General features: G+C 39.1%; 1 protein-coding gene across 1 annotated transcript; it reads right to left on the bottom strand.

Moving 5' to 3' along the window:
• Window positions 1-19681: 19681 nt before the first annotated feature.
• Window positions 19682-49584, bottom strand: TAB3 (TGF-beta activated kinase 1 (MAP3K7) binding protein 3). Its single transcript, XM_007456849.1, has 7 exons — window positions 49393-49584; window positions 43657-45118; window positions 42612-42772; window positions 36616-36709; window positions 33110-33193; window positions 23797-23898; window positions 19682-20914 (listed from the first exon to the last, which is right to left on the bottom strand). The coding sequence occupies exons 1-7, from the start codon at window positions 49492-49494 to the stop codon at window positions 20766-20768; spliced, it is 2154 nt and encodes a 717-aa protein (XP_007456911.1). The 5' UTR covers window positions 49495-49584; the 3' UTR covers window positions 19682-20765.
• Between the last annotated feature and the right edge of the window lie 22505 nt (window positions 49585-72089).

Raw genomic sequence — 72089 nt, 5'->3', positions numbered from 1 at the left:
GAGTGCGGCGGCGCGGGGAGCGGGCGCGGCGGCGGGTGGCTCGGGCAAGCGGCGCGCGTCGCAGAGGCGAGCGGCGGAGGGCGCAGCGATCCCGGCTCAGCCCCGCGTTCGCCGCCAGCCGCCCGCACGATTCAGTGGACCTGTTTCGAGATTTTTTGATGATGGCCATTCTGACTGGTGTGAGATGATATCTCATTGTAGTTCTGATTTGCATTTCCCTAATGATTATTGATGTTGAGCATTCTTTCATGTGTTTGTTGGCAGTCTATCTTCTTTGGAGAAATGTCTGTTTAGGTCTTCTGCCCATTTTTGGATTAGGTTGTTTGTTTTTTTTGTTATTCAGCTGCATGAGCTGCTTGTACATTTTGGAGATTAATCCTTTGTCAGTTGCTTCTTTTGCAAGCATTTATTGTTTCTAGATTTTTTGATGATGGCCATTCTGACTGGTGTGAGATGATATCTCATTGTAGTTCTGATTTGCATTTCCCTAATGATTATTGATGTTGAGCATTCTTTCATGTGTTTGTTGGCAGTCTATCTTCTTTGGAGAAATGTCTGTTTAGGTCTTCTGCCCATTTTTGGATTAGGTTGTTTGTTTTTTTTGTTATTCAGCTGCATGAGCTGCTTGTACATTTTGGAGATTAATCCTTTGTCAGTTGCTTCTTTTGCAAATATTTTCTCCCATTCTGAGGGTTGTCTTTTGGTCTTGTTTCTGGTTTCCTTTGCTGTGCAAAAGCTTTGAAGTTTCATTAGGTCCCATTTGTTTATTTTTGTTTTTCTTTCCATTTCTCTAGGAGGTGGGTCAAAAAGGATCTTGCTGTGATTTATGTCATAGAGTGTTCTGCCCATGTTTTCCTCTAAGAGTTTGATACTTTCTGGCCTTACATTTAGGTCTTTAATCCATTTTGAGCTTATTTTTGTGTATGGTGTTAGGGAGTGATCTAATCTCATACTTCTACATGCACCTGCCAGTTTTCCCAGCAACACTTATTGAAGAGGCTGTCCTTTCTCCACTGTACATTCCTGCCTCCTTTATCAAAGATAAGGTGACCGTATGTGCGTGGGTTTATCTCTGGGTTTTCTATCCTGTTCCATTGATCTATCTTTCTGTTTTTATGCCAGTACCATACTGTCTTGATTACTGTAGCTTTGTAGTATAGTCTGAAGTCAGGGCATCTGATTCCTCCAGCTCCGTTTTTCGTTCTAAAGATTGCTTTGGCTATTCGGGGTCTTTTGTGTTTCCATACAGATTGTGAAATTTTTTGTTCTACTTCTGTGAAAAATACCAGTGGTAGTTTGATAGGGATTGCATTGAATCTGTGGATTGCATTAGGTAGTAGAGTCATTTTCACAGCGTTGATTCTTCCAATCCAAGACCATGGTATATCTCTCCATCTATTTGTATCATCTTTAATTTCTTTCATCAGTGTCTTACAATTTTCTACATACAGGTCTTTTGTCTCCGTAGGTAGGTTTATTCCTAGATATTTTATTCTTTTTGTTGTAGTGGTAAATGGGAGTGTTTTCTTGATTTCACTTTCAGATTTTTCATCATTAGTGTATAGGAATGCCAGAGATTTCTGTGAATTAACATTGATTAGCTCTAGTAGTTTTCTGGTAGCATCTTTAGGATTCTCTGTATAGTATCATGTCATCTGCAAACAGTGACAGCTTTACTTCTTTTCCGATTTGGATTCCTTTTATTTCCTTTTTTTCTCTGATTGCTCTGGCTAAAACTTCCAAAATTGTGTTGAATAAGAGTGCTTAGACTGGGCAACCTTGTCTTGTTCCTGATCTTAGTGGAAATGCTTTCAGCTTTTCACCATTGAGGACGATATTGGCTGTGGGTTTGTCATATATGGCCTTTATTATGTTGAGGACAGTTCCCTCTATGCCTACTTTCTGCAGGGTTTTTATCATAAATGGGTGTTGAATTTTGTCGAAAGCTTTCTCTGCATCTGTTGACATGATCATATGGTTGTTCTCCTTCAATTTGTTAATATGGTGTATCACGTTGATTGATTTGCGTATATTGAAGAATCCTTGCATTCCTGGAATAAACCCCACTTGATCATGGTGTATGATCCTTTTAATGTGCTACTGGATACTGTTTGTTAGTATTTTGTTGAGGATTTTTGCATCTATGTTCATCATTGTTATTGGCCTGTAGTTTTCTTTCTCTGTGACATCCTTGTCTGGTTTTGGTATCAGGGTGATGGTGGCCTTGTAGAATGAGTTTGGCAGTGTTCCTCCCTCTGCTATATTTTGGAAGAGTTTGAGAAGGATGGGTGTTAGCTCCTCTCTAAATGTTTGATAGAATTCGCCTGTGAAGCCATCTGGTCCTGGGCTTTTGTTTGTTGGAAGATTTTTAATCACAGTTTCAATTTCAGTGCTTGCGATTGGTCTGTTCATATTTTCTATTTCTTCCTGATTCAGTCTTGGCAGGTTGTGCATTTCTAACAATTTGTCCGTTTCTTCCAGGTTGTCCATTTTACTGGGATAAAGTTGCTTGTAGTGATCTCTCAGGATCCTTCGTATTTCTGCAGTGTCAGTTGTTAACTTCTCCTTTTTCATTTCTAATTCTATTGACTTGAGTCTTCTCCCTTTTTTTTCTTGATGAGTCTGGCTGATGGTTTTTCAATTTTGTTTATCTTCTCAAAGAACCAGCTTTTAGTTTTATTGATCTTTGCTATCGTTTCCTTCATTTCTTTTTCATTTATTTCTGATCTGATCTTTATGATTTCTTTCCTTCTGCTAACTTTGGGGTTTTTTTGTTCTTCTTTCTCTAATTGCTTTAGGTGCAAGTTAGGTTGTTTATTTGATGTGTTTCCTGTTTCTTAAGGTAGGATTGTATTGCTACAAACTTCCCTCTGAGAACTGCTTTTGCTGCATCCCATAGGTTTTGGATTGTCGTGTCTCCATTGTAATTTGTTTCTTTTCTAGGTATTTCTTGATTTCCTCTTTGATTTCTTCAGTGGTCACTTTGTTATTAAGTAGTGTATTGTTTAGCCTCCATGTGTTTGTATTTTTTACAGATCTTTTTCTGTAATTGATATCTAGTCTCATAGCGTTGTGGTCGGAAAAGATACCTGATACAATTTCAGTTTTCTGAAATTTACCAAGGCTTGATTTGTGACCCAAGATATGATCTATCCTGGAGAATGTTCCATGAGCACTTGAGAAAAATGTGTATTCTGTTGTTTTTGGATGGAGTGTCCTATAAATATCAATTAAGTCCATCTTGTTTAATGTATCATTTAAAGCTTGTGTTTCCTTATTTATTTTCATTTTGGATGATCTGTCCATTGGTGAAAGTGGGGTGTTGAAGTCCCCTACTATGAATGTGTTACTGTCGATTTCCCCTTTTATGGCTGCTAGTTTTTGCCTTATGTATTGAGGTGCTCCTATGTTGGGTGCATAAATATTTACAATTGTTATATCTTCTTCTTGGATCGATCCCTTGATCATTATGTAGTGTCCTTCTTTGTCTCTTCTGATAGTCCTTATTTTAAAGTCTATTTTGTCTGATATGAGAATTGCTACTCCAGCTTTCTTTTGGTTTCCATTTGCATGGAATATCTTTTTCCATCCCCTTACTTTCAGTCTGTATGTGTCTCTAGGTCTGAAGTGGGTCTCTTGTAGACAGCATATATATGGGTCTTGTTTTTGTATCCATTCAGCCAATCTGTGTCTTTTGGTGGGAGCATTTAGCCCATTTACATTTAAGGTAATTATCGATATGTATGATCCTATTCCCATTTTCTTAATTGTTTTGGGTTCGTTATTGTAGGTCTCTTCCTTCTCTTGTGTTTCTTGTCTAGAGAAGTTCCTTTAGCATTTGTTGTAAAGCTCGTTTGGTGGTGCTGAACTCTCTCAGCTTTTGATTGTCTGTAAACGCCTTAATTTCTCAGTCAAATCTGAATGAGATCCTTGCTGGGTAGAGTAATCTTGGTTGCAGGTTTTGCTCCTTCATCACTTTCAGTATGTCCTTCCACTCCCCTCTGGCTTGCAGAGTTTCTGCTGAGAGATCAGCTGTTAACCTTATGGGGATTCCCTTGTGTGGTATTTGTTGTTTTTCCCTTGCTGCTTTTAATGTTCTCTTTGTATTTAATTTTTGACAGTTTGATTAATATGTGTCTTGGCGTGTTTCTCCTTGGATTTATCCTGTATGGGGCTCTCTGTGCTTCCTGGACTTGCTTAACTATTTCCTTTCCCATATTAGGGAAGTTTTCAACTATAATCTCTTCAAATATTTTCTCAGTCCCTTTTCCTCTTCTTCTTCTGGAACCCCTATAATTCGAATGTTGGTGCATTTAATGCTGTCCCAGAGGCCTCTGAGACTGTCCTCAGTTCTTTTCATTCTTTTTTCTTTCTTCTGCTTTGCACTAGTTATATCCACTAGTTTATCTTCCAGGTCACTTATCCGTTCTTCTGCCTCAATTATTCTGCTATCGATCCCTTCTAGAGTATTCTTAATTTCATTTATTGTGTTTTCATCATTGCTTGTGTCCTCTTTAGTTCTTCTAGGTCCTTGTTAAATGTTTCTTGCAGTTTCTCTATTCTATTTCCAAGATTTTGGATCATCTTTACTAGCATTATTCTGAACTGTTTTTCAGGTAGACTGCCTATTTCCTCTTCATTTGTTAGGTCTGGTGGGTTTTTGCCTTGCTCCTTCATCTGCTGTGTGTTTCTCTGTCTTCTCATTTTGCTTAACTTACTGTGTTTGGGGTCTCCTTTTTGCAGGCTGCAGGTTCGTAATTCCCGTTGTTTTTGGTGTCTGTCCTGAGTGGCTAAAGTTGGTTCAGTTGGTTGTGTAAGCTTCCTGGTGCAGGGGACTAGTACTTGTGTTCTGGTGGATGAGGCTGGATCTTGTCTTTCTGGTGGGCAGATCCACGTCTGGTGGTGTGTTTTGGGGTGTCTGTGGCCTTATTATGATTTTAGGCAGCCTGTCTGCTTATGGATGGGGTTGTATTCCTGTCTGGCTAGTTGTTTGGTATAGGGTGTCCAGCGCTGTAGCTTGCTGGTCGTTGAGTGAAGCTGGGTGTTGGTGTTGAGATGGAGATCTCTGGGAGATTTTCACCGTTTGATATTACGTGGAGCTGGGAGGTCTCTTGTGGACCCGTGTCCTGAAGTCGGCTCTCCCACCTCAGAGGCACAGCACTGGCTCCTGGCTGCAGCACCAAGAGCCTTTCATCCACACGGCCAGCCCGCTGTCCCCACGACTGTCGTGGCTTCGGCCGCCGGGGCCACTCCAGAGCCGGCAACCTCAGTGAGGCCGCCCTCCCCTCGGGCTCCGGGGCAGTTCCGTGACGGCGGAGGGAAGAGACCCCGAGCCGGTATTTGTAGACTGTTTGACGATGGCCATTCTGACCGGTGCATTCCCTCCAGTAGTGTAGGAGGGTTCCTTTTTCTCCACACTTGCTCTAGCATTTGTTATTTGTAGACTTTTTGATGATGGCCATCCTGACTGTGAGGTGGTACTTCATTGTAGTGGTGATTTGCATTTCTCTAATAATTAGCGATGTTGAGCATCTTTCATGTGCATTTTGGCCACCTGTATGTCTTCATTGTGGGTTTTTTTTCTTTGTTTGTTTTTGCGGTACGCGGGCCTCTCACTGCTGTGGCCTCTCCTGTTGTGGAGCACAGGCTCCGGACGTGCAGGCTCAGTGGCCATGGCTCATGGGCCTAGCCACTCCGCGGCATGTGGCATCTTCCCGGACCGGGGCACGAACCCGTGTCCCCTGCATCGGCAGGCGGACTCTCAACCACTGCGCCACCAGGGAAGCCCCATTGTGTTTTTTTTAATTTGAACTTTTTTCTCCTTTGTCACATTATTTTTTCCTTTTAAAAAAATTTTATTTTATATTGGAGTACAATTGATTTATTACCATGTTGTGTTAGTTTCAGGTGTACAGAAAAGTGATTCAGTTATACATATACATATATCTACTCTTTCTCAGATTATTTTCCCGTTTAGTTTGTTACAGAATATTCAGTAAAGTTCCCTGTGCTATACAGTATGTCCTTCTTGTTTACCTATTTTATACATAGTAGTGTGTATATGTTAATCCCAAATTCCCAGTATGTCCCTCCCTCATCTATCCCCTTTGGTATCATAAATTTTTTTCTACATCTGTGAGTCTGTTTCTGTTTTGCAAATCACTTCATTTGTATCATTTTTTAGATTCCACATATAAGTGATATTATAAGATATTTGTTTTTCTCTGTCTTACTTAGGATTATAATCTCTAGGTCTTTACATGTTGCTGCAAATGACATTATTTCACTCTTTTATGGCTGAGTAATATTCCGTTTGTGTGTGTGGGTGTGTATGTGTGTGTGTGTACACGTGTATACACACACACACACCCCACATCTTCTTTATTCATTCATCCATTGATGGACAATTAGGTTTCTTCCATCTCTTGGGTATTGTAAATAGAGCTGCTATGAACATTATGGTGCATGTATGTATCTTTTGAAATTAGAGTTTTTGTCTTTTCTAGATATCTGCCCAGGAGTGGAATTGCTGGGTCCTATGGTAGCTCTATTTTTAGTTTTTTAAGGGACCTCCATACTGTTCTCCATAGTGGTGGTAGAAATTTACATTCCCACCAGTAGTGTAGGAGGGTTCCTTTTTCTCCATACCCCCTAGCGTTTGTTACTTGTAGACTTTCTGATGTTAGCCATTCTGACTGGTGTGAGGTGATACCTCATTGTACTTTTGATTTGCATTTCACTAATAATTAGTCATGTTGAGCTTCTTTTCATGTGCCTTTGGGTCATCCTTATGTCTTTTTTTTTTTTTTTGAAGTTTTTGTGTCTTTTGTCACCGTTTTTTGTTTATTCAAAATTTTTTTTTTGTACTGGAGTATAGTTGATTTACAATGTTGTGTTGGTTTCAGGGGTACAGCAGAGTGATTCAGTTATACATGTATCTATTATTTTTCAGATTATTTTCCCATTTAGGTCATTATAGACTATTGGGTAGAGTTCCCTGTGCTATACACTGGGTCCTGATTATCTGGTTTATATATAGTAATGTGCATATGTTAATCTCAACCTCCTAATTTATTTCTCCCCTCACCTTTCCCCTTTGGTAACCATAAGGTTTTTGTTTTTGTATTTGATCCCAGCAGGGTACTCCTCTCAGTTCACTAGAGCTATATGCTGTAGGGGTGCCCCCTGTGGGGGTTGCACAGCTCCTTCTGTTTTGTCAGGTAACTGCTATGGGTAGTCTTGTAGGCGTGGCTGGTCACTGGTCTGGTTGTTTGCTGGCCCTGCCTTGTATAGAGGCTGCTGGCCACTGCTTGCCTGGGCTGGGTCACGAGGTGGCCGGCTGCACAACCCGGCGCGAGGGCAGGGGTGCACTGTGCCTAGTGCTGGCCTACTGGCAGGCACAGCCAGGTCCTAGGGTCTGGCTGCAGCGTTCAGGGGTCCCAGATCTGGTGTCAAACCACTCGTGATTGGGGCCAGTTCCTGACCCAGATGGCTGTAGGGTCCAGGGTGTCCCAAAGTTTGTGTTCACCTGCTGGTGGGCTGGGCTGGGGTCCAGCTGGTCCCAGGGCTAGTGCTGGCCTGCTGGTGGTGGGCCTGGTGTGCGGTTTTATTGGGGCTGGTGTCTGCCCGCTGTTGGGTGAGGCTGGTCCCTAGGCTAGAGCAGGCTCCCTGGTGTGCAGGACTGGCAATTATAAGGTTGATGCCTGCCCACTGGTGGGTGGGGCTGGGTCCCAGTGTCTCTGGGGGTCCTGGATCTAGTCCCTGTGCACTGGTGTGTGGTGCAGGGTCCTGGGCCCTCTGGTGGAAAGGGCTGTGTCCAGGGGTGGCTGTGGGCTCAAGGGGTCTTAGGGCAACCTCTCTGCCAGTGGGTGGGGCTGTGTGGCCACCTGGCTAGTTGAGTGGCCTGAGGTTTCCCAGTGCTGTTGCCTACAGGCTGATAGGCGAGGTCAGGGCTGGGTCCTGAGGCTCATAAGCTAGATGGAGGATTCCAGAATAGCACTTGCCAGCGCCAGTGTCCACATGGTAGAACAAAGCTCCCAGAATGGCTGCCACCAGGATCTGTGTCCCCAGGAATGTTGCCTCCTAACTCTCTGGGAGACTCACCAAGATCAGCGGGTGGGTCTGAGCCAGGCTCCTTTCAAATGACTGTTTCTGCCCTAGGTCCCAGAGTGTATGTGTTTCTGGTCCTTTAAGAGTGGGGTCTCCATTTCCTACAGCCCTCGGGGACTCCTGAAAGTAAGCCCTGCTGGCGCTCAAAGCCAAGTGTTTTAGGGTTTAAGCTTTCTGGTGCAGCACCCTCAGGCTGGGAAGCCTGATGTGGGGCTTTGACCCCTTGCTCCTTGGGGAAAACGTCTGCACTTGTAATTTTCCTCGCATTTGTGGGTCAGCCACCTGGCCATTTGTGTCTTGACTGTACTGTGACTCCACCCGTCCTACCCATCTTGTGGTTTCTTCTTTCTGTCTTTAGTTGTAGATCTCTTCTGATAGGTTCCGGTCTTTTTCACTGATAGGTGTTCTCTAAATAGTTGTAATTCCGGTGAGAAGAAATGAGCTCACGGTGTTGCTATTCCAGCATCTTGGCCAATTTACTTCCCTTAGACTTTTTGATACTTGTGATTATAAAATTATTACATGGTCATCATAAAATAAGAATAATTCTAAAAATTCAGTCACGGTTTAGAAAATAAAGATTATCTGTAATTCCATCAATTGGATATTATGTAAACTATGACTTTTGGCAAAAATTAATAATATCACATAGTTCTTACACAATTTACTTAACCAACCCCATTAGTGATAAGTTGTTTCTAATTCTTCACTGTGGCAAACAGCACCTTGACTGGATGATACATGCTTCTTTGCACACCTAATGATGTCTTTGTGAAAATTTCCCCGGACTGGACCACATTTAGACTTTGATTAAATGTTGCCAAATTGATCTCTAGCAGTGTGAGAAGGCCCCCGAGCACTGGGTATTATCATTTTTCACATTTTTACTGTAGTATCTGTTCAAACAGATTCCTGTTGAATTCAAGCTAGATTAGATTAGTTCAGCATTTTATGAATTCATGAATTTTATTTAAAGCCAGCATATTAAGTTAATAAACACGTATGGTTAGATTTCTTAGATAAATAATTAAATACTAAGTTTAATGTGTATTATACAAAGGCAATATTTCAAATTCCTTCTTCAGTGAAGTCAATCCTGCTGGTGGTGCTTTCTTGTGAAAATGGTGAACATGCTGAGAAATAGTGAAGATCTCTACAAGAATTGAGTAGCTACAGTAATTACTATATTTTCTTTAATTGATTTGTATGACCTGGACCTCTAAACAGAAAAGATTACAATGAAAGAAATCACTACCAATAGAAAATAGATTAACTATATTACAGGTCTAGTTTAAAAGTAGGAAATAAATAAACCACAGGTAATGCAGGGCAGAAATAAGAAATAATGTCACCAGGCAGTTCTGTCAGCAGTATAGGAACTGAGTTTGTGGCACTGATTACTTAATGACCAAAGATGAGACAGTGAAGTAAATCAATGCAAGAGCAAATAATAAAGGGGAAGGGTAGCAGTTAACATCAGGTACCCCTAAATTTTTTTATATCCATTAAGCAAGGAAAAGGACCCTGTGAAACTATAATAACCAAATGCTATGTTTTAATACATGAAAAAAATTAAAATATACAGCCTGTAGACACTCAAATATTAAAATAAATTTGCCTTCTAGTAGCTCAAAATATCATAATTGAAGTTAATTTCTCATTCCTTATGTAAGATAATACACCAAATTCAGAAAACAAGGGATTTGCAGTTATGCATTGTTTATATTCAGTAAAAATCTTTTAGATTTTAATATTCATTTTTAAGAAGTGCATAGCAGGTACACCAGAGGATTCTCAAAAAATTTCAAAACTCAGTATATTTTCCTTATCTTCAGCAAATTAATCTATTACAAATGAATCAGGGACTTCCCTGGTGGTGCAGTGGTTAAGAATCCCCCTGCCAATGCAGGGGACATGGGTTCCAGCCCTGGTCCCGGAAGATCCCACATGCCGCTGAGCAACTAAGCCCGTGCGCCACAACTACTGAGCGTGCGCTCTAGAGCCCGCGAGCCACAACTACTGAGCCCACATGCCATAGCTACTGAAGCCCGTGCCCTAGAGCCCAAGCTCTGCAACAAGAGAAGCCACTGCCATGAAGAAGCCTGCACACCACAACAAAGACCCAATGCAGCCATAAATAAATAAATAAATTTTAAAATGAAACAATTTTTTTTTTTTTTTTTTTTTTGCCGTACGCGGGCCTCTCACTGTTGGGGCGTCTCTCATTGCGGGGCCCAGCCTCCGGCCGCGCAGGCTCAGCGGCCATGGCTCATGGGCCCAGCCGCTCCGCGGCATGTGGGATGTTCCCGGACCGGGGCACGAACCCGTGTCCCCTGCATCGGCAGGCGGACTCTCAACCACTGCACCACCAGGGAAGCCCGGAATTGAATTTTGAAATTCTCTTTTGGCAAGATAAAAACACCAAATACCTATTTAAAATTAATTTTGAAAATGTAGTCTCAAAGCAAAACACTGCCCTTGAGTTTCCTCCATAATACTGAGTTCTCTACAAACCTCCATTGTACTTCAATAAATTAGTTTTAAAAATTATATACACTTTAGTTTTTATGAGAAGCTTCTATACTTTATTAGAAAAGTTATCTCCAGTCGAATATGTTAAGAAGGAAGATAGCTCAAGTATTCTAGAAATGTAAAATTTCAGTTTTTTTCCCCATTGCTTACATATTGGTCTATGGGGCTTACAAAAAGCAACACTCTTGGGCTGATACTGTTAAGAACTTTGCTTAAATTTTGAGGACAGAAAAATTAAAATTTCACAAGTCAAAAATGAATCATGAATAGATTATATGCTGATGCACACTATAAGATAGATTCTACTTAAATAAATGAAAGGCAATAGTTAATGCAAAATAAAAATGGAATGAAGGCAACTTGAAAATAAGTTTACCGTATATTAAAAAGTAAAATAGCACTCTGTTTAAAAGTACTGTCATATTCATTCCTTAAAAAGCTGTGTGTATATCTAGACTTCAAAAGCGAAAAGTCAGAACGAGCACTGCACAGTGAAGATGCAGAAAGTTTTACCAGAGATATTTTTGTTTACTAACAGAGACGTATAAGCAACTTTCTATTCCTCAGTTAACTGTTCTCCCCAGCCCCCAGTACACAGCAAATCAACTCTAGTCCCAGCTAAGCACAGCAAGTGTCTGATGGAGAACACTGATTATCATCTGGTGAAGTCATTTCAGAAAGCCTCAAATCCATAGCTTCCAATACAGGACGTTTCCATATGGAATCTTAGCACTGGAATCTAGAGTTTTGCCTAGACTGGACTTGCATTTTATGATTCTTTACATTTTTAATAGCTTTGTAAGTACTTCTACATAATAGATTACCTTTCTCATTGATGAGATCAGAAGTTTTTGAGCTGAAGTTTTTCCACAGACAACCACCTTTGTATGGTTTCCCCCTGCGTGTTTGGAGTGTGTGAGATAAGAGAACTAGAGACAGCACACGCCTCCTTGTGGGTATGACACCTGTAAGGGTTTCCTTCAGTAAATCTGCGACTGTGAGAGGTCAGCGTGCTGGGACGGGCAAATCTTTGTCCACTCCTATCTTAGACACAGGACTTCTCTCCGCTATCTGTCCATGTTGTTAATCTTGAAATTGTGGAAATTGTAAGTGGTCAGTGACATACATCACACTTAAAGGGTTTTTTCTCACCACAGTGAATGCGACTGCGGATGAGTACCTGGCATTTTTGGGCAAAAGCCTCTATCACATAATTCACTTATATGGCTTTCTTAACATGAGTTTTCAGCTGGTTATACTGGGTGAACACATTTCCACACGTGTGGCAGAGGTAGAGTTTGACTCCCTTGTATGTATACTCACGTGCCTTCTCAAGCTGCTGGTTTGTAAAACCGCTTTTCCATACACGTTACACATCAGCTTGCCCTTGGAAGACCTCTGATCCAGCTCTTTCCTGCAGCTTTCCAGCTCGTAAGGATTCTTGACACTGGCTGTGTTAAATACAGTGTGTTTTCTCTCAGAGTATAGTTGAAATGTGATTTTTCACATTTTTGTTTCACTGTTAAGAGTTTGCCCAGAGAAATCTAGTAATGGAAATGTATTTCATCAACTCAAGTTCTGAATTATTTCTTTGTGCAACTTGTTCTGTTACAAGTGTGGACAATTTACTTGCATCTAGAACTGTTTCAACAGATGCATTCTCTAAAGGTCACTGAGATATCATACTCTTTTATTCTGCCCTGTTTTCTGGGAGTGGAAAGCTTTCTTTTGAGTTTGAGGTAACATCTTTGCTAAAGCCTCTTGTTGAGGATTAGGCTGAACTAAATCTGACTGTTTTTTTGTTTTGTTTTGTTTTGTTTCGGTTTTTTTTGCAGTACGCGGGCCTCTCACTGTTGTGGCCTCTCCCGTTGCGGAGCACAGGCTCCGGACGCGCAGGCTCAGCGGCCATGGCTCACGGGCCCAGCCGCTCCGCGGCATGTGGGATCCTCCCGGACCGGGGCACGAACCCGCGTCCCCTGCATCGGCAGGCGGACTCTCAACCACTGCGCCACCAGGGAAGCCCCTGACTTTATTTTTAATTCCAGTTATTGATCAAGAGCTTTAGAAGTTTTTTTTTCTTCTTCCCCTTTTAGGTGGCTTGATTTGATTCAGTAATTTTTAAAGATTTAATGTCTTGCAATTAGAAAAATGTGGCCTGTATAATTGTTTTAAAAATTCAGGTTTTCTGGGTATATTTTTTTTTTGGTTAATGTTTGGTGGCCATTTGAAAAAACATTTAGTTCACATGAGATACAAAATTTTATTATATGGAGATTTAACTGCCGATTATAATATTTCCTATTTTGTCTGTTTTGCATGTCAAAATTAGACAGGTGTGTTCAAGTTTTACATACAAAATTTAGGAGAATTCCGATGTCACCTTTGTTTATTGTTTATTTTGATAGGTAATCTTTTTAAACCCTCTCATCCCCATGTTTCTTTTTTCTGTATTTCTTGCTTCTTCCCTATCTGCTGTGTTTGTTCCTGTGGTATGCCTTATTGCATCTCCTGGATCTAGAATTCACATTTCTTATGTGTTAGCTCTTCATCTCTATCCCTTTCCTCTGAATTCCAGAATAGTTTCTCTTTTGACTCAGTTTTGTGAAATCTCACTACCTATATTTTTAGTTTACAATTCCATAAAAGTTACTTTTCATTTGAAAGCAACCATCCCTGATCTGATTAATCCTTTTTGAGAGATATGACATAGCTGTAAATTTTTGTTTGGAATTAAAATTAGAAATCAAAGTTTGCTCTTCTTCTCTGATTCTGTAGAATGAAGTCCTTTTTTCAGCAGGCTAAACATTTCCATATGTTCGCTGATTTTTAAGGAAATTTTTAAAAGGTTATGTGGGTCACGCTGCTTTAATCTTTTAAACCTTAACGAAAAAGCAAGCATAAAGCTTTCTACTTTTTTCTGTAGCTTCTTCTCAGTTAGAAAATTACTTGATTACAGAGTATAGGAAAGACAGGGAGGTTGAATGTTTTGCTAAGCATTTGTTTCTAGCCAGTCAATAAGCAAACACCAGTGGCTGCTGCTTTTAGGTATTTACAGCAGGGTTGAAAATTGCTCCCTGGAATCATGAGCTAGGCTAAGGAAGTTTTTCCTCCATGCTCGTATGGCAGCTTGAAGTTACTGGGTGCATCATGCTCCTTATCACTGTGGCCAAACCAGTTGTATTAAGTACCTCTCTTATTTAGTCAACTGCGGTGCAAGTGAGACAGAGGGCAGTTGCCGCAGTCTCCCTGCTTTCTGACCATCACAGATCCTTTTATTTGCCTGCTGCTCAGAATTTGGGGGTCTTCATGGCCTCCGTTGGGGAGCCGCCCAATAGACTTGAGTTATAGGTTAACCTTCACTGGCAGCTAGAACTGTGGGTTCTTGATATTGGTTGCTACTGCCCTCAGTACACACACACCCCCCCATCTGCATCCTGTCATTTCCTACCCCCTGAGAGCACCCTTCCCTGTTCTCCAGCCCTTAAAAATGTTTTCATTCGTTATTTCAGTAGAATTTGGGAAGAGAAACTCAAATTCTCATCTTGAAATAGCAGTACCCCTGCCAGCTGTGACCATTTCATTCGTTGTGAAAGTGTAGGCAAGTGTAGAGGGAATGCAAGCTATTTCAATACACTAATCCAATTTTCTCCTCCCCCAACCCCAAATGCCTTTCAAATAAAGACCTTTTTTTTGAATCATGTACACCCAAAGCAGACTATTTTTAGTGACTTAAAAGAAGTCATAATTGGGGGATGGGATTTAGAACTGGCTATGTTAGTGGTTCTTGATCAAGGGACTAGAACTACCTCAAAACAGATTCAGTCCCCAAGAGAATAAATGCATAAACAAGTCAAAAGGAAGCAAAGTAATATAATATATAGTAAGTAGCATTTTGCTCCCGAATCGCTGTCCAAAACCGAAGGAAGCGTCACCTGATTTTCCTGCATTCTGTTTTTCTTACCGCTAGAACGTCATGAGAGGCTGGTGAAAAGCATACCCACCGGGCTTCCCTGGCGGCGCAGTGGTTGATAGTCCGCCTGCCGATGCAGGGGACACGGGTTCGTGCCCCGGTCCGGGAGGATCCCACGTACCGCGGAGCGGCTGGGCCCGTGAGCCATGGCCACTGAGCCTGCGCGTCCGGAGCCTGTGCTCCGGCCCACGAACCAAAAAAAAAAAAAAAAAAAAAAAAAAAAGACTTAAAAAAAAAAGCACACCCACCACTTTTCCAAAGGGCAGGACAAGTGAGATGATTTGACAGCTCTAAGAGTATGGAACTGGTGAACCGAAAATCTCACCCACATATTATATACCCTATTAAAACCTTTGAAACCTCCGTCACGAAACACCACCTGGATAGTGTCCTAGAAAAAGGCCTGTAGGCCAAAGTCAAGTCAGGAAGTCTTTGGAGGAATTGGGGTAGGAGACAAACCACACCCAGCACACTTCCGTGTGGGAAACTGAGCGGTCAGTACGTGAAGAGAAATCATTATATGGGTAGTGGGATTTACAGACAGATGATGCAGTTCTCTCAGATGCCTAATTAACAAAATGAGCAGCACAAGGAATCACTATTGTGGTAACCGGACTTGAAGTAATTTTCTATTTCAAAACAGATTGTTTAAAAGGGACAACACAGGATGTGAGAAGTGATGAGAAGGGAAAGAAGACAATAAAAAAATACTTCACATACTATTTTTAGTTATCTTTGATGTTCTTTCTATGTGTTACTTTACACTAAGATGTGGTGGAGGGTAACGAAGTACCTGATGAGGTAAAGTTTCTTTGTAACTTCTGAGGGGGAAGGAGGGAAAGTATATATGCAGGTTAAAGATGTAAGAAACGTAACAATCAATGTCAAGTATTCTATTTAGACCCTAATTTAGACATGCTTATAAAAAAACCTGTGAGACCAGTTGGGAAACTTAACACTGGATATTTGATACTATCTTGTGAGGTGTGATAGATGGTGCTTTTTCATAAACTGAAAAAAGTTTATTTACAGATGAGTTGCTAGGATGTCTGGGGATTTGTTTCAAAATAATGGTGGGGGTGGTGGATGAGAATATAGATGAAATAAGTCTGCTTATATCCGGATAATTTTGGAAGCTGGGTAATGAGTGAGTGGGGGATTATAGGATTCTTCTGTACTTCTGTATGTTTGCAAATTTTCTTATATTTAAAAAATGCAGTGGGAGTGATTTTGACTTTAAATATGCCTTATCACTGAAAATACTATGTACCATAATTCATCTGTAGTATTTTCTGTGCACAAGTTGGGAAGGGTGACTACAGACCCTAGCAAGAGGAAGGTGATTATATCCCTTTGAAAACCTAACTACAGATGACATAAAGATATAAGAAAATCACTCATTCTTTGGTAAGTGATACATATTAAAGTGGAATGAAAAATGTAAATTTTTAACATATCCCAGTATTTTTTTTTAGCATCTTCATTGGAGTACAAGTGCTCTACAATGCTGTGTTAGTTTCTGCTGTATAACAAAGTGAATCAGTTACACATATACATATACCCCCATACCCCTCCCTCTTGCATCTCCCTCCCACCCGTCTAGGTGGTCACAAAGCACCGAGGTGATCTCCCTGTGCTATGCGGCTGCTTCCCACTAGCTATTTTACATTTGGTAGTGTATATATCCCACTTTTTTTTTTTTTTTTTTTGCGGTATGCGGGCCTCTCACCGTTGTGGCCTCTCCCATTGCGGAGCACAGGCTCCGGACGCGCAGGCTCAGCGGCCATGGCTCACGGGCCCAGCCGCGCCGAGGCATGTGGGATCTTCCCGGACCGGGGCACGAACCCGCGTCCCCTGCCTCGGCAGGCGGACTCTCAACCACTGCGCCACCAGGGAAGCCCTATATCCCATTTTTATATAAAATTTGCTTATTTATACTTTCAGCCAATTTTTAAGTTAGAGTAATGTACTAATACTTAATAACCCAAATCTAACATTACTACATGTTCTGATAGAACAGAAAAGATTAGGTTTCTAAGACAGCATATTTCAGTCCAGAAATATATAAGTATTGGAACTAGGACTGGTTTGATATTGTAAATCATTTCTAATTACACAGAAAGGATGCAGAATGTAGTGTTTGCTTTTAGTTTATTAATTTATTTCTCAGGAATCTGACTTTCCGAATATGTTCTGTTTGGAGGTACGATGCATGCATAGCCTTTTAAAATGCCTTTGAACAATTTCGCCTCAAAATAATTAAATTCACAACATACACAAATCTAAGAGAGACATGGTATTTACAAGATTTAATAAATTCTTGCTGTTTTAGGGAAGAAATTGAGCAAATCTTTTACAGTGGGGAAACATGGACCACTGGGTGTCATTATAAACAAGAAATCAGAATTGTTCAGTGTCAAAGCCACTTTTCATGGCTTTAGAAATTAAAATTGAGTCGTCATTCTATTAATCTCTGAATGCTCAAGCCATGCAGAATCTACTTGTATTAAATATGTGGGGACGCAAATAACAGAAAAAAATACGCACGTCTGGTGAATGAAATCAGAATTACCTTTTACAATAAGAAAATACTGTTAATAATTCTTTCAAAAAGATACAGTAGTGGTGCAACAGACAGTGCCAAATTTATTTTGATTTTAAAGTAACATTTCAATTGTCATTTTTCTCTACGGATATACAGACACACACTGTAACGACTCGTTCAAAGTCTGAACGGTGATTACAATATTAAAATATAAATCAATTTAAACTATAAGGGGACATCTTCACATTCCAGGGTACATCACTGATATTTTCAAAGGACAATTTTTCTATGCCTTACATTCTTGCTTTTTGTTTATACTGTCAAAAACATTACAATTACCTTTTAAAATACTATATAAAATCGAGTTGCCACAGAAAGTTGGAATATGAACCCCTTAGATAACTGGGACAAAGCAATGTCAAAACTGAAGGAAACATTGATCTCTTTTATAATAAGTACTAAAATTGAGACCAGCTCCTTAAAAATTTTTAAACTGCTCATCACACTCCCATTTTTTCAGGGAAATAAACAAATTAGCAACACTTTCCCCACCATCATTAATCTGCTCTAAAACTACCTTTCCTACCACGCACTTCTTTTATTTTAAATTGCGCGCCTCTGTACTCCCTCAAACAAGTTCATTATTTGAAACATTTTACAATGCTTAGAAAGTTTCTGACTCCTCTTTTACCACTTTAAACTTTTAAGAACTACCTCAAAATGTAAGGGGCAATGCACTTTAACGAAATGACAAAGGTGCTTTCTACAAACCCAGTTTACAAAACAGTGAAATAATGTAAAATGTACAGTCAGCTCTCTGTGTTCCCAGATACATGAAACTGGTTGTATTGTAAGAAAAAAGCCTTTTTTTTACTAGAAACAAGAAGTGCACCAACTGATCCTAAAAGCATAGGCACCTCAGCAGCCAGATCCCTTTGAAAAGGCATCTTGAAAGTTGACTGGATTCTTGTTCAAACTTGTCATAGGCAAGAAGTAGTCTATATATGGGACACAGTTAAATATATCAAATTTATCAGTGTCAAATAATTTTGCGTATTTTAAAAACTGAATACAGCCTATGGTGGCGTATGAAACTTGTGCACAACCAGAAACGAACATATACAAAACTTCATTAAAAATCAATCTCTGATGTCTCAAACTCCACCCTGTACACCTATCAAATAGACTGAGTTCTCATTTTTCCTGGCAGGTGAAAACAATGATTTACTAGATCTATCACCAAAGGACTGGAACCATGCATCTACTGTATGATGATAACAGTTCAGAAATCTGGATGTACGTTCATGCAATAGTTTTAAAGTCATCTACATGGTTTTAATAAAGCATCAAACGGTTTTCATACATGCTACTTTCATTCTCAACTGACAACTGCCAAGTTAATTGCCGCCACTTCAGCATTATCACTAAGAATACTGGGTAAACCTTTAGCTAGAACATCAAGCAATATATGTATTTTCCCCCTAAATTGTTACTTAATACCAAGTGGGGTTGACCATCACTAAAGAGATGTGAAACCATACAAAGGCAAAAGCATGGGCGTATTACAGAACAGTAGGACTGATAGACTTATTGGAGACTGACAGACACCAGTGTTACTACAAAAGCCTTTAAAGAATGAATGCTGTTTTCAGGTCAGTGCTTTTAAGCCCATCTGCTTTCTCACCTTTATTTTCACAGTTTTGCCACAGTTGTTATATGAGAGATGTTTTATCAGTGTAATTACATAGCCACGCTGACTTTGTGAGACAAGTAGATGTTCTTCAGGACATTTTCCACATATGAAAAATGTTTTCAAAGCTGCAGGTACAGTGTGAAATTATGATTTTGATGATAAGCTATGATAAGTTATGCCTTTGGTTTCATTATGCTATTAAGTGCAGCTGCTTTTTCCAGGTCTGCCAGAGATTACTGCTAAATTAGCATACAGTGACAGCTTGAAGCGCGCGCGCGCGCGTGTGTGTGTGTGTGTGTGGTAGAGGGGGGAGAGAGGAGAGGAGGGGGACGGCTGGTATGGGAGAGTATATATACTCCTCAGGTATAACCTGAGGTAAAATCCTTTAGGATTAGGAAACCTACCAATTTCATTACTGTTTATATTTACCCAAATAGGGGGAAGATTCCAAAATCCAATTTTGAGCTTGGAAGAAAAGTCAACAATCAATGGTAAAGACCTTAATTCAGTGTCCTATTAATAATTTTCTAGTGGTGCACTTTAGTAAGTCAAATGATTTTATATGTCTTCAGTTATTTATACCCTAAAGTTCTAGTTTCATAAATAAAGAGTGCTTTAGTATCACCTGAACTGTCTGAACAAACTCAGTATCATCTCTGAATACAGTATTGTTACATTTTTAAAGTTCTTAGTTTCGAAGTCTGTTGTATTCACCTTTCTCTCAGTCGTTATTTCTTGACTAGCCTTCTCTTTCTCCCCAAATATCGCAGCGTGCAACTTTATGATATTGGCCAACTATAATGTTCCTCACACTATTTTGTGCAAATATATCTTTATTGAACAACTAATATTAATTTTTTTCCACTAAATTAGGATTATGGCACAAAGTATTATCTGTGCTGTAAACATCATGGACTCATCACAAATTGGAAGGAGGGGGAAAACGGCTCTAGGGACTGCAAACATTTCTTAAAGAACCACAGCTGAGCTCAAGATTCCAAGTGGATTTTGGAATGGATTTACATTCAGCATACATTCACTGTGCTATTGGCGAAGCGCAGTTTTACGAGAAGGTCATTCATAAAATCCTAATTTGTAAGGACTTGGCTATTTTAAAAACCAGTGGCCTAATAAAAGCATGCAGTAACTTAAAAAATATATCTATTATGCGGCGTAATTAGGTCTTAGTTACCAGTGTTGGTATAGCTTGATGAATCACTGTACAAGCAAAAGGGATCTTATTACCTCTGATTGTACTTTCGAACAAAGGGCACGATATGCCTAATTCCTGACTGCTACAAATCACATTTTAAAACATTTTGTTTGTGTGTTTGAAATTACCCCTGAAGAAAGCAGCAATTACAAATACCCTTGTTATTTTGCCCCCCGCAGAGAAACATCCTCTGCTTGCTTTTCCCTGTCCTTCTCTTCGGTAGGAAGCAACAGGAAGAAGCCTGGGGAGCCTGGGGTTTTCCAGAGAGCTTGTGACCAGGTATGTCTGCTCTGGCAATTCACAGTTTGTCTGCATAAACTGTAACATGTCACATCATGAATCAAAGTTCTGGTTCATAAAATAAGTAACTTATTTTATAAGTAACTTTAACAGCAGTAACTTTAACAATTGGGGTTGCACAGAAGAGCTCTTGACTTCTCTGTGTACATTCTTTCAGGAGTGAATCCTTTCCCCATTTCAAGTATCCCTTTCTATCTGTAACTCGGCAATGAGTTAAAAGAAAGGGGGAAAAAACCCTCCCCATTTTTCCTTTATTGAGCACAAGCGGCTGCATTGTCACCCTCCCCCCCACCATGTTATCTGAAATGAAAAGGCTGGGCAGATGAACAGATTCCCCAGGTTTCCTTTTTTTCTAATGGGCGCTCAAAGCTTCACTCTCAACCTAGTGCAGACTCTTGGGAATTCAAGTGTACCGTGGCATCTCACACTGCTCACAGCGATTTAGTGCGGGGTGGTTCAGAAAGGTGCAGCTATCACAATTCCATGGAGCCCCTTCATAGTCTTCATCTCGGGGTTGTGTCCGAGGACTCTGTTTGGAGCTACCTGGATGCTCTGAGAGAAGTTAGGAATAAAAGAGAGAAAACAGAAAACAGAGTGATTTCTTTGCTAAGTATAATCCAAACGCAAATTCAAAATTACCCCCCAAAAGCAAGGAAAGTGGTATTGTGAAATGAGAACGCCAAGTAGTATACATAGCTACTAGAAATGCAGAACTAAATAGTAAGTTTATATTTTCTACTTTGTTCTCAACAATGTACAAGAAGTAGATAGAAGTCCAGCACAGACTACCTTCCAAGTTAATTAATTATCTCTCGATAGTGGATAGTTATGCTATATTCCAGCCAAGTGAAAGTAATGAGAAATGTTATTAGTTCTGAAGTTTTCCCTCACAACTTCGGCCCGCCCATGACTCCCACCCCCCCGTTGTACTAGTCATACTATAATCAAACAACCATTGATTAAATGTGTGCCTTCTTCCGTGAGACTTTCAGCTCCACAATACGCATGTTTTTAATCATAATGACCTATAAGTGGTGTGACAGTTCATAAAAAACATTCTATCATAGGGTGGATGGGTATGTCGATCCTTTGATAAATTCAAAGTAGCTGTCCCTGTTTTACAAATCAGGTTTTTCCAGGACCAGAGGTGTAGCTCCAGGAACAATCCAATCCAAAGCCCACAATCCTTTACCATTCCCAAATCCCAGAAACCTCCCCTATTTATCTATCTTAAGAGGCTTGTAGTAGTGGGGGGTGGGATGGATCTGGCCTTAAGGAACAAAGTCCACCTAGGAGAAGCTTGCATTTCTCCTCCTATGCCTTTGAGATGCCAAAGGTCTAGCTGGTCTACTAGGAATGCTTATCTAGGCCATTTTCAAAATGCAAATTTCAAAGGTAACTAACTAACTCTCATCAACAAGAAAAAACTAAAGGGAGGCTAGGTAACATGGAACTTGGCCTGTCAAGGACAAATACAGATCTTAAGTGTCTTCTCTATAAATATTAGTAAAAAAGGTTTAACCATCTAAATAGGTGACCTTGATTTCTTCAATCTGCCAGAAACCCAATTTGAATCCGAACTCTTTTGTAAGTGGTGGGTTTCATGTTACCGTACCTGGTTCATGGCTGACATTTTGGCATGGGAAGTACTGGGTCTCTGCGTGTTTGGATGTATGTATAGATGTGTTGACTGTGGTAATACCCCACACCTACAGTCTACAAAAGAGCTCTATTTAATTGGCTTCAATGAAATTAAGCGCTTATATAAATACTCAGAAATAGAAAACAAACCAAATGAATTTCAGGACCATGATCTAGGATTAATTTTAATGAATGAAAACAAGTTTAAGTTTGTTGGTTTAATGAATACAGACCATAGAGTCATTTGACTAGAAGTCAAATAAGATGTTACTATTCCTGTTACAAAATTTGTCAGCAAGAAAATAAGTTGATATGATGAAACTTTAAAGGTAAATGAGATGAGAGTTTTTAGGTGAACTCTTTAGGAATAATGTTTTAGGACTGCCTACACGGAACAGTTTCTCCAGATTTTTGGTAACTTTTGAAGCCGCTAAATTAAGCAATGGGAATTCACTGAATATTCGGATCGTTTCCAAATAAGATACTAGAACAGTAACTGCTAAACAAGTCTGTTTGAGTTCACTGGTCATGTCTTGGGACCCACTAAAGAAAGAAATTAATTAGGTTATTAAAGAAAGTAGGTTATAGGATATGTTCATAGTTTGTCATACCAGCATTTCCTGATTGGCAAACAAACAGTTCATAATTACTTCTTAGCTTTTGCTAGAATTCTAATTAAAATATGTAAGTAAAAGTACTAAAAACTAATAAGGAAAAACATCTTTGTATGCAAGGAAAAAGAAGGGGCATAAGGAATGAAAGTGTGTTTTGTTAAGAAAGTAATTTTGTCATAAAGGTGGTTATTTCTGAACGGGAAAGAAAATAAGGGAGAAATGAATACGAATGTAGAAAGTTGTAGAAGGTTTGTGAGAAGGGAATTCTATGGGTGGTAAGGACTAAGATTAAATTTGAGTGTGGGAGGGAGACGCGAGAGGGAGGAGATATGGGGATGTATGTATAGCTGATTCACTTTGTTATGAAGCAGAAACTAACACACCATTGTAAAGCAGTTATACTCCAATAAAGATGTTAAACAAAATAAAAAGTACACTAAGAGGAAATCTTAAAAGAAGAAATTTAATGTTAAAGGGAAAGTGGTGCAAAACCTGAACTTGTTATCTCTCTGTTAAGAGTACAAAGTTTTTTTTTTGTTTTTTGGTACGCAGGCCTCTCACTGTTGTGGCCTCTCCCGTTGCAGAGCACAGGCTTCGGACGCGCAGGCTCAGCGGCCATGGCTCACGGGCCCAGCCGCTCTGCGGCATGTGGGACCGGGGCACGAACCCGTGTCCCCTGCAACGGCAGGCGGACTCACAACCACTGCGCCACCAGGGAGGCCCTCTATTAATCTGCTTTTGATAACATATTGTAAAGTCCAGAACTTTCAACTTGTTTTGTATTTATTTACTTGGCCTTGTTTTCTAGATACTATTATTTTTAGAAGACTCTGTCCCATATGGTGGCCACTAGAAATGCAGCCACTCTGAATTGAGATGTACTCTAAGTGTAAAATATACACTATATTTGGAAGATTTAGTATGAAAGAATGTAAAATAAAATACCTAATTTTATATTGATTTCATAGTGAAATGTTACTTCACTTTTCTCTTTTACTTTGGCTAACAGAAAATTTTAAATTATGTTACGTGGCTTCAACTGTTATTTCTATTGGACAGCACAGCCTTAGAAACTCCTTAAGGGAAAAAAAAGGTTGGCCTTTACTTCTGAGAACTCTACATGGGTTTAACACGTGTGTTTGGACATTTTGCACAAACTCCAGACACACAAGTACAAACCATCTGCAGCTGCTGCCTGGGTGTCACGGATATCCTCCTGTACTCTGGAGGTCACGCTAATTCTTCGGGCTTTCCTCTCAACTGTGCAGGTGTCTGATGAGTCTGCATGAGAAGAAGCAAAGCCAGGAAGAAGGGATCAAGCTGTTCATTAGAAGAGCAGACAGGCTCACAAGGACCTTTCACAGAACACACACAGTTGAGTATTTACTCTATTACCTCATGCTACCTTTATTTCTCCCGTGAAGGCAAGTGCCATATTTAATACTGCTCTTACAGCCCCTATCCAGAGCAGTGGATAAGGTTGTATCCACTTTTTCCATCCTAATTACTTGGAATAAATGACTTATTTCACCAGTTTTCCACTTCCTAGTGAGTTAGGGGTGCAAACTCAGTATAATTAAATGTCAATATGAACACAAAATTTGGGAGATTATACTTTAGCAATTCCCTGATTAAACCCATAATTTTCTAGTAACTACTGCTTAAAGTACACCACCCATATAAGGCTAACCAAAGAACACAGTGCATTAATGGTAACAGTAAACCATAATAGCAGTACTTGAACAATCAGAACCAACTCAAAGTAATACTATATACTGATAATACATACTCCCCAATCTTTTCATAAATTCCAGTTACCTGTGTGTGCAAAAGCCTAGCAGACACTTCACAACATGGACTGCAGGCACACCAATTACCAATTTCTTGCTAGAATACTGTTTCTATTAATTTATAGGTAGGTAGTAAGTAGCGTTAAGTAAAGACAAAAAATGGCAGACTTCATAATATGATTTACCCTTAGGAACCAAAGAAAGATCTTACATTTTGTAATCAGTTCGGAGCCCATAAGCAGCCCTCTAGTACAACCTACCTTTGGAAATCAGTGCTCCACAATCCTAAGCGTGGGGCTTAGGCATTTAAACACTGTTATCAGAGGAAAACAAAAGCAGAGTGAACATCTTAGGCTCCAGAGAACAGACTAAGGTAAAATTCTGCTTCTTAGATCTGTTAACCACTTTTATAGCACCACATACCTCCTCTTCTCACTGACTCTTACAACAACCCTGTACAGAAGCACCTCTCTGGATCTGAACAAGGTCAGGTGGCCAAGACAACCAGGACCAGCGCTCAAGTTAAGTTGTACCACACTGAGGTCAGTGCTCTCGCCACTATGAGTTACCAATGTCAAGGTTGGGGGCGGGGGGACGACGATGACTTTCTGAATCAGCTGAGGGAGCTTATCTCACACACACACACACACACACACTTGCGTCGCTTAACTACAAAGTCTGGTCCAAAAAGATTTCTCAGTCTCCCTTTCTGTCTTTCCTTTCTCTCACTCTAATTATCACACTTATTATTCAGATAAACATCTATATTCCACTTGGATATTCTAGGTCTTCTGCATTTCCATACGAATTTTAATTTCTACCAAAAAAAGAAAAAAAAACAGTTAAATCTGGTATTGCATCAATCTGAAAAGAACAGCTACCTTGATTTAATAACAGACATGGTTTATTTAGGTCTTCTTTAATTTCCTTTGGCAGTGTTTTATAATATTCAATGTACATATCTGGTTAAACTTATTAGTAAGTGTCATTTTTTGGATGGTATTGTAATTATCCTTTTATTTCCACTTTCCAATTGTTGGATAATATATATAAGTATGGTTTTTGGATCCTGACCTTATATCCCCAAACCTTGTTAAGTTCACTTATTAATTCTAATAGTTGTTTTTTGGTATCCTTAGATCTTCTTTGCAAATAATCATGTCTTCTGATTTTTTTTTTTTTTTTTTTTTGCGTTATGCGGGCCTCTCACTGTTGTGGCCTCTCCCATTGTGGAGCACAGGCTCCAGACACGCAGGCTCAGCGGCCCTGGCTCATGGGCCTAGCCGCTCCGCATGTGGGATCCTCCCGGACTGGGGCACGAACCCCTGTCCCCTGCATCGGCAGGCGGACTCTCAACCACTGCGCCACCAGGGAAGCCCCTTCTGCTGAATTTTATCAGATGGTTTTCAGTATCTAATGAAATGATCATATGCTTTTTCTCCTTTACTTTCTTAATATTGCATTCCTGAGGCTAAACCCAATTTGGTCATGATGTATTATCTATCTTTTGTTCTACTGTGAATACTTTATAAAGTTTATGTTATGAGGGTTATTGATCTGTAACTTTGTTTTCTTTTGGGGAGGTAGGTAATGTCTGTCAGGTTTTAGAATCAGGGTCCTACTGGCTACATAAAGAAAACCGGAAGCATTCCTTCCCCTTATTTTCTCAGAGTTTGTATGACTGGCATTCTCTCTTCCTTAAATATTTGATAGAATTCACCCACTGGTGCAACCATCTGGGTCGAAAGTTTTCCTTCTGGGAGAACTTTCGATAATGGATTCAATTTCTTTAATTACATATATAACTAGTTATATTTCCATCTTGTTCTCAGTATTGGTAGGCTATATTTTTCAAGGAATGTGTCCATTTCCTCTACGGTGTCGAGTTTATTGGCATAAAGATGTTCACTGCATTCCCTTATTTTAACAGGTAGCCTCATCTTTCATTGCTGATTTTGGTAATCTGTTCTTCTCCGAGATCACTCAACCTGAGAGTTTACTGGCTTTTTTTTGGCTTTGATGCCTTCTTTGTATTTTCTGTCTCATTGATGTTGTTTCTTGTATTTTCTTTCTTTCTTTTCACTTACTTTGTTCTATATTCTTAGGGTAGAATTTTATGTCATTGACATTAGATCTCCTTGTCTTATATGAGCACTGAAGGCTATAGATTTCCTTCTAAGCACTACTTTAACTAACTGTTGTAAACCAGCTCCTGGAAGGTAACCTCGAAAATCTTGAAATTTCTCAAGAGACAAGAGTGTCCTTGTTAATTATGGTGGGCCCTTCAGACCATAGAGTTTATGCTAACTAATTAATCAGGTGGCTCACAGTGGACATATCCCTTAAACAGGGTGAGTCCTCCCACAGCCCTTGAATCAATTAACTGGATTACCACTAGGGAATGCTTCCTTAGTAGATTCAAAGCTGGTACTTGGTAGTCATCCACTAAGATTCTTCTTTGTACCATTTTTAGACAGCAGTAGGCTATTTTAAATGCAGAGCAGTCAAAACATCCACAGTATTGGCTTGGCCAAACAGTTCATTCAGGTTTTTCTCTAACATCTTTCAGACAGAAAAGCCTGAACGAACTGTTTGGCCAACCCCATAGTATTAAACAAAAAAAAGAACATGTACTGCATTGCCACCTATAAATGAAATACTTAAAACACTCTGTACCGAGTGTTGCACACAAAGCTGTTTAGGTTAGGTAACATTATTTTGTGTAGAATTTTAAATTCTCTGATTCATCAGTTTGATGATGTGATTTTAAAATGTTACCCCCCCCCCCCGTTGGTAACTTTTCTAAGTAAAGGCCTTCTCCAATATTGTATGTCCTCATGATCAACCTACCTTGAGTTCTTTAAACCAAAGAGGATTAAGATATGAAATGCATACTTCACCGCAGGCTTGAGAATTATAAGAATGGAGAAGGAAAAGATTAATTTTTTAAGATACTGCAATGCTAGTTGTACATTTGGTACATAAAACTCAAAAGATTTAATACCACACAGAAATGATTTAATAACTATGCAAAAGTGATTCCTCAAATCTTGGTCATGTAGGATTTCCTTTGTCCTAGTCCCAATGTAATTGTTATGCCTGCCTGTTGAGTACACAAGGATTCTTCCCATTACACTGTAAGAAAGAATTATCTTTTAGGACTATAGTTTTTATAATGCTGAGTAAATTTAAACTACATTATATACAGTTTCAACTTATTCTGGGGGGAGGGAGACTGTAGAAGAACTTGAGCTCACCTGCTCTCACCAAGACACCAAAATCACAACAAACTGCTGAACAACAATCAACAAAAAAAAACACTGGAACCTGCCAAAAAAGATATTCTACATCCAAAGGCAAAGAAGCAGCCACGAAGAGATGGTAGGAGGGGCACTTTCCCCATATAATCAAATCCCATACCCACCAGGTGGGAGACCCACAAACTGAAAAATAATTATATGGCAGAGATTCTCCCAAAGGATGAGGGAATGTAAATTGGTATAGCCACTGTGGAAAAAACAGTAAGGAGATTTCTCAAAAAACTAAAAATAGAGCTACCATACAATCCAGCAGTCCCACTCCTGGGCATAATATATCTATCTGGAGAAAACCATACTTCAAAAAGATGCATGCACCCCAGTGTTCACTAAAGCTCTATTTACAATAGCCAGGGCATGGAAGCAACCTAAATGTCCATTTACAGAGGAATGGATAAAGAGATGTGGTACATATATACAACGGAATACTACTCAGCCATAAAAAGAATGAAATAATGCCATTTGCAGCAACACGGGTGGACCTAGAGATTATCATACTAAGCAAAGTGAGTCTGAGAAAGACAAATATCATATAATATCACTTATCTGTGGATTCTCAAAAAAGGGTACAAGTTCACTTATCTACAAAATAGAGTTATAGATAGACGTAGAAAACAAACTTGGGGGTAAGGGTGGGAGGGATAAGTTGGGAGATTGACATAGACAGACACACTACTGTATATAAAACAGATAACTAATAAGGACCTACTATACAGCACAGGGAACTCTACTCAACATTCTGTAATGGCCTATATGGGAAAGAATCTAAAAACGAGTGGATATATGTATGTATAACTGATTCACTTTGCTATACACCTGAAACTAACACAACATTGTAAATCAACCATACTCCAATAAAAGTTAAAAAACAAAAAGAAAACTCATGGGGACCAGAAACCAAAAATCTACAACAGATACACACACAAAAGAGAAAAAGCAATCCAAACACAACACTGAAGATAGTCATCAAATCACAAGAGAACAAAAGAGGAAGAGAAAAGACATGCAAAAACAAATCCAAAACAATTAGGAGAATGGCAACAAGCACATACGTATCTATAATTACCTTAAACGTAAAAGGACTGAATGCTCCAACAAGGAGACACAGACTGGCTGAATGGAAACAAAAACAAGACCCCTGTATATGCTGCCTCCAAGAGACCCAATTCAGATCTAGGAACACATACAGACTGAAAGTGACAGGATGGGAAAAGATATTCCATGCAAATGGAAATCAAAAGAGAGCTGGAGTAGCAATTCTCGTATCAGACAAAATAGCCTTTACAATAAAGACTGTTACAAGAGACAAAGAAGGACACTGCATAATGATCAAGGGACCAATCCAAGAAGAAGATATAACAATTGTAAATATCTGTGCACCCAACATAGGAACACCTCGATAAGGCAAATGCTAACAGCCTTCAAACTAGAAATTAACAGTAACACATTCATAGTGGCAGACTTCAACACCCCACGTACATCAATGGACACATCATCCACACAGAAAATCAATAAGAAAACAAAGGCCTTAAGATGACACATTAGACCAGATGCACTTAATTGCTATTTATAGAGCATTCCATCCAAAAGCAGCCGAATACACATTCTTCTCAAGTGCACATGGAACGTTCTCCAGGATTGATCACATGCTGGGCACAAACTGAGCCTCAGTAAATTTACGAATATTGAAATGATATCAGCATCTTTTCAAACCACAACACTATGAGATTAGAAATGAACTACTACAAGAAGAAAAGTGCAAAAAACAAACACGTGGAGGCTAAACAACATGGTACTAACCAACCAATGGATCACTGAAGAAATCACAAAATGCCTAGGGACAAATGAAAAAAAAGCACAACGATCTAAAACATGGACACAGCAAAAGCAGTTCTAAGAGGGAAGTTTACAGCAATACCATCTTACCTCAGGAAATAAGAAAAATCTCAAATAAACAACCTAACCTTACACCTAAATTAACTTGGAAGAGAACAAACAAAACCTAAAATTTGTGGAGAAAGAAATGAGACAAAGAAAAAATAGAGAAGATCAATGAAACTGAAAGCCAGTTCTTGGAAAAAGGTAAGCAAAATTGATAAACCTTTAGCCAGACTCATCAAGATAAAGAGGGAGAGGGCTCAAATCAATAAAACTAGAAATGAAAAAGGAGAAGTTTACAACAGACACCGCAGAAATACAAAGCATCCTAAGAGACTACTACAAGCAACTCTATGCCAAAAAAATGGACATCCCAGAAGAAATGGACAAACTCTTGGAAAGGTACAATCTCCTAAGACTGAAGAAATAGAAAATACGAAGAGACCAATCACAAGCACTGAAATTGAAAGTGTGATTAAAAATCTTCCAACAAACAAAAGCCCAGGACCAGAGGGCTTCACAGGTGAATTCTATCAAACATTTAGAGAGGCGCTAACACCCATCCTTCTCAAACTCTTGCAAAATATAGCAGAGGGAGGAACACTCCCAGACTCGATCTACAAAGGCCACCACCACCCTGGTACCAAAACCAGAGAAAGATGTCACAAAGAAAACTACAGGCCAATGTCACTGATGAACAGAGATGCAAAAATCCTCAACAAAATACTAGCAAACAGAGTCCAACAGCACATTAAAAGGATCATACACAATGATCAACTGGGATTTATCCTAGGGATGCAAGGATTCTTCAGTATCTACAAATCAATTGGTGTGATACATACATTAACATACTGAAGAATAAAAACCATACGATCATCGCAATAGATGCGAAAAAAGCTTTTGACAAAATTCAACACCCATGTATGATAAAAACTCTCCAGAAAGTGGGCACAGAGGAAACCTGCCTCAACATAACAAAGGCCATATATGACAAACCCACAGCAAACATCATTCTCAATGGTGAAAACCTGAAAGCATTTCCTCTAAGATCAGGCAGAAGACAAGGATGTCCACTCTAGCCACTTTTTTGGAAGTCCTAGCCACAGCAATCAGAGAAGAAAAAGAAACAAAAGGAATCCAAATGGGAAAAGAACAAGTAAAACTGTCACTGTTTACAGACAACATCATACTATACATGGAAAATCCTAAAGATGCCAGAAAACTATTAGGAGCTCATCAATGAATTTGGTGAAGTTGCAGGGTACAAAATTAATACACAGAAATCTGTTGCATTCCTATACGTGAACAATGAAAGATCAGAAAGAGACATTAAGGGGAAAATCTCATTTACCATCGCATCAAAAAGAAGAAAATACCTAGGAATAAACCTACCGAAAGAGGTCAAAGACCTATACTCTGAAAACCACAGGGCACTAATGAATGAAATCGGAGATGACACAGAAAGATGGAAAGACAGACCATGTTCTTGGATTTGAAGATTCAATACTGTTATAAATGACCACACTACCCAAGGCAATCTACAGATTCCATGCAGTCCCTATCAAATTACCAATGACACTTTTCACAGAATCAGAACAACAAAATTTTGAAATTTGTATGGAGACACAAAAGACCCTGAATAACCAAAGCAATCCTGAGAAAGAAAAACGGAGCTGGAGGAATCAAAGCTACAGTAATCAAGACAGTCTGGTAATGGCACAAAAACAGAAATACAGATCAGAATAGAAAGCCCAGAGAAACACACACCTATGGTTACCTAATCTATGACAATGGAGACAAGAACATACAGTGGAGGAAAGACAGTCTCTTCAATAAGTGGTGCTGGGAAACCCGGACAGCTACATGTAAAAGAATGAAATTAGAACATTCTCTAACACCATACAGAAAAAGGAACTCAAAATGGATCAAAGACCTAAATGTAAGACCAGATATTATAAAACTCTTAGAAGAAAAACATAGGCAAAACACTCTTTGACATAAATCGCAGCGATTATGTTTTTGGATCCACCTCCCAGAGTAATGAAAATAAAAAACAAAAAAAACCCCAGTGGAATCGAATTCAACTTAAAAGCATTTGCACAGCAAAGGAAACCATCAACAAAACAAAAGTCAACCCCCAGAATGGGAGAAAATATTTGCAAATGATGCGATCCACAAGGGATTAGTCTTCAAAATATACAAACAGTTCATGCAGCTCGATATCAAAATACAAACAACCCAATCATAAAATGGGCAGAAGACCTAAACAGACATTTCTCCAAAGAAGACATACAGATGGCCAAGAGGCACAGGAAAAGATGCTCAACGCCACTGATTATTAGAGAAATGCAAGTCAAAACGTAGTTTTGACTTGCATTTCTCTATCACCTCACACCAGTGAGAATGGCCACCATCAAAAAATCTAGAAACAATAAATGCTGGAGAGGATGCGGACAAAAGGGAACCTCCTACACTGTTGGTGGGAATGTCAAGTGGTACAACCCCTGTGGAGAACACTATGAGGAGGTTCCTTTAAAAACTAAAAACGGAACTACCGTATGTTCCAGCAATCCCACTCCTGGGCATACATCTGGAGAAAACCATATTTTGAAAAGGTACCTGCACCCCAATGTTCATCGCAGCACTGTTTACAACAGGCAAGGCATGGAAGCAACATAAATGCCCATCGACAGAGGAATGGATAAAGAAGGTATGGAAGATGTGGGGCGCGCGCGCGCACACACACACACACACACACACACACGCTGGAATATTACTCAGCCATAAAAAGAATGAAACAGTCCCATTTGCAGCAACATGGATGGGCCCAGAGATTATCATACTGAGTGAAGTAAGTCGGACAGAAAAAGACAAATATCATACGGTATCACTTACATGTGCAATCTAAAAAAATGATATAAATGAACTTCTTCACAAAACAGAAACAGACTCAGACTTCAAAAACAAACCTACAGTTAGTTACCAAAGGGGAAGGACGGTGGGGGAGGAATAAATTAGGACCTTGGGATTAACATATACACGACTATATATAAAACAGATACTCAACAAGGACCTACTTCTAGCACAGGGAACTCTACTCAATAGTCTGTAATAACCTACATGGGAAAAGAATCTCAATAGTCTGTAGTAACCTACATGGGAAAAGAATCTGAAAAAAGAATGGGTATATGTATAACAGAACCAAATTCACTGTACACCTGAAACTAACGTAACAGTGTAAATCAACTATACAAAATAACAATTTTTTTCAAGTTATTTTTTAAAAAATAAATTGTATATCGTATTTTAGTTACCTTTGACCTCTAGGAGTTATTTAGTACTTTTTAGAAATTAAGGTTTTGGGGACATTTCATTATTGCCACAGTAACATCAATAGGGTAACTTTTAAAATGCTATCTCTAATGGAAATTTCTTCAGCTTTTTAGGTGAACTGCCAAGGAATTTTCATATTCATTTCTCTGACGTCTGTGACATTTCCCTACTTACCTTTTTTAGGTGGCTTGGGTGGTACAACTGGACCAGGTTCTATGTTGTCATAAAAATTATTCATAGCTTTTGGATCAAAGTTACCTATAAAGAAAATAAAATCAGCAAGCATTTAGGACTCTTTCTGCTGTTATTTGAAATTTTTCTTGAGGAAAATATGGAAATGAAACATGTAAAAAGGGGAACTGTTTTTCCAGGGTTTCAAAACTCATTATACTATCCTACCCTTCTCCCACTGAAATCATTTTACCATTTTGAGAAAATACCCAAGCAAACTACCACTTCAGTGTCTTTCTACAACGTATCACCTAAAGGAACATTTTTCTAACTATACAGCTCATCTCTTTACACAGGATTAAGTATGTGGCGCACATAGGGAGGTAAATGAAGAAGAGAAAGGATGACTGAACTGTTTTCTCTGTTTGTTTTGATTTTAATGAACAAAACCATGAGAAAGCTCACGTTTATGTCTTTCATATTAACCTTAAAATTTTATCCATTATAAATTCAAGTATGGAAGAAGCTAAACATAAATTTACCAAGATTAATCAAGTTGTTATGATATCAGCAGCTCAGGGATTCCTATCTTCAAGAAAAGGAGAATCTTAAATGTTCCCTACAGACTTATCAATAAAAGATGATATGCTGCCAATTTCAGAATAACAGATAGAACAATCTCACCTCTCTCAAAATGTTCACTCCCTGATGCAGTGTCTGTTTCAGCCCCTTCTCCTGACATGACTCCGGCAAGATCAGTTTTGATCCAATGCCAACTTTGGGTCCTACCTTCACATCTGTGAACCCATCATCGCAATCTGCCAGTTCTGCGTAATTCCAGTTAAGCTTTGAAACTGTATACATGTTTATTTACAGAGGATGATATGTGGTACTGAAAGTTCAAATATATTGGATCTCTTGATTTCTAGACCTAATTTTCTCCCTCGACAAAAGTTTTCCTCACCAAAACCAACAATGAAGCTGCTTTTCATCAACTCGCGCACTGATTTGTATCTAACCTAAATGCCCTGCCCCCCAAAATGTCTAGATTCCTTCTCTGGCTTAATAATTTAGGCTGAAAACTCAGTATAAAATTTTTCCACAGGATGGAGGAGTAGAATTTAGTATAAAATGGATATATTTGGACCCCTTATGAAGGGAGATTTAGAACTGCTTAAGCACCAAAAAGAGCTCTTTGTTGCCCAACAGATAGCAAAAACACAGCTCTTCGTTTATAAAACCTCAATAACGGTTTTCCTTGCAGGTACTATACACAAATGCTTTTAATCCATTTAGATATGCTATTTTAAAATAATTTTCTGAAAATAATTCCTGTGATGGCTCATGAAAGCCACAATGCTATTTCATTTATTAACTAGATCTTTTTATGCTTTAAGATGCTGCATAAGTATTTCCTCAATTACTTAAGTTACAGCTGATGATCTAATTTCTAGATCCCATAAGGCTTACTAAAAATATCCCAACCAAATGTTTCAGTGTTTCTTGTTTAGCTTCAAAGAACACATTAAGCAAAAAAATTGATGCAACCTTCTAATATAGTAGCAATAGTTTGTCTAACCCCCACGCAGTAGTTCTTTCATTGCTTAAAGCTACTAGGCTGTAGAGTCCCCTAGGCTTCTGAAATTAACTTCAAGGGTACCCAACCAGATTGCTCAACTTTCACATGGAAATGTGCTTCTGTCTATTGTTCACAGAGTTCCGTATCTTTTTGGTTCCCCTGCTTCTACTGTATAATCTTGCCTTAAAATGGCAACGGGGTACTTTAAAATACAGTAGAAGCTCTCTTAGCTGCCATAATCAAGTGGCGGTGGGGGAGGGGTGGCTGACTAAAACGGAATTCTGAAGAAAAATTACATGCCAACTTTATTATTTATTTTTGGCCGCTTTGGGTCGGTTGCTGCGTGCAGGCTTCTTTCTAGTTGCGGTGAGCGGGGGCTACTCTTCTTTGCAGTGTGTGGGCTTCTCATTGTGGTGGCTTCTCTTGTTGCAGAGCATGGGCTCTAGGCGCGGGCCTCAGTAGTTGTGGCTCGCAGGCTCTAGAGCGCAGGCTCAGTAGTTGTGGTGCACGGGCTTAGTTGCTCCGTGGCATGCGGGATCTTCCCGGACCAGGGCTCGAACCCATGTCCCCTGCATTGGCAGGCGGATTCTTATCCACTGTGCCACCAGGGAAGCCCAGGCCCACTTTAATGTAACAAAACATATAAACATAGCAATATTTTAATGTTGGACCAAGACCTTTTCTTGATGTATCTGTTGACCAGACTTCTATATTGTCTTTCTTAAATTAACTACACCCATCATGATGATCTAAAGTGGGGGTGGGCAGGCAAACTTCTTCTGTAAAGGGCCAGATAATAAAAGTTTTAGGCTCTGTGGACCTGTAATACAGGTGTAAGCCCTCAACTGCTGTTGAAACACAAAAGCAGCCCCAGACAATATGCAGACAAATGGTCTGGCTATGTTCCACTAAAACTATTTACAGAAACAGAGAGCAGGCTAGTTTGCTGCACCCTGATCTATAATTCCCTGTTTTGATTTTAGAATGGAGCAAAAAAGATACTTTAAGAACATTTAATTTGAGAATAGAATCCTCTTAGAGTTTTGACTTTCCTCTGTAATCCTTTTCAGTTGTTTTCACCCGTATCTAATTCACAGTCCCTATATATTTCTTTTTTAAAGTGTTTGCCTTTGAGTCTTTAAAAAGCAGTTGCCTATGGCTTTTATAGAAAGAGCAGCTTCTCCAGCATTCATGTCAGTTTTGAAAACATTATGCCAGTTACAATACTTCTGTAATTTAAACGGGTTTAAAAACAGGCACAACTGACTCTTGGTAAACAGACAATTGAGCTGATGTGAGCAATAGTACAGAGACATGCCAGAATGCAGCCTCCTGGCTCTGTATTTTACAGAGGAAAATGAAGAATATCTCTAACCCGGCGAGTAGGGTACATCAAAGTCAATTAAGAGAGCTTCTACTGTAGTACACTTCTATAAGAGAGCCAAAAAAAAAAACCCCCAAAACAAAATACCTAAGATAGAGTTGAATGTTTTCATGTAACAGATAACATAAAAAACCGCATATGGAACTTATTTTTAAAGTGAGAAATCTGATGTTCTGATTTGGGATCCCTATTTTTACAGATATCTTAGATGACTATCACATAATATAAATCTACTAAGTTTTAGAATTAATAAACCCCAGCAATTTATAAAATATTCACAGTGCATGACTAAAAGAGGATAAATACAGAGTAACAACATAAAACAGTCTAAATGGTTAAGAACTTAATGATGAAGTTGCCAAAGTAATACTATTTTTTGATCACCCAAATCTGATCTATGACCATGGAGTGAGGGATCTCTACCAGGACTGATCTTTTAAGAGAGAGTTTTTCTCCATTATATCTGTAAAACCAAAATGATTGCTATTGAAGCAGCTTAAAACACCACACTATTACTTATGGTTTACCAAATAATCAAGTCTATACCTCTAGATTGAAGGAGGTCAACTTCTTTCAGTGTACAGTCAACATTTATCTGGAGTTGTCTGTTCATGCTTCTCAATCTTGTCATTTCCTCAGGCTAGTAAGAAAGGACCCAAAATAGCAATTGTGGGAAAGTCATTATCAAGCCCAACATTTAAGAACTGCTATTCACGTTAATCGTTCTGATTGGTTATTACCAAGAAAATGGCCCTAATCCATTAGAGGGCATGTTTAAGAAGTCCTGTATGTTTTTCAAGGAATAAAGTGGTGACATCAATATGGCCACATATAAACAAAATCTGCATATAATGTGGCGGGGCTGTAATACTACACTATGTTCTCTCATACAGATACTACCATATTTTAATCACAAAGCATTGGGAGTATTTTACTTCTACGTTTTCATGGTAAGGGAAACTAAGAATCAACCTTTTAAACAAGCAACGTCCACGATTTTAGTCTCGTCAAGGCTGGTAAAAATTACCACAGTACTAATTTTAATTAATGCTTATTAATTGTCAGGCACTATGTTCACCAGAATTCTCTCATTCTTTCCTCAAAACAATCTTCCCAGGTAAGTACTGATATCACCCCCAATTTTTACATGAGAAAGCTGAGGCGCAAAGAAGTTATATCTTTTTCCCAAGGTTATAAGAAACATAATTGATAATGCCAGGATTTATATAGAGGTCTTCCGTATAAACTTACATAGAAATCTTTTTGTCTTCTTTTCTAGATCAAAGGAAGCTATTAATCTAGTACATGAAAATTTCAGAAACAAATGGATTCCATTCTTCCTCCAACTCTGTTTCCTTCTGCCTTGACCTTTCCAGCCCAGCCTACTCCCTAGGTCTTTCAGTGAGACTCTGAAATGTGAAGAGAGCCCTATTTTTCAGTTAAATAAAGCTTTTTGGAAGCTGCTACTTCCCTCGAGATTCTGAATTTCCTTACTATTTACATATATGTACAGTAAAAAATAAGAGTTTAGACTCCAGAGGCATGGGTACTGAATCTTTCAGCACAGCACAGCTATTAACCCGGTTACTCAGGTGATTTCAACTACATGAAGTAAAAGACAATAAAATCCTATTCTGTTAAAAACATGTAGTTTTGCTAAAAACTAAATACAAAAGTGAAGAAAAATAAGCAAAATGGGTTATCTTAATTACCAATAACGCAAGATATTATGCTGTTAGGCCATATTATCAGAATAACTGGGAATGCCCATTAAATTAGCAGGTGTCAAAAGTTTTAAATGATATAACAGGCAGAATATAATAAGAGCTACAATCCCTTAGAATGCTAGGGGAACAGAAAAGTCATTGAGAAATATTTATTAGGGACTGCTTTTCTTTTCTCCTTCCTAGGGGCAAACCATGTGATGTTAACATGCAAAATGCTTACACCTTGTAATTAAATATTAAAAGTTTAAAACATATCTGAGCATTTATATTAAAGATAAAGCACTTGGTCAAGGGTTTCAAAGAGTGATGCTGTCTTCCTAGGAATATGTGAAAGAACCTATTCTTTTCTTTGTAGAATCACTGGGAAAGTACCTAAAGGAGCAAATCCTTCCTATGTATTTGTGGGGGGAAGGGAATGTTTCAGCCACAGCAGTCCTGAATAGTGAAGCTCTGTAAGTATGGAAATATTATAGTACACTTTATACTCAAGAGGCTACTACATGGGCTTATAACAACAAAAAAGCTCTCATCACCACACTCATTTCCAAAGACAGTAGAACCACTGGAACTTGCTAAAACTAAGTTTATCTGTAAGATTCCTATGTCCATCTTCATAGCTTCTGACTGAGGGAAAAAAAGTTGTTTCTGAAACATTACTACCATTTGTCCAAAAGTATACGGTATTTTCATGGGGGAGGGGGTTTCAAGATTGGTTGTGTGTAATTCAGACTTGTTTGTAAAGTACCAGAATGTTTTATATCTGACATTTCCAAGTAAAAAATTCTAAGCTTTTTTCCAGAAGGTGGCAGAAATACCTTGAGTCACCTGTTCCATCAGTTTAAGAAGTTGTCTCAGAGACCAAGGTCGAAGACCACTAATGTTCTTTCATGGTTTGGCCCCAGTTATGCATCTGGGATTGTGGGTTGGTCCCAAAACCCAATTAATCAGGACAAGATGAATGAAGGGGAAAAACTTGTGGGAGGGAATAACTGGAAGCTCTCTGATTATTAAAATCTTATTTTTCCTTCAACATATAACTTAAATTTCCCCCTTCTCCATGAAAGTGTCCCATCTTTGAACCCTACTAGCAAAAACTAACATTTCTATCTCAGAACTCTGAAAGTAGTTAATATCACTACTATTTAGTTGGCCAGCACTTCTGATTTACTGTCTTACATTATCTTTTCCCTCTCTCTCTCTCTCTCTCTCTCTCACACACACACACACACACACACACACGTACAGGTTCACAGACAGATATATGTATGTCTTTTCACATACAGATGTTGTTAAGAGATGACATCTCCCACAGCATTTAATACAATGTGTTGCAAACAGGAGACTGAGAAAAATGATGGCTGTTATGCATCGTTCACTTCTGCCCTCCTTGGAAAGGTTATTTCACTGCTCCTCTAATCATCTGCAACTGCACATATAGCTGGTCACAAACCTGCATTTCAGTTTCATGAGGCACCCAGGTTTCTAACCATTTTATACACTACTTGGTAAGAAATTAGTTTGAAACGTAAAGGAGGCAATATGTGCTTAGCAGCAAAAAAGTTAATTCTCTTGTATAATCCTACACGAGTGGGACAATGATAGTGATACCCATTTATTGAGCACCCACTTCACACCAGGCAGTTTACATATACTGCCTCTTTATCTTGACAATAATATTAAAATATACCTCTTATAATTCCCTTTTATAGATAGGGAAAATCAGATACAGAGAAGTTAGACAGAACCAGTGAGTAAGGAGTTATTCTGGCTCCAGAGCCTATGTAGGCACCCTTTCAACTACATCATGGTGCCACGAATGAGCCTCTATGAACAAAAAGGGAATTATGACTAAATGCTTTATTTCTTAATTAATTTCCTACATAATACATACCCTTATGTTATACATGTTCCTAAAGTTAAAAGGAAATCGTTTTTTCAAAGTATTTCAGATTTGTGTGATGTATATATATACCTAAGGCAGATTTCTCCAGTATCTTGTAAACAACATTTATTTTGTAAGAATACTATCTGTTGGGCATTATATAAATTGTTTAATGTATCTTACTTAATTCTAACAAAAATCCCATGAGATGGGTACTCCCCAGAAAACAAGCATAAAGGAAGCTACTTATCCAAGGATATATGAGTGACACAGAAGGAGCAGAAAGAAGTAGGATTCAAATTCACACCTGCATTGAGAGCCCAGATCTTAACCACCATGTATAATTGTTCTTCAGCCACGCGTTCCTATTAGTCTTCTATTTTACTCTAGGCCTGGCAGTGGAAACACATGGGAATCACACACTCAAATTTCTCACCTCTCAGGTATTATCACCCACATGAGACACTAATCTCTGAAGCTGGGTGCTGGCTACACAGGAGTTCACTATACTATTCTGCTTATTTTATGTTATGTTTGAAATTCTCTGTAACAAAAAGTTAAAAATAAATTATAGCATAGGGCAGCAGTTTGACTAACTTCCCTCTTTTTCTAAGGAAGTCTCATCAATAAAAGCTCTCGTGTAAAATTTTTTTTTTTTTAAAGCACTGATCTATGCTACCTTAGACAATTCTCTACTTCCAACAACAACAAAGAAATCAATAGGGCTTTAGCAGGGATTATTATAAAGCAAGAAGTTGCTAAAAAAAGTTTATATGGTTATTTTAGAGAAATGACTTCTATGCTAAGAAAATTTGTTTATACTCTACAAGTACCTAAAGGACTCCAAAGTGCCCACCCACCACTGGTGGATTCCCATTTGGGTTATGTTCTTCAATATCTCCCCCAATCAGAGGATATAATTAAGATTTTGAATGGGGAAAAAAAAATGAGGCACAGATGTGATTTACATTAGTATCATCTTTCAGTCAAAGAAAGCTTTGTAGGGCTTCCCTGGTGGCGCAGTGCTTGAGAGTCTGCCTGCCGATGCAGGGGACACGGGTTCATGCCCCGGTCCGGGAGGATCCCACATGCCACGGAGCGGCTGGGCCCGTGAGCCATGGCTGCTGGGCCTGCACGTCCGGAGCCTGTGCTTCCGCAACGGGAGAGACCCCAAAGGGAAACAAAAAAAAAAAAAAAAAAAAAAAAAAAAAAAAGGTAGCTTTGTAATTTTCCATGTGTCTTCAGTAATTAAAACCCTTCCTTCTCACTTCTGATATTGACTATACTTAGGCATTTAGTCAATATTAGAAAAAATGTCATTACATTATTAAATGTGCCTTTTTCTCAATAGTTAACTTCTCAGAAACTTCCACTGGTTCCCCATTACCAGCAGAATACAGTTCAAACACCTCCACTATTCTACCTATGCATATTAACCTGTTAAGACATCAGAAATCTCAGCTTAAATGAGGGAACCGTAAAGACTCCTTAAAGTCTGTCTTGACTTCAAGCCTTCATTACCTCATGCTCTTTTTCCCTTCTAAAATGCCTTCCCCTTTCCTCTATGACTACATAGCAATACTGTACTGTTTAGTATTTTTAGGTTATGCTATAATACTGATTTTCATACAGTTACTAAATTAAAGGAAAAAGGTGAGTTCTAATAACCTTATGAAAATCAGATGAAAGCTATAGACCTGCTTCCCATATAAACACACATATGAAACTCTGCATATAATTTCAGGGACTCACGGATCTCCTTTGAAGCCACGAACTTCAGTTAAAAACTTCTCTATGAGGGCATAGCTGCAGACATCCTGTCTGCAGGAGGCCTGATATATACACTAACTTCTCTAAACTTGTGCACTCTGAGAAAGAGATTACCCTTAGTTAAGAGACGGTAAGAACATGAGGAATGGCTCCTTGAAAAAGTAGAGATTAAGTTCAGCCCTGAAGAACAGACAGCATTTATACGTATACACAGAGCTTCAGAGGACCACTGCAGCAGGAGCGTAATGTGAGAGAGCAAAAAGTGTATTGAGTATACACGGATAAACTAGCTGATGTATGAGTTCTCTCATTACCCGTGAGCAGACACAGCACTTACCATACTGTATTACAGTTATCTACTGATAGGTCTATTTCTCCCACTAGCAGGTATACACTAAGCTCCTAGTATAGGACCACATTCATAAACTGTAAAAAAAAAAAATGCTTGTTGAACGAATCAATGTTGAAAGATGAAATGATAGGTTGGATCACAGAAAGCTTGTGATGTCACAGGATTTCAGGACACCTGTTTCCAATTTTTCGGAATTTTTAAATAACTTTAGAACTCACAAATATTCACCAACATGTTAAAAATATATTATCGAATCTTTTCGTGAGAGCAGTTCCTGATAGGACCGCTGTTAATACTATTATCTTAGTTTCTACAATTATTTACACCAACCAAATTGCTCTGCTTTAAAATATTCTAGTCAACACTTTCCCAAAATGCATATTCATCTTGATCTAACTCATGTGCATTAATGTACTTAGAAAAATAACTTTTAAATGTTTGAAAAATATATATACAATATGCTTAAAAGGATAAATGAATACATAAGAACAATGTATAAAATATTTGGTCAAGGTGTACTTTTCATTTCTTTTCGGACAGAAAGCAATTTATAGTGAATGAGATGCTTTACCTTGATTATAACTGTCAGTATTTGAAAATAGTGACGAGTCTATGGAATTCACACGAGAAAGAAAAATAAAGCATCAAATTATTCTGATGACAACAGAAGGCAGAAGTCCTTCATCCATTGTTTAAAAAACAGAAACAAAACCAAAACTGTGCCAGGAACAGAACCTAAAAGAAAAACAAACAGCCTGGACAGCCAACATGTCCACCTTCCTATCCATGCATCCTAATAGATGGTACTCACCGTTGGGATCGCAGTGGTGCAGCTGACCCTTCTGAGCCGTCTCTGCATCAGGTCATGCTCCATACTGTTAACTTCAGCCTTCAATTGCTCTAGCTCCTCTTTCTCAAGTTTCAATTGCTTTGCTAACCTCTCCATCCTTGCTCGCTGATGTAACAGCAAGGCTATAGCATTACAGATAAAGTCATTGCAGAAAGTAACATTGAACAAGTGACTGGGAAATTTCTATATGCATTGCTAATGTACGAAATACCTGTAAAGAACCCTGTCATTCAACTTCAGGTGACATTTACTCTCATGTCTTTCTAATGCTATTCTGCCTTCAAATCTGCTTTAATTTAGCTCTTGTAACTTCTGCCAAAATGACACCATCTATACATTCCTCTTGTTCTATTGTCCTTCATTTCCCCAAGATTCTCTTTAACTATACCTGTGTGCGTTTTAAACAGGCTCAAAACCAGGCATACTGAATTACAATCATAATTACTTCCCTTCTTATATACTGAAAGAATACTAAATTATCACATATCTTGAAACAAACTTTTAAAATACTCTATTCTCCTTATATTTAGTTAGGTCCATTGTGAACTAACCCAATAATGTTCTTCATTACCAATCCCACTTCCTATAAATATATATTACTTATAAATATTACACCCTTCAGGCCATCCTCTTAGAAAATATTCAAATTTTTCACCTTGATAAACTTTAGTCCACCCTCTATGAATCTTTGTTTCCCACTCTGTAGTTTGTATTTTTGACAATATTGATTTCACTTGTCTATATTTTTCTCCCAGTGAATGTTCTTCCTAAAAAAGAAGTCTTTTAGAGGTCACTATTATCATGCCTATATTTTTATATTTTAAAGCAAAGTCTGTAGATGATTTTGAAGCACTAACCCTATTTTTAATAGCAATGCTAGTATCCAATATTTAATAAATACTAAATATTTAATTAAAATTAGACAGCTAATATAAATTATTTTATTTTGAATAGGAGACTGCCACCTCACCACAAAGATTAAATTTCAAAAAAAGGGTAAAATTACCTTGTGTATAGGCGTAGTCATCTGATCCAGAACTAGAACTTCTCTGATATTTATGGCTTCCCTTTTCTCCCCCCGAGCCTGGTATCACTGAAATGGGCTGAATAGGTTCTGGGGCTGCAGAACGTTCTTCTTGGTCCACTAAATTTAAAAGATTTTCAGTTGTTGCTCGGCCTACAGTAATTTTAAAAACTGTAGTTGGGTTTGGTATCATCCGAGGAGATGGTGATGGAGCGCAAGAAGGTCCAGTTGGCTGTGTATATGTAATATACACAGGATTGACACTAAATGGAGGTTTTGGTTGACTGGATATCCCTCTTGAAGGAGAACTTGAAGGTGGCGTGGTGGCTGTGTACAATGAGTGCTGATTCCGTGGAGATGGCTGATTACTGATAGGTGAAGGACTCCTATTAATTGCTGTCCCAGATCTCTGAGAGGGTTCGACTGTAATTTCTATCTTCTTCATGGATCCTTTGGGTAAGCTAGATGGTGTATATGGGAGATAGGCTACTGAATGACTTCCCTGTTTCTGATAGCTAGGAGGTCCTTGTTGATATGGATGGGGTGGAGTAGTTGAAGGACTAGGTGGCATAAAGACATGAGAACTAGGGTGGCCCAACTGGGATGGCTGTACTTGATGCTGTGGAGAGCTGAAGGGTGAAGGACATTGAGAAGGTGGTGGTGAATGGTAAGCAGGTTGAGGGATCTGCTGTTGTTTGGGAGAATACTGAGAAGGTTGATAGTTCTGTTGATGTGGATAAACAGGTAAAGGACGCTGGCTATAATGAGGCACTGGGCCCTGTGGTGAGGACTGCCATGGTGTACTCTGAGGAGTTTGTCTTCCTGATGAACTCTGAGATGTCTGTCTAATATAGATAGAACCGGGAGACCCATAAAGATTGCTTGGAATTTGTGGAAGAATTTGTAAAGCTCTTGGTACAGTCTGTCCAGAAGGGAGGTTCTGGGATACTGTAACAGTAATTGGATTTGTACTATACCGAGGTATGTGCATGTATGAGGGAGGTGGCGGTGGTGGTGGTGAAGGCCCTTGCATAGCAGATGGATTCATTCCTGTTTGAATGGAAGATGGCTGTTGAGGTGGCTGTGAAGGAGGAGTAGCTGCACTTCTGTTCTGTTCATTCATAAAAAATGGATTGTAGTTGGGAGTAGCAGCGACAACAGCTGGAGCTGAGTGTGGTTCCTGAACTAAACATATCAGCTGTTTGCCTGCTGCATGCTGTGGATCAATATGTCCATCACTTGAGCTATGTACCAGTGTTCGACCACCGTTAAGTTGCACTCCATCTCCTGGGTGGTAGCTACTAGGAGAATGAATACCCAGGTTAATATGCAAAAGGCGATTTCTGTTCATCCTGTTGTCATCTGGACTGTGGTATTCCATATATAAGTATTTGCTACTCTCCTGGGAAAGCACGCGGCAACAGGCTTCAAGATTGTTGTTGTTCTAGGGGGAAGAAATGGTAAAAATAACATTGGCAAAATGGACAAATCCTAATAGTGGGAAGTCAAGCTTTGCCACAGAATTATGTAAATATAATTGTCACAGAATAAGTAGATAACAGTATTTTAAACACAAAAAAGCTTTAAGGTCATCGACCCTGAAAAGGAGATCCCAAACAATTCATATTATTTTACAGACATTTAGCTCACATAACTAGTACTACGCCGCTACTGCTACTGCTACAGAAATGTCAAGTACCTACTAATGAACACTGACTCAACCCCAACTTTTCTGACTCCAAATCCAGGACTCATCTTACACTTGTTGCATCTCAACAAATTAAAATGCTGGGCTAATCTTGGATTCAGCACACTTGCTGTAATATATAAGTAATATCCATCATTAATATTTAAACTGATAAACATGAAAATAACCATGCATTAGTTTTCAAAAGGTAATGAAACCCCAATCAGAAAATACAATAAAAATTCCTAAAGACTCAAAACAATAAAAATTCTAAAGCAGCCTTTACTTTTCGTTTAACCGAAGTTAACCCTATCTAACTTCAAGATTATGAAAGATTAAGTTAAAAAAAGATATCAGTATAAAAACAAATCCACTTTTTTTTTTTTTTTTTTTTTTGCGGTACACGGGCCTCTCACTGCTGTGGCCTCTCCCGATGCGGAGCACAGGCTCCGGATGCGCAGGCTCAGTGGCCATGGCTCATGGGGCCAGCCGCTCCGCGGCATGTGGGATCTGCCGGGACTGGGGCACAAACCCGTGTCCCCTGCATTGGCAGGTGGACTCTCAACCACTGTGCCACCAGGGAAGCCCCAAATCCACTTTTTAAAGTACGGTTCCGTGACTTTGCCAAATTATGGTAATTTAACACAAAACCAGGTCTTGACTGCCTTAATGAAATTCATTCACACTCCCACAGTCTCCAAAGTTTTTACCCGCTCAAACGTAGCTTGGTAAACTTCCAAAATCTTTTAAAGATTTCAATTTTTTGAATTATATACACACACAAAGATGGTAAACAGCAAACTGACATTTTAGATGTTCCAAGTGACAGTAATCAAACTAATAAAAGGTTTCCTCTTTTGAAAATTTTAAGGTACTATAAGATAGTTTTCCATTAAAATACAGAATTCAGAACTATTTTATTGGCCTAAAACACAATTATTCATTACCTTTGAGATAATCTATTGAAGTTTCTCAATTATCATGACCTTCTCCGTATTTCATAAATATATATACAGATATGCACATATACACATATTACTATATTCTAGGGAAAAGTACATTTTATATAAAAATGAAAGCAAACACTTCACTTGTGCTGAGAACCAAATAAAGCTAAATGTAAAACAGGACATAAAATGTTTTAATTTTAGAGCTGAGAGAACTCTTACGGTTCGCATCTACTCCAACTCAACTCATTTACAGATGAGCAAAGAGATGCCTGGGAAGTTACATGACTTGACAACAAGCGCTTAACTAGTTAACTGGAGAGCCAGTTCTAGATTCTTGGTCTTCTGACTCCCAGTGCTCTTTCTACTATCACACAGTAATTTCAAGGGACAGGATGTTAGGCCAAAAGTACATTACTATACTGAAACTTTAGGAAGTAATAGAAAATTCAGTCAAGCAAACCTCTGTAAAATGAATTCTCAGAAATTCAAAGAATTGGCTTTATCAAAAACTCCATAATAACTTTTATCCTTCTCCTTATATAAAACTTTTGATACTAAAATTCAAGTACTTTTTAAAATACTTTCTGAGCCAAGGAAAAAAGTAATTGTTGAAATATAAGAAAACAATTAAATTTGGGCTTTTTCTTATCCTGCTTGAAACCATGCTGATCAAGGGAAGGAAGACATATTAAGATAGAAGACAGATATTGCTAGACACTATGCAAACTTGGAGCCAAAGGATTCAAACTGATTGCCAACAAGACAATGTCACTGACAGATATCTGAAGGGGGAAAAAAAAAAGATTATTAGCTCCTTCAAGTTTTTTAATAAACCTATGGATTAAAAGGAGAACAAAAACTAGAGTTTTATTTGAAACCTAAGCAGTAACAGGCACTTCACTATTTGACATTTTTATTCATTATCCTAAAATTTCATGTTTTCTACATTGAATTAGGTTGCCTAATTAGTACTGCCACAAAAAAGATACAAATTTAAATGATGCAAAGTTGGAGTTGTCAGCCTATTCAAATGTATGTCTACAGTGACAAGCTGAGTACATTTTCTTAGGAAGAAAAATTTAAAACCACAAATACAAAATATTTAAGTAGCATCTTTACGGAAGTATTTTAAAAATACCACCACAATAGATTCAAATGTCATATCTGACCTGCTAAATGTCTTAAAAAGAAAAAGCAAAGGATAAAAAATTTATCAAATGATAAATATGAAGAATAAAGAAATAAAAATTGTTTAGCTGGATAAAGAGGTCAGAAGTTTTAAGAAGACATATGTGAACACTCATGAAAGGACTGAGCCAATAAAGCATCATACCCCTAAAAAGTGGTCCTAAACTGGGGGATGATAACCTAGAGAGAGGCTTTAATGCTTGTGTATTAAGTGCAAACTACTAGACAGGGAGGGAGGGATAAATTAAGAGTTTGGGATAAAATAGATAAACAAGGACCTACTGTATAGCACAGGGAACTATACTGTATTCAAAATCTTGTAATAACCTATAATGGAAAAGAATCTGAAAAAGAACGGATATATGTCTATGTGTAACTGAGTCACTTTGCTGTACACCTGAAACTAACACAATATTGTAAATCAACTATACTTCAATTAAAAGGAAAAAAAGGCAAACTACTGAGTCTTATATATTTTAATGCAAACAGAGAAACTTTCCAGAGCCAGCAGGTGGTAAGTGTCCATACTGATGAACAATATTAATCCCAAAGGAACAAAAAAGTAAAAGAACAATGTAAGTTATTAACAAATGTTCACTGAGTTGAATTTAAAGTTCCATTCTTTCAATTTAGTAAAACGAAGACAATAAGCCTTGAAAAAATAAAGGGCTAAATAAAATTAAATTAAAAAAACAAGGTGGGGGCCCTAGAATAAGTTAGGAAGGTAACTGCTAGGAAGTTGGTTTAAACTAGAAGGGTTTCACTCCAGTGGGAAGTACCTTTGCTCTACCACAGACCAAAATGGGGCTAAAGTAAAGAGTGGAAATTCAGACTGGAAATGTTATGGTAGAAAAAATAAAGACAAGCTATAACACAAAAACGAGACCTAGTAGAAGGGCTTGCAAACAAAGGAAGCACCTCTGTTACCACCACTGATCTGTGAGTCTCTATTTGCAATTAACCTCAACTATATATAGGTTTACATTATATCCTGAGCAGCTCACACTGTAAGGGAGAAGCTTGCATATTATGCAGTAACATAGAGTTTGAACTGATTGTGTAATTACGGAAGTCCAGTGGGCAGGACAGAAATACTGCTCCCAAAAGTCAACCAACTAGGGAAATGCTGTAACCCAAAACACACTGCGATTCTGTGAAGGATGATGCAAAACTCAACGGGGGAGTGTTAGGCCCATTTCTCTGTGGCCCCTTGAGTGGGAAGAGACGTTCTATCAGAGATGAAAGATTTATTTCAATAGAAGACAACAAGACAAAAGTAATGTGATTAAAGAAAGTAGCCTTCCACTTAAAATTAGATATTAGTTAAGCATTTACTAACTAGAAAAACAGTAAGAAAGGGAGGGAACTTTCTAAAAACTTTAAAAAATAGGCTAAAAAAGTATATAGTTTAAGAAGTTATAATGATAAATTTGAAATCCAAATTCAACTCTAAGGATTTGGGGACTGATGACACAACCCCCAAAATTTAAGAAGTGAAATGCATGAAGAATCTTTCTTTTTGCTACACGCCTTTATTCTTTTCTCTAAATCACTGGTTCTCAATGGGGGAGAAATGTGCCTCCCATGGAACATGAAGATTTTGTCTCCCATGGAGACATTTTTGGTTATCACAACTGCAGGGATACTAATGGCATTTAGTGGGTGGAAGCCAGGGATGCTACTAAACATCCTACAATGCACAAGGCAGACCCCCACAACAAACAATATATCCAGCCCAAAATGTCGACAGGGCCAAGGTTGAGAAATCCTGCTCTAAATGTTCCCCCAACATAAACAAGAAAACTTAACTGAGTTCTAGTCACTACAACACAAAGTCACCTCTAATAAGGAAAACTGTAACTTTAATATCACTATCATTGGTGGGTAATCTACCTGTAACATGCACTGAGACACCACACCCTCCGGAATCTCAGGGAAACGTTGTCGGAGGTCATGGAGAACCTGCGTATCAAGCTGTGGACTGTTTTGCGCCATGCCAGAGCAAATGGTGGTCAAGCTTCTCTTATGAAATGGATGCTAATCGGTCTTCCAATAGTAATGATCTTCCAATACTGCAGTCATTTTCTATTAAAAGAAATTAAAGTATGGTTAAATTTAATTACATATTTCACTTTATTCAAATAGAAACCATCAATACATTAAAATGAGCAATCTAAAGTAAGTATACCAAATTCTAAAGTTGGCAAATGGACAAATTCTACTTAGCCAAAGACCTTTCTGATGGAATATATAGCTAATCACTGGTTTAAAAACAACAACGACAGAATTCCCAAACCTTCAGTTCCATTTTAATGCTTCAAAAATGAAAAGAGCAGCAGCTAGATTAAAAATACAGAGTATTACTATTTGGCAACCATATTTTTCTAAGTCTTGAGAAATCCTACTTATGTATAATCACTCATGTTTTCCTACGGGCTATCACATCACTCCTCGAAAGCGGGATAATCATTTTGATGTCTGAAGTAGTAAAATCAGGCAACAAGAACTGATAATAACACCACAAACCACACATGTCCTGTTTGCCTTACATTCTCCCTGTACTTTGAAGCCAAAAGGCTTGAATTTGAAGTCTGAGTAAAGCAAACCCAATGTCTAAATGAAACTACTGGGCAAACAAAAATGGAAATGCAGAATCCTTCACTTTCAAAGATGATGCTGGTGGTCCATCAGTAGCCAGACTTGCCTAGCTAAGGTTTCACCTAGTTCTGGTGCAACTGGCACAGGTGCAAAGATGCCAGGATTTGGGGGCACAGTTTGAGTAGAGGCAAGTGACCCCCAATCTCACTGGTATTAGTCAAGTTAAGCACCCATGTAAATAAAGGCAGCTAGTGAAGTAATAATGAAATCATAAATCAAGTGGCACCATCAAGGATCAATTGACTGACCCATTTTTTCATCTATCTCTCCCATTTTTATAAAGGGAAAAAATGTACAGTGTATACCATACAATCTCATAATATTTCTGCTGTGATCACTCATGAGACGGTAAAATATTTTTAAGACTGAGAATTAAACACCTGCATCTTCATAAGATGCACTGAAATCATGATTTTAAGATGCAAGTCTAAACTACACAATAAGGGAGGGTCATCCCACACCAAATCCATTTCTTGCAAACAGGCCCTGAAACTTTAAATAATACCATTACCTGGGGCAATGTACAGAACTACAGAGAATTCTTTTTTTTTTTTTCGGTACATGGGCCTCTCACTGTTGTGGCCTCTCCTGTTGCGGAGCACAGGCTCCGGACACACAGGCTCAGCCCTTAAAATGCTGCAGGAAAATACTGAACTACTTTTGCTGCTTTATAATTAAGTATATAATTAAAAAATAATTACCATGTAATCTCAAATTTGACTTTCATTATAAGCAGGGAATTTCATTTTGCATGCAATCTCTTGACTTTTACTGGGCATCGAGCTCTCTCTTTTCTTCCTTCTAAGCCAAGACTGTCAAGAGTAATTACACTCTTTGTGTCTACAAGGTGGCAACAAAGCCCCTATGGATAAGACTCTGCCTAACCACAGGTATAAATAGCTATTAGGGACTGCTTTAATGACTTCCAACATCAACATGGAGGATATCTAGTGAATCTAAAGAAAAATCAAAATATGGGAAAAGAATAAAGATAACTTCCAATATGCACATATATATAGGCTTCCTGGCCTCCATATACAATTCTGCTCCCTGCAATGCATTCCTTAGTCTGCTCTAATCTGGCTCAAATCACTGTTCCACTGAAATACTCTCTTCATCATGTCTCTGCTGCTAAATTCAGAGGATTTATCTTCTGATTCCTATTTCCCTTGACCTTTGCAGCATCTGACACTACTGGTCATTCCTTCCTTTTTTCAGCCTCTATGATATCACACTAGCCTAGTTTCTTCCCACCTCTCTTGTCACATTAATGCTTGCCTGGTTTGGGCCCTAAGCCGCCTCCTCTTCTCATTCTACATCCTCGTGCCCAGCGATGACGTCCACTACTAAGGTTTCAAAAACATTTAAAGGCTGATGATTCCCAAATTGCTAGTAAGCACCATGCATGCTCTCTCTTAAGACTCCAGACACATAGAGTCTACTGCCTACACACAGCACCATCTGGATAAACCCGAAGACATTAGTCAATACGTATAAAAAGGAACTCCTTACCACAATCCTTCCCCAAACACTGTGTTCTCTCCATGAATGTTACTACTATTCACTCAGTTAACAAAACTAGAAACCAGAGCGTGCTCCTTGACTTCCCATTCTTGCACAACCAACTAAACAAGAATATTAAATCGAATGGGTGATGGTGTGCACCCTGGTTCTGCCATTTAGTAGCATCTAGGAAAGATACTCAACTTTTAAGCCTTTGAAACTTCATATTTAAAAATGGAAATAATTGTAGGGTTGTAGTAGAATTTAAAAGGCAAACAGTAGTAAGTCAGGAAGCATTAGTTACTATTATTCAGGGCATGTCTGAATATTGTTCTCATCAACATTATACCAGCAACTTCCTGCTGCTCTTCCCACCTCAGGTCTTGCCTTCCCCCACATCACAGCCAGAGTACCTGTTTTCTAATCTCAACCAAACAGCGCTATGTGTGATCCTGTGCATGGATGTCCCACACTGCCTCCTCTCAGGGCATTAACCCATGATCTGCCTGAGATACTTTTCTATCCTCCTCCCTCCCACTGCTTCTCCGAGCCATACTGATACCGTACATGTCAGTATTGGTGGCACCTCCTCTAAGAAGGCTTCCACTGACAGCCACCCCCCCCCCAACTTAGTCCGGCTGCCGTAACTCTCCTCCGCCTACTCTGGGCTAAAGGACCCTCCACTATGCTTCCACAGCAGGCAGGAACACCAAATACACTATACTGGAGCCACCTGTGTATCTGAAGGTCTCACATGTGGAACTGTAGCTCCACCTAGAATGTGTTATGCCAGGAAGTGGGGATGTACTCAAAGAATGATGGGAGCTTGTTACAAGGACCCGAAAGTCAGCTTGAGGAGACTCCCAATGACCAAATCTGTGACAATTTGAGCACCAAAACAATTAAGGACAGTAATGAATTACAGGCCTGTAGAAAAGCTGAACCCGTGAGTCCTTAGCCCGATAATAAATAGTTAAATAGGCACACACACAAATAAAGGCGAAGGGAGGGCTTTTGCTTAGTGGAATCCAACTGGTAAATGTGTGTAGGAAGTGCTGGAGCTGGAAAAATCATCATTTTGCAGCCATCACAGTACAGACTACTTCAATAAAGAATCATCAATGGATGCTAAATCTAGGGGGAAATTTGGATGAAGTTAGGCTATATTAATGGTCTTAAAAGTGTCTCCCCAGAGAACTGCTTATTAGCTGCAAGGGAAAATTTAACTATATAGTGGATAAATCAAACAACATCTTGGATAATCAAAATTAACATCACCAATGAGGGACAGATGGACAGTGCACGCCTCCAGCTGTGATACCGTGAGAAGACTATATCAATTTATAATATTCCAGTTAGGAATATGTAATCTGAAACTATTCATGAAAAAACAGACAAAACCAAAATGAGAAATGTTCTGTTAAAAATAAAAAGCAGGAAGTGGGAAGGTGAAAATGTCATCTTAAAAAAAGGCCAATGTCATAAAAGACAAATGCTAGAAAAATCAAAGATTAAAGGAGATACTAGAACCATGACAACTAAATCTAATGACTGATCTCAGACTGGATCCTATACTAAATGGAGGAAATGTTATAAAAGAAATGAATGGATCAACTGACAAAATTGAAATGTGGATGGTACATTAGGAAAAGTATTCTACCAATGTTAAACCTATTGAATTTAATAAATTTACTGACTTGGTAATTGTGCTGTGGTTATATACGAGAATATCCCTATTTTTAGGAATTAGGCAATGAAGCATTTAGGAGTAAAGGGCAACTTTACTTTCAAATGGTTCAGGAAAAACAATCAAATATATGTATATATGCGCATATATACAAACATGCACGCACACACATGTGCACAGAAAGGGGGAGCAAGTTACAAAAGCACAAAGGGAAAGGACTTACAAAAAGATGGCAGAGTAGGAAGGCCCTGAGCTCACCTCCTCTCATGGGCACACCAAAATTACAACTATTTACAGAGCAACTATTGATAAGAAAGTCAGGAATCTACCAGAAAAGATCTACAACTAAAGATATAAAGAAAGAACCACAACAAGATGAGTAGAAGAGGTAGAGTTGCAGTATACTCAAGACCCAAACCCCCAGGTGGGCAACCCACATACAGGAAGAGAATTACAACTGCAGAGGTCCTCCCCAAGGAAGGGGTCTGAACTCCACATGGGGCTCCCCAGCCCTGTCATCCTGCACTGGGAAGACGAGCCACCAAAACATTTGGCTTTGAAGGCCAGCAGGGCTTTCCTTCCAGAGAACCAAGGGCAGTGGGAAACAAAGACTCCACTCTTAAGTGCACACACAAAATCTCACATGCTCCAGAAACCAGGGCAGAAACAGTAATTTGAAAGGAGCCTGGGTCAGACCCACCTGCTGACCTTGAAGAGTCTCCCAGAGAGGCAGGAGGCAATTGGCACTCACCCTGGGGACACAGACACTGGTGGCAGTCATTTGGGGGAGTTTGTTCTATCATATAGACACTGCTGTGGGCAAGCATCACTTTGGAATCCTCCATCTAGCTTATGAGCCTCAGGATCCCACAGAGTCCCTGCCCACATGCCTGTAGGCACCAGTACTGGGATGCCTCAGGCCAAGCAACTAACCAGGTGGGGACGCAGCCCCACCTACCAACAGAGCAGCAGTAGCCACAGGACCCACTAGGCCCCTTCCCCACCCACCATCAGGTCAACAACAGCTCTGAGACAACTTGAGCCCCTCAGCCAGCCACGCTGGGATCCAGCCCCACTCACCAGTGTGCCAACACCAGCTTTGGACACCACGGAACCTGCAGCCAGTCGAGTCAAGAATCAGCCCTACTTATTTACCAGCAGGTTGACACTAGATCTGGGAACCCCGGCCCCACAACTACCCACCCCTGAACATGGGTCTGCCCACCAGTAAGCCAGCACTAGCCCTAGGACACCTGGGTTTCTGTAGCCAGTTGCCTTGTGACCCGGCCCACCCAACCAGCAGCTGGCAACCATTGCACAAAGCAGGACCTGGTGCCCAACCAGACCAGGAGCCAGCCACACCTAGCAAAATGACATAGTCAGCCTGCCACAACAGAAGGACCCACACAGCCCGCACCTCTAGAGAATAATAGCTCTGGTAACCAGAGGGGAGTGCACTGCTGGAACACTTAGGATGTCTCCTACAAAAGGCTACTTCTCCAAGGTTGGGAAATATAACCAATCTACCAGATACATAGAAATAAAAATGGCAGTCAACAGAGCAACATGTTCCAATCAAAGGAACAAGATAAAACCCCAGAAGGAAAACTAAATGAAGTGGAAATAAACCATCTACCTGATAAAGAGTTCAAGGTACTGACCATAAAGTTAATCAAAGAATTGGAGGAAGAGTGGATGAACACAGTGACAAGTTTAACAAAGAGTTAGAATACATAAAGAACCACAAACAGAAATGAAGACTACAGTAACTGAAATGAAAACTACACTAGAAGGGCTTCCCTAGTGGCACAGTGGTTGCAAGTCCGCCTGCCGATGCAGGGGACACGGGTTCGTGCCCCGGTCCGGGAAGATCCCACGTGCCACGGAGCAGCTAGGCCCGTGAGCCATGGCCGCTGAGCCTGCGCATCCGGAGCCTGTGCTCCGCAACAGGAGAGGCCACAACAGTGAGAGGCCCGTGTACTGCAAAAAAAAAAAAAAAAAAATACACTAGAAGAAATCAATAGTAGACTAAATGATACAGAGGAATGGATCAGCGAACCAGAAGACAGAGCAGTGGAAATCACTGAGCTGAACAGATTAAAAAAAAAAAAAAGAATACAAAGAAATGACGACAGTTTAACGGACTCCTAAGATATCATGAAGCATACTAACATTCGTATTATAAAGGTCCCAGAAGGATAAGACAGAGGGAAGGGGCAGAGAACATATTTGAAGACATAACAGCTGAAAACTTCCCTAACCTGGGAAAGGAAATAGATATCCAGATCCAGGAAGCAAAGAGTCCCAAACTGGATGAACCCACAGAGGTCACACCAAGACGCAATGAAATTAAACTGGCAAAAATCAAAGACAAGGATAGAATATTAAAAGCAGCATGGAAAAAGCAAGAAGTTACATACAAGGGAACTCCAGTAAAGCTATGAGCTGTTTTTTCAGCAGAAACTCTGCAGGCCAAAAGCAAGTGGCATGATGTTTTTAAAGTGACGAGAGGGAACAACCTACAACCAAGAATACTCTACTCGGCAAGCCTCTCATTCACGTTTAATGGAGAGATCAAAAGTTTTACAGACAAGCAAAAGCTAAAAAAGAGTTCAGTACTACCAAACCAGCTTTACAAGAAACATTAAAGGGCCTTCTCTAAGAGAAAAAGAAAAGGTCACATCTAGAAATGTGAAAATTATGAAAAGATGGGATCGGATCAAGATGGGCAGAGGAGTAGGACGTGGATCTCACCTTCTCCCAAAAATACATCAAAAATACATCTACGTGCAGACGATTATCACAGAACATCTACTGAACTCTGGCAGAAGACCTCAGACTTCCAAAAGGACAAGAAAATCTCCATGTAACTGAGTAGGACAAAACTAAAAAAGAAAAAAAACAAAAGAGAGAGAGAGAGGAATTAGGAGGGATCCTGAGCCCCTAGAAGGGAGCTGTGAAAGAGGACATGTTTCCAAACATTGGGAAGTCCCCTCACTGGTAGGAAGATCATCTGGGACAGAAGCGGAGCTTCGGAGCCTCAGAAGAGAGCGGAGAAACCAGTGTGCAGAAGGCAAAGCGGAGTGAGACCTGCAAAGACGGTCAGTGCCAACACCCAGCACTCCCCAGCCTGAGACGCTCGTACACGGGGGCAGGTGGGGGCTGGGTACTGAGGCTCGCAATTCGGAGGTCAGACTTGGGGAGAGGACTCAGGTTGGCTGTGTGGAGACAGCCTGAGAGGGCTAGGATGTGATGTGCCACACCAAGGGAGTATGGGAAGAAGACTGGGCCTGCCACAGAGGCAAGGTGCTATTGTTGGGGGCCACGCAAGGTAAGGGGCAGGACCACCATAGGAGCTTCTTTCTCCGTGTGTACTATCAGGCAATAGGGCACTGCCTGCACAAGCTCTGGGGTGGGCATGAGCCACAGCTGCCACATCAGACTCCAGAGGTGGGTGCTGATTGCTGCCACTACCGAGAATTCTGTGAGCAGACACCAACCACTGTCCCCGCATTCCTAGGAGCATGCGCAGGCCACTCACCTTCACACCCCCATCAAGGGAATAAAGCTAGCACACACTGAGGAAAGAGACAGCAAGCATCCACAGCAAAAGCAGCCCCCACGCCAAAAAAATATTAAACCCACACAAGCTTCACAGGGACACTCCCACATATAAATAGACCTCCAAAATTACAGGAGGTAATTGTTCTCCTAAACTCATAGAGTAAGAGAAATATAAGCAAAATGAAGAAGCAGAGGAACTACTCCCACTTAAAAGTCCAAGAGAATTCCCCTGAAAGAACAAGCAATGAAACAGTCCTCTTCAGTCTAACAGACACTGAGTTCAAAAAAAGAGGTAAGAAAAATGCCAAAGGAATTAAGAAAGGCTATCAACAGAAATGCATATTACTGTAAAAAGGACCTAGAAACTACAAGAAGGAGCCAAGAAAAATTAGAAAATTCATCTGCCAAGACAAAAGCTGAACTAAAAGCAATGAATAGCAGAATGAATAATGCAGGAGAAAGGATAAGCGATCTAGAAGATAGAAAAATGGAAATTAATCAAAACAGCACACAAAAAGAAAACAATATAAGAGACCTATGGGATAACATAAACATGCCAATCTATGCATAATAGGGATTCCAAAAGTAGAAGAAAGAGAAAAGGGGATTGAAAATGTATTGTAAGAAATTATGGCTGAAAACTTCCCAAACCTAAAGAAGGAACCAAATACCCAGCTATAGGAAGCACAGAGGATCTCAAACAAGATGAACCCAAACAAACCTACACCAAGACATATTGTAATGAAGATGGCCAAAGTTCAAGAGAGGATTCTAAAGGCAGCAAGAGAAAGACAAAGAGTCAATTACAAGGGAACCCCCATATGGCTATCAGCTGATTTCTCAACAGAAACACTGCAGGCCAGAAGGGAGTGGCAAAATATATTCAAAGTCTTGAAAGAGAAAAATCTGCAACCTAGAATACTCTACCCACCAAGATTATCATTGAGAATAAGAGGTGAGATAAAGAATTTCTCAGACAAGCAAAAACTAAAAGAATATAGCAATACTAAACCTATCCTAAAAGAAATAATGAAAGGTCTTCTCTAAATAGAAAAGAAGTAAGAAGATATTAGGAAGGAGTAAATCACAACTGGAAACTAAATTACTTAAATAAGCCAGTATACAGATCAAAAAGGGGGAAAAAAACCTACTTGTGAAAGTGCTGATAAACAGAAGGAACGGCAAAAGGGTAAACATGAAGATGTAAAAAAGGACATCAGAATCATAAAATTTGGGGAAAGAGAGTTAAAAAATGTAGATTCTTTTTTTTTTTTCTTAAAATGTGTTTGAGCTTATATGACTAACAGTTGAAAAGAAGCAGATATAGGAAGGGATTAACATACCTGAAAAACAGGGCAACCACAAATCAAAAACATACAATAGGTTCACAAAAACCAAAAAGAAGAGAACACAAGCGAAAAATCAAACCACAAAAAGAAAAACAGAAAGAAAAAGATAGGAACAAGAAACGTAGAATCCACTGGAAAACAAGGGTTAAAATGGCAATAAACACGTATGTATCAATAATTACCTTAAGTGTCAAAGGACTGAATGCTCCAATCAAAAGACATAGGGTGGCAGACTGGATAAAAAAACAGCAGCCTACAATATGCTGCCTGTAAGAGACCCACCTTAGGGCAAAGAACACAGACACTGAAAGTGAGGGGATGGAGAAAAATATTTCACGCAAACGGAAATGACAAGAAAGCAGGAGTCGCAATACTCATATCAGACAAAATAAACTTTAAAACAAAGGCCATAAAGAAAGATAAAGAAGGATACTACATAATGATAAAAGGATCAACACAAGAAGAGGATCTTACACTCGTGAACATATATGCACCTAATATAGGAGCAGCCAAACACATAAAACAAATACTAACAAACATAAATGGAGAAATTGAAGGGAATACAATAAGAGTAGGAGACTTTAACACCGCACTCATATCAATGGACACATCTTCTAGACAGAAAAATCAATAAGGCGACAGAGATCCTAAATGATACAACAGTTAGACTTAATTTATATTTTCAGGACATTACATCCAAAAAATCAGAATACACATTCTTTTCAAGTGCACATGGAACATTCTCTAGGACTGGGCACATACCAGGGCACAAAACTAACCTCAACAAAGTAAAGAGTATAGAAATTGTTTCAAGCATCTTCTGTGACCACAATGGCACGAAACTAGAAAAAAACCGCAAGAGAAGAAATGACAAAAAAAAGACTACATGGAAACGAAACAACATGCTACAAAAAAAACCAATGAGTCGGGACTTCCCTGATGGTGCAGTGGTTAAGAATCTGCCTGCCAATGCAGGGGACATGGATTTGATCCCTGGTCTGGGAAGATCCCACATGCCGCGGAGCAACTAAGCCCGTGCACCACAACTACTGAGCCTGCACTCTAAAGCCTGCAAGCCACAACTACTGAGCCCACACACCACAACTACTGAAGCCCACGCGCCTAGAGCCCGTGCTGTGCAACAAAGAGAAGCCACCGCAATGAGAAGCCTGCACAACGCAACAAAGAGTAGCCCCCACTTGCTGCAACTAGAGAAAGCCTGTGCACAGCAACGAAGACCCAACACAGCCAAAAATAAATAATTAATTTAAAAATACCAAAAACAAAAACCAATGAGTCAATGATGAAATAAAAAACAAAATTAAAAAATATCTTGAGATAAATGACAATAAAAACACAATCATACAAAATCTTTGGAATACAGCAAAAGCAGTTCCTAAGGGAAGTTCATAGGGATACAGGCCTTCCTCAAAAAACAAGAAAAATCTCAAATAAACAACCTAACCTACCACCTAAAAGAATCAGAAAAAGAAAAACAAAACCTGGGGGGACTGGTTCAAGACGGCGGAGTAGAAGGACGTGTTCTCACTCCCTCTTGCGAGAGCACTGGAATCACAACTAACTGCTGAACAATCATCAACAGGAAGACACTGGAACTTACCAAAAAAGATACCCCACATCCAAAGACAAAGGAGATGCAACAATGAGATGGTAGGAGGGGTGCAATCACAATACAATCAAATCCCATAACTGCTGAGTGGGTGACTCACGAACTAGAGAACACTTATACCACAGAACTCTACCCACTGGAGTGAAGGTTCTGAGCCCCACGTCAGGCTTCCCAACCTGGGGGTCCAGCAATGAGAGGAGGAATTCCTAAAGAATCAGCCTTTGAAGGCTAGTGGGATTTGACTGCAGGACTTAGACAAGACTGGGGGAAACAGAGACTCCACTCTTGGAGGGCACACATGAAGCAGTGTGTGCATCGGGACCCAGGAGAAGGAGCAGTGACCCTGGGGGAGATTGAACCAGACCTACCTGCTAGTGTCAGAGGGTCTCCCACAGAGGCAGGGGGTGGCTGTGTCTCACCGTGAGGACAAGGACACTGGCAGCAGAAGTTCTGGGAAGTACTCCTTGGCATGAACCCTCCCAGAGTCCACCATTAGCCCCACCAAAGAGCCCAGTAGGCTCCAGTGTTGGGTTGCCTCAGGCCAGCCAACCAACAGGGACGGAACCCAGCCCCACCCATCAGCAGACAAGTGAATTAAAGTTTTACTGAGCTCTACCTACCACCAGTCCCTCCCATCAGGAACCCTGCACAAGCCTTTTAAATAGCCTCATCCATCAGAGGGCAGACAGCAGAAGCAAGAAGCACTACAATCCTGCAGCCTGTGGAACAAAAACCACATTCACAGAAAGATAGACAAGATGAAAAGGCAGAGGGCTATGTACCAGATGAAGGAACAAGATAAAACCCCAGAAAAACAACTAAATGAAGTGGAGATAGGCAACCTTCCAGAAAAAGAATTCAGAGTAATGATAGTGAAGATGTTCCAAGACCTCGGAAAAAGAATGGAGGCAAAGATCGAGAAGATGCAAGAAATGTTTAACAAAGACCTAGAAGGATTAAAGAACAAACAGCTAGAAGAATTGAAGAACAAACAAAGAGAGATGAACAATACAATACCTGAAATAAAAAATACACTAGAAAGAATCAACAGCAGAATGATTGAGGCAGAAAAACGGGTAAGTGACCTGGAAAACAGAATGGTGGAATTCACTGCCGAGGAACAGAATAGAGAAAAAAGAATGAAAAGAAATGAAGACAGCCTAAGAGACCTCTGGGACAACATTAAATGCAACAACACTCACATTATAGGGGTCCCAGAAGGAAAAGTGAGAGAAAAAGGACCCAAGAAAATATTTGAAGAGATTATAGTCGAATACTTCCCTAAACATTGGAAAGGAAATAGACACCCAAGTCCAGGAAGGGCAGAGAGTCCCATACAGGATGAACCCGAGGAGAAACACGCCGAGACACAGTAATCAAATGGGCAAAAACTAAAGACAAAGAAAAATTACTGAAAGCAACAGGGAAAAACAACAAATAAGATACAAGGGAATTCCCATAAGGCTAACAGCTGATTTCTCAGCAGAAACTCTACAAGCCAGAAGAGAGTGGCATGACATATTTAAAGTGATGAAAGGGAAGAACCTACAACCAAGATTACTATACCCGGCAAGGATCTCATACACATTCGATGGAGAAATCAAAAGTTTACAGACAAGCAAAAGCTAAGAGAATTCAGCACCACAGCAAATGCTAAAGGAACTTCTCTAAGTGGGAGACACGAGAAGAAAAGGACCGAAAGCACAAACCCATAACAATTAAGAAAATGGTAATAGGAACATACATATTGATAATTACCTTAAATGTGAATGCATTAAATGCTCCAACCAAAAGACACAGGCTCGCTGAATGGATACAAAAACAAGACCCATATATATGCTGTCTACAAGAGACTCACTTCAGACCTAGGGACACATACAGACTGAAAGTGAGGGTATGGAAAAAGATACACCATGCGAATGGAAATCAAAAGAGAGCTGGAGTAGCAATGCTCATATCAGATAAAATAGACTTTAAAATAAAGAATGTTACAAGAGACAAGGAAGGACACTACATAACGATCAAGGGATCAATCCAAGAAGATATAACAATTATAAATATATATTTATATTCGCAAATATAATATATATGCACCCAACATAGGAGCATGTCAATACATAAGGCAACTGCTAACAGCTATAAAAGAGGAAATCAACAGTAACACAGTAATAGTGGGGGACTTTAACACCTCACTTACACCAAGGGACAGATCATCCAAACAGAAAATTAGTAAGGAAACACAAGCTTTAAATGACACAACAGACCAGACAGATTTAACTGATATTTATAGGACATTCCACTCCAAAACAGCAGATTATGCTTTCTTCTCAAGTGTGCACAGAAAATTCTCAAGGATCGATCACATCTTGGGTCACAAATCAAGCCTCAGTAAATTTAAGAAGACTGAAATCATATCAAAAATCTTTTCTGACCACAACGATATGAGATTAGAAATTAATTACAGGTAATAAAATGTAAAAACCACAAACACATGGAGGCTAAACAATATGTTACTAAAACACCAAGAGATCACTGAACAAATCAAAGAGGAAATCAAAAAATACCGGGAGACAAATGACAATGAAAACACGACGATCCAAAACCTATGGGAGGCAGCAAAAGCAGCTCTAAGAGGGAAGTTTATAGCAATACAATCCTACCTCAAGAAACAACGAACATCTCAAATAAACAATCTAACATTACACCAAAAGGAACTAGAGAAAGAAGAACAAAACCCAAAGTTAGTAGAAGGAAAGAAATCATAAAGATCAGAGCAGAAATAAATGAAAGAGAAACACAGAAAATAGCAAAGATCAATAAAACTAAAAGCTGGTTCTTTGAGAAGATCAACAAAATTGATAAACCATTAGCCAGACTCATGAAGAAAAAGAGAGGACTCAAATCAATAAAATTAGAAATCAAAAAGGAGAAGTTACAACAGACACCCCAGAAATACAAAGCATCCTAAGAGACTACTACACGCAACTGTATGCCAATAAAATGGACAACCTGGAAGAAATAGACAAGTTCTTAGAAAGGTATAACCTTCAAAGACTGACCCAGGAAGAAATAGGAAATATGATCAGACCAATCACAAGTAATGAAATTGAAAGTGTGATTAAAAATCTTCCAACAAACAAAAGTCCAGGACCAGATGGCTTCACAGGTGAATTCTATCAAACATTTAGAGAAGAGCTAACACCCATCCTTCTCAAACTTCCAAAAAACTGCAGAGGAAGCAACACTCCCAAACTCATTCTACAAGGCCAACATCACCTTGATACCAAAACCAGCCAAAGATACTACAAAAAAAGAAAATTAGAGACCAATATCACTGATGAATATAGATGTAAAAATCTTCAACAAAATACTAGCAAACAAAATCCAACAACCCATTAAAAGGATCACACACCATGATTAAGTGGGATTTATCCCAGGGATGCAAGGATTCTTCAATATACACAAATCAATCAATGTGATATACCATATTAACAAATTGAAGAATAAAATCATATGATCATCTCAATAGATGCAGAAAAAGCTTTTGACAAAATTCAACACCCATCTATGATAAAAACTCTCCAGAAAGTGAGCATAGAGGGAACCTACCTCAACATAATAAAGGCCATATATGACAAGCCCACAGCAAACATCATTCTCAATGGTGAAAAACTGAAAGCATTTCCTCTAAGATCAGGAACAAGACAAGGATGTCCACTCTCACCACTATTATTCAACATAGTTTTGGAAGTCCTAGCCACGGCAGTCAGAGAAGGAAAAGAAATAAAAGGAATCCAAATTGGAAAAGAAGAAGTAAAACTGTCACTGTTTGCAGATGACATGATACTACACACAGAGAATCCTAAAGATGCCACCAGAAAACTACTAGAGCTAATCAACGAATTTGGTAAAGTGGCAGGATACAAAATTAATGCACAGAAATCTCTTGTATTCCTATACACTAATGATGAAATATCTGAAAGAGAAATTAAGGAAACACTGCCATTTACCACTGCAACAAAAAGAATAAAATACCTAGGAATAAACCTACCTAGGGAGACAAAAGACCTATATGCAGAAAACTATAAGACATTGATGAAAGAAATTAAAGATGATACAAACAGATGGAGAGGTATGCCATGTTCTTGGATTGGAAAAATCAGTATTGTGAAAATGACTACACTACCCAAAGCAATCTACAGATTTGATGCAATCCCTATCAAATTACCAATGGCATTTTTTACAGAATTTGAACAAAAAATCTTAAAATTTGTATGGAGACACAAAAGACCCCCAATAGCCAAAGCAGTCTTGAGGGAAAAAAACAGAGCTGGAGGAATCAGACTCCCTGACTTCAGACTATACTACAAAGCTACAGTAATCAAGACAATATGGGGCTTCCCTGGTGGCGCAGTGGTTGAGAGTCTGCCTGCCAATGCAGGGGACGCGGGTTCGTGCCCCAGTCCGGGAAGATCCCATATGCTGTGGAGTGGCTGGGCCCGTGAGCCATGGCCGCTGAGGCTGCGCGTCCGGAGCCTGTGCTCCGCAACAGGAGAGGCCACAGAAATGAGAGGCCCGCGTACGGCAAAAAAAAAAAAAGAAAATATGGTACTGGCACAAAAAAAGAAATATAGATCAATGGAACAGGATAGAAAGCCCAGAGATAAACCCACACAACTATGGTCAACTAATCTATGACAAAGGAGGCAAGGATATACCATGGAGAAATGACTGTCTCTTCAATAAGTGGTGCTGGGAAAACTGGACAGCTACATGTAAGAGAATGAAATTAGAACACTCCCTAACACCACACACAAAAATAAACTCAAAATGGATTCGAGACCTAAATGTAGGACCGGACACTATAAAACTCTTAGAGGAAAACATAGGAAGAACACTCTTAGACATAAATCACAGCAAGATCTTTTTTGATCCACCTCATAGAGAAATGGAACTAAAAATAAAAGTATACAAATGGGACCTAATGAAACTTCAAAGCTTTTGCAAAGCAAAGGAAACCACAAACAAGACAAAAAGACAACCTTCAGAATGGGAGAAAATATTTGCAAATGAATCAATGGACAAGAGATTAATCTCCAAAATATATAACCAGCTCATGCTGCTCAATATTAAAAAAACATACAACCCAACCCAAAAATGGGAAGAAGACCTAAATGGACATTTCTCCAAAGAAGACGTACAGATGGCCAAGAAGCACATGAAAAGCTGCTCAATATCACTAATTATTAGAGAAATGCAAATCAAAACTACAATGAGGTATCACCTCACACCAGTTACAATGGGCATCATCAGAAAATCTACAAACAAGGAATGCTGGAGAGGGTGTGAAGAAAAGGGAACCCTCTTGCACTGTTGGTGGGAATATAAATTGATATAGCCACTGTGGAGAACAGTATGGAGATTCCTTAAAAAACTAAAAATAGAATTACCATACGACCCAGTAATCCCACTACTGGACATACACCCAGAGAAAACCATAATTCAAAAAGACATATGCACCCCAATGTTCACTGCAGCACTATTTACAATAGCCAGGTCATGGAAGCAACATAAATGCCCATCGACAGACGTATGGATAAGCAAGATGTGGTACATATATACAATGGAATATTACTTAGCCTCAAAAAGTAACAAAATTGGGTCACTTGTACAGACGTGGATGGATCTAGAGACTGTCATACAGAGTGAAGTAAGTCAGAAAGAGGAAAAGAAATATCGTGTATTAACACATATATGTGAAACCTAGAAAAATGGTACAGATGAACCGGTTTACAGGGCAGAAATTGGGACACAGATGTAGAGAAGAAGCGTATGGACACCAAGGGGGAAAGTGGCCAGGGCTGGTGGTGGTGTGATGAATTGGGAGACTGGGATTGACATATGTACACTAATATGTATAAAATGGATAACTAATAAGAACCTGCTGTGTAGAAAAATAAATAAAATAAAATTCAAAACTTCCAAGAAAAACCAAGAAACAGAAAACAGGACCTGAAGTCAGCAGAAGGAAGGAAATAATAAAGATCAGAGAGGAAATAAATAAAATAGAGATTTAAAAAAATAGAAAAAAAATGAAGAAAACCAAGAGCTGGTTCTTTGAAAGGGTAAACAAAATTGACAAACCTCTGGCCAGGCTCACCAAAAAGAATAGAGAGAACGCAAATAAACAAAGTAAGGAATGAAAAAGGAGGAATCTCAACCAATACCACAGAAATACCAAAAACCATAAGAGAATACCAAGAACAATTATATGTCAACAAATTTGACAACCTAGAAGAAATGGACAACTTTCTTGAAACATATCACACACCAAAATTGAATCAAGGAGAAACAGATAATTTGAACACACCAATCACTAGCAGTGAAATAGAATCTGTAATTTTAAAAAACTCCCTACAAACTAAAGTCCTGGACCAGCTGGCTGGACTGGGGAATTCTTCCAAACATATCAAGAAGAACTTATACCAATCCTCAAACTCTTCCAAAAGACTGAAGAGGAGGGAACACTCCCAAAGACATTCTATGAAGCCACCATCACCCTGATAACAAAACCAGACAAAGATATCACCAAAAAAGAAATTACAGGCCAATAACTTTGATGAATATAGATGCAAAAACTCTCAACAAAATATTAGCAAACCGAATCCAAAAATACATTAAAAAGATCATACACCACCACCAAGTGGGATTCACCCCAAGTTCACAAGGATGGTTCAACATATGCAAATCAATCAACATAATACACCACATTAACAAAAGAAAAGCAACAACCACATGAACATCTCAATAGATGCAGAAAAAGTATTTGACAAAATTCAACATCCATTCATGATAAAAACTCTTAACAAAGTGGGTATAGAGGGAACATACCTCAACATAATAAAAACCATTTATGAAAACCCCACAGCCAATATAATACTCAACAGTGAAAAGTTGAGAGCCTTCCCGCTAAAATCTGGAACAAGATAAGGATGCCCACTCTCATCTCTTCTATTCAACATAGTACTGGAAGTCCTCGCCACAGCAATCAGACAAGAAAAAGAAATAAAAGGTATCCAAATTGGAAAGGAAGAGGTAAAACTGTCACTATATGCAGATGATATGATCCTATATATAGAAAACCCTAAGGACACCACAGAAAGACTACTAGATCTGATAAATGAACTCAGCAAAGCAGCAGGGAACAAGATTAACATCCAGAAATGAGTTGCATTTCTTTACATTAACAATGAAATATCAGAAAAGGAATGTAAAAAACAATATCTTTCAAAAATCACACTAAAAACAAAAACAAACAGAAACCTAGGAATAAACCTGACCAAGGAGGTGAAAGACTTATACACTGAGAACTGTAAAACATTAATAAAGGAAGTTAAAGAGGATTCAAAGAAATAGAAAGATATCCCATGCTCTTGGACTGGAAAAATTAATATTGTTAAAATGGCAATACTACCCAAAGCAATCTACAGACTAAACACAATCCCGATCAAATTACCCATGACATTTTTCACACAACTAGAACAAATAATCCAAAAATTCATATGGAAACATAAAGACCCAGAATTGAAAAAGCAAGCCTGAGGGAAAATACAAAGCAGGAGGCATAACCCTCCCAGACTTCAGACAATACTACAAAGATACAGTAATCCAAACAGTATGGTATTGGTATAAAAAAAAAACCACATATGGATCAATGGAACTGAACAGAGAGCCCAGAAATAAAGCCACACACCTAAGGCCAATTAATCTTTGACAAAGGAGGCAAGAATATACAGTGGAGAAAAGAGAGTGTGTTCAGCAAGTGGTGTTGGGAGAGTTGGACAGCTGCATGTAAATCAATCACGTTAGAACACACACTCACACCATGCACAAAAATAAACTCAAAATGGCTTGAAGACTTAAGACATAAGACATGACACCATAAAACTCCTAGAAGAGAGCACAGGCAAAACATTCTCTGACATAAATCGAGTCAGTGTTCTCTTAGGTCAGTCTCCCAAGGCAATAGAAATAAAACCAAAAATAAACAAATGGGACCGAATCAAATTTACAAGCTTTTGCACAGCAAAGGAAACCATAAAAAAATGAAGAGACAACCTACGGAACAGGAGAAAATATTTGCAAATGATGCAACTGACAAGGGCTTAACTTCCAAAATATATAAACAGCTCATACAACTCAACAACAACAAAAACAAACAACCCAACTGAAAAATGGGCAGAAGACCTTAATAGACATTTCTCCAAAGAAGACATACAAGGACTTCCCTTGTGGTCGAGTGGCTAAGACTCCACACTCCCAATGCAGGGGGCCCACGTTCGATCCCTGGTCAGGGAACTAGACGCACATGCTGCAACTCAGAGTTCGCATGCCGCCACTAAAAAGATCCCGCATGCTACAACGAAGATCCCGCAGGTGGCAACAAAGATCTCACATGTCGCAACTAAGCCCTGATGCAGCCAAACTAGTTAATTAAATAAAATAAAATAAAAAAGAAGGTGTGGAGATGGCCAGTAGGCACATGAAAAAATGCTCAATGCCATTAATTGTCAGAGAAATGAAAATCAAAATTACAATGTGGTACCACCTCACACTGGTCAGAATGACCATCACTAAAAGTTCTACAAATAACAAATGCTGGAAAGGGTGTGAAGAAAAAGGAACCCTCCTACAATGTTGGTAGGAATGTAAGCTGGTGTAGCCACTATGGAAAACAGTATGGAGGTTCCTCAGAAAACTAAAAATAGAATTACCATATGATCCAGCAATCCCACTCCTAGGCATATACCCAGACAAAACTATAATTCAAAAAGATACATGCACCCCTATGTTCATAGCAGCACTATTCACAATAGCCAAGACATGGCAACAACCTTAATGTCCACTGACAGATAAATGGATAAAGAAGATGTGGTACATATATACAATGGAATACTACTCAGCCATAAAAAAGAATGAAACAATGCCATGTGCAGTGACGTGGATGAAACTAGATATCATCATACTAAGTGAAATATGTCAGAAAGAGAAAGACAAATACCATATGATATCACTTATATGAGGAATCTAAAATATGGCACAGATGAAACTATCTATAAAACAGACTCAGGGCTTCCCTGGTGGTGCAGTGGTTGAGAGTCCGCCTGCCGATGCAAGGGACACGGGTTCGTGCCCTGGTCCGGGAGGATCCCACATGCCACGGAGCAGCTGGGCCCATGAGCCATGGCCGCTGAGCCTGTGCGTCCGGCGCCTGTGCTCCGCAACGGGAGAGGCCACAACAGTGAGAGGCCCAAGTACTGGGGAAAAAAAACCAAAACAACAAAAAACAGACTCAGACATAGGAAATAGACCTGTGGTTGCCAAGGGGGAATGGGGGAGGGACAGGGATGGACAGGGAGTTTGGGGTTAGTAGATGCAAACTATTACATTTAGAATGGATAAACAAGGTCCTACTGTATAGCACAGGGAACTATATCCAATCTCCAGGGATAAAGCATAATGGAAAAGAATATAAAAAAGAATGTATATATGTTTATAACTGAGTCACTTTGCTGTACAGCAGATATTAGCACATTGTAAATTAACTATACTTCAGTTAAAAAAAAGAAAATTATGGGGCTTCCCTGGTGGCGCAGTGGTTGAGCGTCCGCCTGCTGATGCAGGGGACGCGGGTTCGTGCCCCGGGTCCGGGAAGATCCCACATGCCGCGCAGCGGCTGGGCCCATGAGCCATGGCCGCTGAGCCTGTGCTCCGCAAGGGGAGAGGCCACAACAGTGAGAGGCCCGCGTACTGCAAAAAAAAAAAAAAAGAAAATTATGAAAATAAAAAGCTCATTGGTAAAGGCAAATATACAGTAAAGGTAGTAAATCAACCAAGTACAAAGCTAGTAGGAAGTTCAAAAGGCAAAAGTAGTAAAATCATCTATATCCTCAATAAGGGATACAAAAAGGTGTAAGATAATATGCCAAAAACAGTAATTATGGGGGGAGACGAGTAAAAATAAAGGGTTGTTAAAATGCATTTGAAATTAAGAGATCAGCAACTTGAAACAATCATGTATATATATAGATAGCTATATATAAACTTCATGGTAACCATAAACCAAAAAATTTATAATGGAACACAAAAAGGAGAAAGGAATCCAAACCTAACACTAAAGATAGACATCAAATCAAAGCGTAGGGAAAAAAAAGGAACAAAAAATAACCAGAAAAATGACCCCAAAACAACTTACAAAATGGCAGTAAGTATATACCTATCAGTAATTACTTTATTTATTTCATTTTATTTATTTATTTATATTCTTGGCTGCATTGTGTCTTCCTTGCTGCGTGCTGGCTTTCTCTAGTTGTGCAAGCGGGGGCTACTCTTAGTTGTGGTGCATGGGTTTCTCATTATGGTGGCTTCTCTTGTTGCGTTTGGATCACAGGCTCTAGGCACGCGGTCTTCAGTAATTGTGACGCATGGGCTCCAGAGCACAGGTTCAGTAGTTGTGGCGTACAGGCTTAGTTGCCCCGCGGCATGAGGGATCTTCCCGGATCAGGGCTTGAACCCGTGTCCCCTGCATTGGCAGACAGATTCTTAACCACTGCGCCACCAGGGAAGCCCCTCAATAATTACTTTAAATGTAAATGGACTAAATTCTCCAATCAAAAGATACAGAATGGCTGAACAGATACAAAAACAAGAACCATATATATGCTGCCTATAAGAGACTCACTTCAGATTTTAAGACACACAGACTGAAAGAGAGAGAATGGAAAAAAGTATTCCATGCAAATGGAAATCAAAAGAAAGCCAGGGAAGCAACAGACACATAGATCAACAGAACCGAACAGAGAGCCCAGAAATAAACCCATGCACATATGGTCAATTATCTATGACAAAGGAGAAAATACAGTTTCTTCAATAAGTGGTACTGGGAAAACTGGACACCTACATATAAAGGAATGAAATTAAAACATTTTCTCACACCATATATAAAAACAAACTCAAAATGGATTCAAGACCTAAATGTAAGACCGGAAACCATAAAACTCCTGGAGGAAAACATAAGCGGAACACTCCTTGACATAAATCATAGACAGATCCATTTTCTGGATCTGTCTCCTAAAGCAACAAAAAACAAAAACAAAAACAAATAAATGGGACATAATTAAACTTAAAAGCTTTTACACAGCAAAGAAAACCATCGACAAAAGAAAAAGACAACCTACTGAATGGGAGAAAATATTTGCAAATGATATGCCCGATAAGGAGTTAATATCCAACATATACAAAGAGCTCATACAACCCAACAACCAAAGAAACAAATAACCCAATTAAAAAATGGACAGAAGACCTGAGTAGACAATTTTCCAAAGAAGACATGCAGATGGTCAACAGGCACATGAAAAGATGCTCAACACTGCTAATCGTCAAAGAAATGCAAATCAAAACCACAATGAGATATCACCTCACACCTGTCAGAATGTCCATCATCAAAAAGACAACAAATAACCAGTGCCGGCAAGGATGTAGAGAAAAGGGAACCCTTGTACACTGTTAGTGGGAATGTATATTGGCACAGCCGCTGGAGAAAACGGTATGGAGGTTCCTCAGAAAGCTGAAAATAGAGTTACCATGTGATCCAGTAATTGCACTCCTGGATATATATCCAAAGAAAACAAAAACACTAATTTGAAAAGATACGTGCACCCCAATGTTCACAACAGCATTACTTGCAAGAGCCTAAGTGTCCATCAAAAGATGAATGGATAAAAATGATGTGAGATATATATAGATATAGATATAGATATAATGGAATACTGCTCAACCATAAAAAAGAAAGAAAATTTGCAATTTGCAACAACATAGATGGACCTATAGGGTATTATGCTTAGTGAAATGAGTCAGACAGAGAAAGAGAAATATGTATGTTATCACTTATATGTGGAATCTAAAAAATAAACTAGTGAATATAACAGAACAGAAACAGACTCACAGATATAGAGAATGAAGCAGTAGTTACCAATGGGGAGAGGAAAGGGGAGAGGGGCAAAATAGGGGCAGGGGATAAGAAGTACAACAAACTACTATGTATAAAATAAATAAGCTACAAGACTATATTGTACAGCACAGGGAATATAGCCAATATTTTATAATAACTATAAACGGAGTATAATCTATAAAAATTTGA

This window comes from Lipotes vexillifer, unplaced genomic scaffold (assembly GCF_000442215.2).
Source record: "Lipotes vexillifer unplaced genomic scaffold, Lipotes_vexillifer_v1.1 scaffold207, whole genome shotgun sequence".
Classification (NCBI taxonomy): Eukaryota; Metazoa; Chordata; class Mammalia; order Artiodactyla; family Lipotidae; genus Lipotes; species Lipotes vexillifer.
Note: the sequence above shows the minus strand (reverse complement) of the source record. Positions and strands in the feature narration are given on the sequence as shown.

What these genes read in the sequence shown, in the direction of transcription:
- TAB3 (XM_007456849.1), bottom strand. Translation starts at nt 49,494, where the DNA reads ATGGCGCAAAACAGTCCACAGCTTGATACGCAGGTTCTCCATGACCTC. An exon ending in TGACTACGCCTATACACAAG is followed by an intron (nt 42,773 to 43,656) that starts GTAATTTTACCC and finishes GTAATGCTATAG; the next exon opens with CCTTGCTGTTACATCAGCGA. An exon ending in ACCCAAGCCACCTAAAAAAG is followed by an intron (nt 23,899 to 33,109) that starts GTAAGTAGGGAA and finishes CTTCTCATGCAG; the next exon opens with ACTCATCAGACACCTGCACA.